We start from the raw sequence: 72,089 nt of genomic DNA, 5'->3' as shown, positions 1-72,089 counted from the left end.
AAGCACAAAGAATAGTATTTATAATCCTATTTCCTTTTTTTGTTTGTTTCTTTGGGTTTTTTTGGCGGTACGCAGGCCTCTCACTGCTGTGGCCTCTCCCGTTGCGGAGCACAAGCCCCAGATGTGCAGGCTCAGCGGCCATGGCTCATGGGCCCAGCTGCTCCGCGGCATGTGGGATCCTCCCGGACCGGGGCATGAACCCGTGTCCCCTGCGTTGGCAGGCGGACTCCCAACCACTGCGCCACCAGGGAAGCCCCTATTTCCTTTTAAAGAATCTCTGCCCATGTTTCCAGAGACCAATGCCATCAGGAAGTTAGTGTATACAGTTCTAATCTGTGTTTATCCCTTTACATACATGTATATTTATTTGTAACAATTTTACTTTGGAGAGTGAGATTAAAAAAATAGGGATGATAATGCGACTTGATTTTTCACTTTATTTTGTTCTTGACGTCTCTCTCCCTAATTTTCTGTGTGTGCGTATGTGTACATGTGTGTGCATCTCTATGTCTCACTATATACACTACTGTTAATTATCCATTAGTATTCCACATTCTATTCATCTATTTCTCTAATGATGGGCATTTAGTTATTTCCAATTTTTAGTTACTACAAACAATGCTGTGATTGATCACCCTCCCTAAGTTCAGCCATCTGCTGTGATTTCTACTACCAGATGATTTTCATTATGGTTCTGAATTTTGCTTTCTAATTGCATGGCTGGCCATTCTCCCATTATCCTTACCTGGACCTCTCCTCATGGGTCCCCCTCATCATGGTAAATGCTTTCAGCACTCAATTCCTGACGAAGGGACTTTGGGAGATTATCTAATTTGTTATCCTGAAACTGAAGCCTCCTTGGCTCTTTCTCAGATCAAGTAGTTTGTGCAAGATCATGAATTAAATAAAATCACTATTACCTCTTTTGGTTTCTAGTTTTTCCTGCTCAACCAGTGTGTATCAAAGTAAAATTCCAGTTTGTGTGCCTCATTTGAAATGGTTTGGCTATTAATTTCTGCTCTCATCAGTTTTTCTCATGAATCTAGTTTAGAAATGAAAGATGCTTTTGTTGTTTTCCCTAATATTTGTTTTTGGTATTGTAGATGGATTCAATTCAAGAGGAAGAAGGCATCTGGGCATTGTTTGAACAGCAATAGCTTCTCTAGTTCTATAATAAAATATTCTGTTTTTTTTTTGACAATTATCTATGGCTAATTCACTCTAAAAAAATATCAATGGGGATCAGAATCCCAGAACTCTACTTCTGTCTCTGTTTGCATTATTAGAATCTTGTTATATTTTACCACTTGAGTTTATGCCCACAGTTTATCTGTTGTACTCTCACCCAAGATGGTTTAAGATTGTATATCTAAAAACACTTGCCCAGGTCCTGAAACATTTAAATGTGATAAAAATCAATTTTACCTATGTGATTCCCAGCTGAATGCCACTTCAGATACACATCAGCTTCAAAAGAAATTAAAAGATAAGTGACAGGATTACAATCAGATTAGCTTGTCTAGGCAGACAAATGAGATTGCTGAGTTGTCTGAGTGAAGATACTCACTTCCTAGTGAGACCAGCTTACATCACATTAAACAAAAATGAGTTTCCAATATGTGTACTATATAAAAAAATGGGTAAATGGAAAATTGTACCCTTGTGACTGAATATGAAACAGGGAAACTCACTGTTATTTTGTAACTATTTGAGAATTTACTGCCTGTCAGAACACTTTATGAGGTATCATAGAAGAAAAAAAGAATTATTCTCTGAGATTTGTTGCTTAAGCTAAAAGAAGTATTTCTTTGATTAATAGAACTCATGAAAGTCAAGAGAATGGGGAAAAATCTTGAATCCCAACTTACTCTACATTGTAGAATAGGATAAATATTTAGAGGGTAACTCATGACAAGGGTCACATGTAACCAGAAAAGAGGTACATACATTAATGATTACTAACTAGACAATATACCAGAATGGGGTGGGCCCAGTTTCAATTAACATGATATCTATAGTGAGGAAAAAAGCTCCTGACTCTATCTGATTCATAAAATACTTTTTATTATATTGCTTAGAGGGAAAAAGAAAAAAAAAAAGAAGAACAAGGAAAGTTGTGTAGGGCAGGTAGAAAATAATTTGGCAATGTTTGTTCAATCAAGTGTGATAATGCATTCCTAAGCTATTTTCTTTTTTGTTTGTAATTACTTTGGTTATAAAGAAAAAATATTCAGGAAATTAAAATAATTTAAGTGTCTTAATGATTGGACAATAATATAGGTAGGTGCCTTGATGATTGGACAATTCCATGGTAAGAATGCTCTAGCAGTGAATTTTAAGAATTAAATAAAGCAAAGCACATGACAAAGCTATTGAAGTTAGAGTAAGGGATATAACAGGAAGGAAGGGAGTCTTGTGAAAGTGAACACTAAACAGGAGAGTTATTTTTACACCACAGTGGAATAACCAGTTCTCCTAATGTTTCAATCATAAATGCCTATTTTCCTAATCACCAGTTCTGATTTTGTTTTTTAATGTCTTATGATTACAGAGTTCCTATACTTCAAGATTTCTTCAAATTGCACAGAATCTTAGGGGAACGTGTCTCAGACCTAGTATGTATTATAGAATAATTTGCTGACAAAAATATTACTAAACATCTCTTTAGAATTTATGATGTTTACTAATGTTTGCATTTTTCACAAAAGGGAAGAAAACTAAAAAATGAAGCATATGTCATTGGCTAATTTGACCTCCTTCGGGAAAGTGCAGCTATATCTTTTCTTCACAAAAAAAATGTAAAAAGAAAAGGAAATCCAGGGAAATGATTGTCAGGAAGGAATCTTGGGAAATATTTCAAGTAAACAGTTTTCCTCTTCTAAATGTAATGCAATACTTTGTAGCCTTAATTTCACAAAATCCAGTTGTACATATAACCTAAATATCAGATTGCAACATGCCACCATTTTAAGAAACTCTTAGATCTCTGGTTTAGATCCATCTTCCTTTAAATTAAGCATAAATATATTTCCAGAAAAATGTGAAACACTCCACTAAGTGCTTATCAGGAAAAAGCAACATAAAATTTTGACCAAGCACAATGATCCTCATGAATATGTCTAACAAATATTGGTATTAATCATTGGTTACTCCTTTTGTATCTGGATATTTAATTTCTACTAGCTCTTTCCAGAAATCAATAGTTGGCTCACTTTTCAGTAAATGACTTTAAATGAAAGTCTTTCTAGAGCTAATTCATTTAATTTCTATGTAGTGATGTATTTTATGAGCAGTTTAGAAGTGGGACAACCATCTTGGAGTGTATCAGCCTTGAAGAAATAGCCTAAATAATTTATTTCAGTTTTCATGGATCTTTGAATATAAGTTCACATTATTTTTTTCTGGCTCTCTTTATCTTCTCCTTGTTTCTCTCTTGTTTTTTCCTCTATGCTACAATTTTCTCATCTAAAACATGGGCTTAATAATATTCTCCTGGTGTGGCTGTTGTGATACTTAAATGAGTATATCTATGCACAATACCTAGTGTGTTGCTTAACACATAATAAGTGTTCGAACAATGTCCATTGCCATTATTCATTTAATCTAGCATAAACCAGGTTTATTACCCATAAAGTCAAGTCAACTATATAATGCTAGGTAAAATGTGTGTGTAATAGGGAAGAACAAGTTAATCAATAAAGGGATGTGCCTATAAGCTTAAAGTATACATAATGACCCATCTCTGGGTATCCTGCCTCACAGATAATGAGCATTAATCTAAAATACCATTGTTTAGCTCACAGGAAACATCCTGACCAGGCCCACATGTGAATGGCGGCAGGAAGGAAGAAATTAACACATCCCCTCTGGAGTCTGGCTGGAACCAAGAATTTACCCCCTCCCCTTTTAGTATAAAATAAGTCTGAACTCTGACTTCGGGAAGATGGTTCTCTGGGACACTAGTCCACCATCTTCTGGGTCTGCTGACTTTCTGAATATAGCCACTATTCCTTGCCCCGACAACTCATCTCTTGATTTGTTGGCCTGATCTGTGGCGAGCAGTACAAGCTTGGACTCCATAACATGTGTTGTGGTACTGTTACAGGATTAACTGAGATAAATAATGGTTATTTTTTCCCAATGTGTGTCAAATAGTGTTCATTTTGCACAACTTATACACCAAAGTAGACTTATTTGAGATGCCCTTGTGATTTAAAATCTTCTCAAATTATAGGTTGCCCACCATACTGAAGGAGTATAAGTTATTTGGTCTATAATTTCTCCAGGGCTTTGTTTTTGGGTCCCCTAAATAATCTCTTTCTGCCTCTCTTGCTTTCACTTTCTCTATCTTCTATCTTTCATTTAAAATGGATTTCATTCTTTATATTTCATTTTATTCAATTGGTTGAAAAATTCTATGTTTGTAAACCACTATCTGGAGCCAAAAATTCAGTTAGGAATTAGAAATTCTTAAGATTACTCTGCTATATTTTAACTTAGCCAAATTCCACTCCCCATTCTAGGCTTCTGTGCTATTTTCTCAAGATAGGACTTGTGTCGTTCTGATTTCATCTGTCTATTTTTTTTTTTTTTTTTTGCGGTACGCGGACCTCTCACTGTTGCGGCCTCTCCTGTTGCAGAGCAACAGGCTCTGGATGCGCAGGCTCAGTGGCCATGGCTCACGGGTCTAGCCGCTCCGTGGCATGTGGGATCTTCCCGGACCAGGGCACGAACCCGTGTCCCCTGCATTGGCAGGAACTCTCAACCGCTGTGCCACCAGGGAAGCCCTCATCTGTCTTTTGAAATACAAAGTTCAGTGAATGCTTTGCTTTATTGGTTGGTTTCTTCTTCATTTCATGTTTTATGTGTGGTGCTGTCTGGTTCAGTACCATGACTTCAGCGGGAGATAACCATGGTCTTAGATTTGTCATTCACTATTCTAAATTGTAAAAAATTGGCCCTGCAAAGCAGATTCAGAGCTACTTCCTGGAAAGTACCTTGGGCAATATTAAACATAATTTTTCTCCTCCTTGGTTATGTGCCTTCTGAATTCACGCTTAAAATCAAAACATTTTTGTCTATCTGAATATCTGAGTCTCTAGTTAATTCCCATGTGATGAGTTACTTAAATCAATAGGAAGCTCCTCAACAAAAAGTGAGTTATTATTTCTTTGTGATTCACTGATTATTAGAGGGCATGACTGTGTGATTGCTAATTTTTTTTCACATTTTTTGAGTTCATTGTGTTTTAAATTATCACCTTGACCCTACATATGCTATTAGAAGTTTTTCTTTTGTTAGTAAACATCTTGGTTTAGGTTATGTTATTTGTTACGTTATTCATTCCCAATTCCAAAAAGAACAAAAACAAAAACAAAAGAAAAGCAAAAACAAAACAAAACAAAACTTGGTTTAAGAGATGATTCACATTGAATATATAATGTACATTTCCTTTCTTTTAAAAATTGTTTTGGAATAAATATGAAACTTATTCCCTCTGTGTGCCAGGTTATTAAACCCTTGAGACATAATTAGGTAGAATAAGGTTCCAGCTGGTAAAGGAACTGTTAATGTTTAGCTCAAAAATAAGTGATCCTTGCAGATAGTTTCAAGGAGAATAATTCTCTGATTCTTACATAAAGGAAGTCCTGGAAACATCCTAAATTTCTTCTTTAAAAGAATGACTCAATACACTCACTGTAGTATTCCTTATTGTGGAATACTGTGCAGCATTTAAAAAGAATGATGTACATCAGGATGTAGAATCATAAAATATTTCCAAGAAATAGTGTGTAAAAAGAAGAAGTTGCATAAAAATATATAAAAGTGATATTATTCATATTATATAAACGTTATATATATATATATATATATATATACATTTTACATCTATCAACCTATCTATAATCTATGTATCAATCTAATCTGTCACAAACCAAAATAGTAAGAATTCATCTGTGGATGCACAGGTATGTGTGTAAATGTAGAAAGATTTCAGTAAGAATACTCAACTAGTGAATATGAAGCACCCACCCACCCCTTGTCTCTGCCCTTGAAGGGGCTTCCTAGTATGTGGAAACCTTTCCCCCTTCACAGCTCCCTCCCATTGGTCAGGTCCTGTCCCTATTCTTTTGTCTCTGTGTTTTCTTTTGCCCTACCCAGGTATGTGGGGATTTTCTTGCCTTTTGGGAAGTCTGAGGTCTTCTGCCAGTGTTCAGGAGGTGTTCTGTAGGAGTTGTTCCACATGTAGATGTATTTCTGATGTATTTGTGGGGAGGACGGTGATCTCCATGTCTTACTCCTCTGCCATCTTGAAGGTCCCTCTAATACTTGAAATTTTAAAGAATAATGTATTTATGTGTTACTTTAGTACCTGAAAATAAATTTGAGAAAAATAAAAGCATTTATATAGCAGGCACTATAATTTTAATTTTCTCCCACCCACTCCCTCCTGCATTTCCAAAGAGAGATTAGTAAGCACTTTATTTGAACAGGACATTAAACTTGTAAGTTTAACTTAAAATGGACACTAAAATTATAAGATTCTACAAGATCGTTCAGTTTTGTATAATCAATTATTCTAGTTGAAATCATTCTTTTTTAATCATAATCATAAACACCATCCATTTTTGCTAAGAGATTATCATATATACAACTGCATATATGCATATATATGTATAAGCTTGTGTGTGTGTATAAAATAAAGAGGTTGGAAATGCAAACAATCCATAAATTTTTCATTTGTGTTAAGACAGATACATTTAAACATTAAATAACAATAAAAAAGAGCATATCTTAGTGGCAAAATGAGTAGTAAACACAAGCATTAAGTACATTCTGAGCTACATGAGACTCTTATGATTGGCAGAGTGGTACCATGAATGATATCTCAAACAACAGATAAAACTTTCCAAAATAGAGAGAATATAAATGTATTCCAGGTAGATGGTATAAAAAGAATAAAATATTGATAGAAGGATGGCATATGTTATGTTCAGAGGATGTTAAATAGACACTCTGATATATCCTGGGTATTTGGGCTCAAATAATTTTAAAATTTCATGTCAATTAACTATTGAATTACAGTTGATAACTTTTTTTATATAAGATCAATGAATATACTACCTCTTTAGAGAAAAACTATTTTAAATTTGAGTGCCTTATAAGCTTCAGTTATATATCTCTTGGCATTAGTTTCCTCTCTAAAATGTAAAGCTTTCAACAGATGGGCATTATAGTTGCTCAAGGCATGCACTTTCAAATAGAGGTTTTGTTTCTAGATTCTCAAGTCTTAGACTGAATATTTCAGAGACTAATCAAGGCCCAGTCTAGTCTAACTTTGATACAAAATATAAAATAATAGGGAGAAAAATGGGCCAGGAATCAGGAGATTTGAATTATAGTTCCAGCTTCATCACTCAGCAGTTGTGAGAATGGAGGTAGGGCCTTTAAAATCTTTGGACTTCATTTTCCTCCTTTATAATGTTGGGATAATAATTATCAATCATACTTTAGGCATACAGTGTCAATCAACAACATACTATATGCAAACGTTTGGTAATTTTTAAAATGTTCGTAAGTGAAAAGATTATTGTTAAATCCTGACATTGGTGATAAAAATGTAAAGCACCCTAGGCACACTGTCCTCTTATTATTCCTCGACAATGGTAAACAGGTTCTATTTCTTTCCCTTGCATTACTGTACCAGCTGTGCCTGGTATGCTTTTTGACAGGATTTTCTTCAGGGCTCATTTGCTTACTTGAAATCTCTACTTATCAGAGAGGCCTCCCTTTCCTTACATCTCCTATCAATTAGCAATACTCACCCAGGTACCACTATCTCCCTTACCATGCCTTTTTTTATATCAACAACTGAAGCATTATCAAGTTATTCACATATCTAATTTTTCTATTTAATACTCCCTTCCCCAACACACATAAGTGTAAAATCCATTAGAATAGTGATTTTGATTTGGTTTACTGTGGATCCCTAGTCCCTCAAAGAGAGCTTGGCCTGTGGTAGGAACACAATAAATGTTATTAAACGACTGAGCAAACACAAATTGTCTGAGGGAGATTTGAATTTAAAAGTATAAACGAAAGAAACTTTGTGACTCTTTTATCCTACAGCAGCTCACTTAATAAGCCTTTACATTTATCAAGGAAATACTGAAAGCTCACACAATGAATACATTATGTCAAAAATTCCTTTCAGTTTTACTAACATGATTTATTTTAACAAAATTGTAACAATGTCTCTTGCAAGGAGATGCATTTGTGCTTGTCCAATGTCAAAACATGAGAAAAATATACCATTAATATGGAACTTACATGGATAAGAATCAAGGGATCCTTCATTGTATAATGTCAGTTATCTAAAAACAGATAAATCCTAATTATTTGTAAGCCAGTACAGAAACTATGGAAAACAATAATAAACAAGTAACCAAGTTTATTTTATCCACTTACCTTAAATTCCATGTTCACCACAGATACACATGTATGGATATGCCAAAACCACGTTAATGACTTGAATTTTATATTGTTTACCTTCAGTTTCTTCAAAAGAGTACAGAACTTGAAAAGGCTAGAAATAGTTTATCTAGAAGAATGTGAAGCAAACCATAGAAGTAATGTGTCGACAAGATAACAATTCTAAAAAATTGAAATTTGACTATAAATAACAATTTCTCTGTTCTTTTTGGTATACTTTTAGAAGACAGCAGCTGGGATTGGCATATCTCTGATTAGGTGTTATTCTTCAGGGTAATGTATTATTTGGAAAGTCACCTATTATATGTTGAACCTATTATATGTTGAATTAAAAAACAAACCTTTTGGCAGTTTGTAACAATGCCACCAGGAATTGATCATCTCTTCAATAAAAATAGTTTTGACATTTCCACTTGAGTCTTGCCTTTTTATATTATAAAATTACAGCATTTCTAGAAATACTAAATGGAAAATGCCAAAGACTAAACTGATATATGGTGAATACTGTTGCTTTATGTATCAAAATGCAGCAAATAAAATCCTTCCAATCTACATATAGGAAATTTAATACACGAAGGACTTTAGAATTTAGTACATGAAGGACTAAGTTAGTGTTTATTTTAACATGAGTCTTTTGAACATATAAAGACACTAAATATACTTTGGACATATAAAGACACTAAATATACCTATAATCTAGGTAAAGATATGAACTGTGTAAAAAATATGACAGTGTCCTTCTGGGAGTCAATGAAATCTTAGAAAGGTCATTATATTAACTGATAAAAGTTAAGCCTCAAATTCAAGGAGTTTTAAAGAAGGTAAAAAAGTCTTCTAGTAATAGAAGTTCTCACATGAAATCTGGAGAAAGATTGGATTTCATAGTGTCATCAGTGAACTTCCCATAACAACATCAGCTTTAACTGTAAATTAATGTTGATCTGCAAATGTTATCCAAAGGTAAGCGTGTGTGTGTGTATGGATGAAGAAATAAGTGGATGAGATATTTTTCATGTATACATATATAAAGCCTTTGGTACTCTCAGATAGGGAGTTTTTAACTTCACTGCAAATATATATAGTGGCTGCACTGAGTAAGTACATGAGTAAGTTGTCAAGATGAACATTTAAAGCAAAGAAGTTAGAGAGATTTTCAGAAATAATGCAGCTCTTACCGACATCATGTCCATTAATGATACTCTTTTCTCCCCCCAAGTGTGTGGGGCTGATATAAATACAACATCCCAAAGAACTTCAGAGTAGATTGTTAACTGTCTATAAAATAGATGAGGTCAGAAAAGTGCCCCCAAAACAGTTTGACAAAAACAAAATATAGCAACAAACATGTATTGGAACAGTGTGCCTCAAACTTCTCAAACCTAATAGCTGAGGGGTAAGTGAACTCAAGCACTGGGAATCTAGAAGCATAACATGTATGAATACTGCAAGCTGGATGGTTCTGTTTGAAGTTATTCATGAAAAACCTATGATATTTGTTTTAATATACAATATTTTAAGTTATCAACAAACATCATATGAATGAATTTCCTATTTAACAGTAAAAGGAGGAGCAGCTCTGACACTGAATGTATCAACTAAAAGAAATGGGCTGAGATTATAATAGGTGACATCATTCTAGCAAGTTTTTTCATTGCTATATTTTCATAGTATTTTGATAACTTAGCCTTACATTAATACATAACTGTAAGTAATAAGTTATTTTTTTCAATCACTATGATCAGGTAATAACTAAGTTATGTTACCTAAGAAACCAATAAATAAGACATTAGTGGAAATTTTATTTTGAGGGGTGGTGGGAGAGTGGGGAGGAAAACGTGAAGTTTTTTGCTCTGTGGTGAACTGAACAAGTTTTTGATCCACTGGTCAATCTTTCCTAGTGCTTCAGGGCAATAATCACCAAACTGCTTTTTTAGTGAAGAAAAATAATTGGCAATGTTGTTCTTTACCTTCCCATTGAAGCTTTAATTTAAACTGCATATAAATAAATTGAGTTCCAATCAGACTACAATCCCAATAATAATTTCTCCTCATTCGGTTCCCACACTTTATTGTTTTTGTAGTTTTGTTGACTTATTGTTTTTTCAGTTTTGCTTTAAACCACAAACAAATTTATAGTTTTTGTCTTGAAGTTGCTCTTTAGGATTATTAAACCTTGGAAACATGTCCACAAAGATACCCAACTTGGTGGGGTGTTACTTATTAAGGAGAAGACTGAATTCATTTCATTAATTAAACCTTAAAGTCCTTTGTGTCTTCTTATATTTTTCTCCTTCATAAGGAAGAAGCAAAATCAGCAACAAGAATTAAACCCTAGGTTCAAAAACTGTCAACACCTTCTATGTGCTGACAGGTGTAGCAAGGTGCCTTTGCAAATATTCTTTCTAATTTATTATACATTTGTTTCAAACACGAGTGTTAAAACCACTGGGTTTTCTTTGCACAAAACTTCCAATTTTATCATTATATTGACTACCTTGTGATAATTAAGGGACAATACACTTGAGACATCATTGGTGATTAATGCAGGTAATAATCTGGGTTTACAAAAATTTTATTTAGAGATGCCACTCACATTCTTTGGCTCCCCATAGATTTAGCTCCATCTGGGCATGGTTCCAGCATTTATTATTATTTTTTTTAATGGTCAGTTTTTCTTGCTAAAGAAATTCACATAACTTATTAAAATATCTTCTACATCTCTTTTTCCATAGAGCAATTTGTAAATTAATTGTTCTGTAGAGACTATTATTATAAATATAAGCAAAATATAAATGTAATAGCTACTATGAGTTAAGAAACTATCAATCTATAGCTCAAGTATACCATTTAAATGCATCATTAGCTTTTCAAAGTAAAGTCATCTTTTTCAGTTATGCTGCTTTTTAATGCAAAACTAATTCATCTATAAAAATTTTTAAAAATTAACCAAATATTCTCCTCTTACATAAGATCTTCCTAGAAGATAATGAAACTGATAAATAATAAAATTTGAGCCTTTAAAAATTTAAATGTATTTTTACATTTTACATGTTTATTCTGCCATAAATTAACAGTCAAGGCTCATCAGAAGACCAGTCCAGATTTAAAGGGTGGTGTAGTGGGTTGAATGACTGCCTCCCCAAAGATATGTCTATGTCCTAGTAACTAAACTCTGTGAATGTAACATTATTTGGAAAAAGGGTCTTTGCAGATGTTTTAAATGTATTTTTTCTTTTAAATGTATTTTTTTCTAGGCAAGGCATCCTTCATTTTAATTGAATAAAGTTCTTAGTTTCATTCAACTTTTCATTTTTAATGAAAATGAGTTTCAAATGTTGCTGCAAGAGCATTGATTTCCTACATGTGATAGATTGTTTTCAAATATGTCTGCAATAGTTTCACCCATTCCCATGCCTACCCCTTTGCAAAGAGACTTTGTTTCTTATACCTCCCATCAGGAAGTGCAGGCTATATCCTCTGGCCATGGTAACAAATTACCATAAATTTGGCGACTTAAAACAACCAAGATTTATTATCTTATGGTTCTGACTGCCAGACTCTGAAATTAAGGTGTCAGTAGGGTCATAGTCCTTCTGAAGACTCTAGAGAAGAATCTTTCCTTGTGTCTTCCATCTTCCGGTGGCTATCAGCATTCCTTTGTGGCTGCTTCACTCCAAGCTTTGCCTCCATCCTCACATGGACTCTCCTCTTCTCTGTCTGTACCTTCTCCTATTTGGTCCTTTATAAGGACCCTTATCATTGGTTTCAGGGTTTGCCTGGGGATATCCAGCATGGTCTCATCACAAGATCCTTTAATTTAATTACATCTGCAAAGACCCTTTTTCCAAATAATGTTACATTCACAGAGTCCGGTTACTAGGACATAGACGTATCTTTGGGGAGGCAGTCATTCAACCCACTACACCACCCTTTAAATCTGGACTGGTCTTCTGATGAGTCTTGACTGTTAATTTATGGCAGAATAAACATGGGCTCAAGTGGCATCTATCTCTAGGCTACAATATTAATGTCACTGATGCCACATGAGAGCACAAAAATAGCCAATATTCCAATGCCTGATTGCATATAAATATTGTATATTCATGAAAGAAGAAAAAAAGTATTAGATTGGCTAAACCAGAAAGCTAGGTCTGTAGTTTTGCTTGCCCAGTTTTTTTTTTTTTTAATTTATTTATTTAATTTTGGCTGCGTTGGGTCTTCCTTGCTGGGTGCGTGCTTTCTCTAGTTGTGGCCAGCAGGGGCTACTCTTCGTTGCGGTGCGTGGGCTTCTCATTGTGTTGGCTTTTCTTGTAGCGAAGCATGGGCTCTAGGCACACGGGTTTCCATAGTTGTGGCTTGTGGGCTCTAGAGCGCAGGCTCAGTAGTTGTGGCACATGGGCTTTGTTGCTCCACGGCATGTGAGATCTTCCAGGACCGGGGCTCAAACCCGTGTCCCCTGAATTGCAGGCGGATTCTTAACCACTGCGCCACCAGGGAAGCCCCGCTTGCCCAGTTTTAATGTCAAAAAACAAATTCTTTAAGGTCATACAGTAAAACTAATTGAGTTATTGCAGTGAGGTGGATGGACCTAGAGTCTATCATACAGAGTGAAGTAAGTCAGAAAGAGAAAAACAAATACTGTATGCCAACACATATATATGGAATCTAAAAAAAAAAAAAAAAGGTTCTGAAGAACCTAGGGCCAGAACAGGAATAAAGATGAAGACATAGAGAATGGACCTGAGGACATGGGGAGGGGGAAGGGTAAGAGAGTGGCACTGACATATATACACTACCAAGGTAAAATAGATAGCTAGTGGGAAGCAGCCGCATAGCACAGGGAGATCAGCTCTCTTGTTGCTTTGTGACCACCTAGAGGGGTGGGATAGGGAGGGTGGGAGGGAGACAAAAGAGGGAGGGGATATGGGGATATATGTATACATATAGCTGATTCACTTTATTATACAGCAGCAACTAACACAACACTGTAAAGCAATTATACCTCAATAAAGATGTTTTAAAAAGTGCTGATATTTCCTGAAGATTATTTTTGGAGATTATATGCCCTTGCTTTACCCCAGGCTAGTCTCTGGATATCTCCATTTTTAGCATACTTCAGTTTGAGAACTGCAGCTTTAGAAGATGAGCTGGGCTGTGGTCTTTGTGGAAAACATGGCCAAAGAGAAATTATAGCCTTGAGATTGATTTTAGAGGGTAGGGTGAACATAGGATCATGAATCCAAACCCAGAACTGGGTAAAATGAAAATATAAATGTCCAAAGTCAGGCAGTGCACCAGTGGTAACAATAGCAACAGTCATAATAGAAACAGAAGCAGGGCCTTCTTTTACAGCTAAATCTTGAGTTAGTGTTAAGGTAAGGTTAACTTACCTTTTGAGGCATATATGAAGTTGGCTCAATTCTCCCACTTCTATCCTCTGGGCAATCCCCATGCTCCCCCTACCCCAAATTTCTGTGTATTTTTGTGCCCTTACATTCCCGTGGGTTCAATCCCTAACCCAATCGCATCCAGCCTTCTGTGTTAGTTTCCTATTGCTCTCATACCAAATTGTCAGAAACATAGTGACTTCAGACAAAGTAAATTTATTATCTCAATGTTTTAGAGGTCAGAAGTGTCACAGGGCTAAAATCAACGTGTCAGCAGGGCTGCATTCCTTTCTTGAGGCTCTAGGGGAGAGATCTCTTGCACTTTCCAGTTTCCAGAGGCCTGCCATGTTCCTTGTGTCCTGGCATCCTTCCTCTATCAACCCTCTAAGAGTGGGTTGAGACCTTCACACTGCATCACTTTGATGACCTCTTTGGCCAAGCTCTTCTATTTTAAAAGGCCATTGTGATTACATTGGGCCTGTACAGATAATCAGGATATTCTCCCTATTTTAAGGTCAGCTGATTTAGCAACCTTTATTTCATCTGCTACCTTAATTTCTTTTTGCCATGGGAGGTAACATATTCAAAGGTTCCAGGGATTAGGATATGGACATCTTTGAAGGACTATTATTTTACCCATCACATCTTCCATGGCTGTTTTCTTTTTCTTATGCTAGATTTTACCTTATCTGGACCTCACTCCCTGATTTCCACAAAGCATTTATAGGTATTAAAGACTGTTATGAATGTTTGGGGTGACAGTTTACACTAATAAAACCAAACTATATAATACATTAAATGTTTTTTGCCTTAGAAAAGTAACCTCATGCCAACTGAGATATATTCATTTTTTTGAACTCGTATGGGAGCAAAAGGATATTCTTATATAATAATTTGGAAATGGAAACTTGTAGAGAAACCATGAGAAAAAATATAGTCTCATATGATTATCATTTTGAACAAACACTGCTGGCAGCTGGGGAATGTGTGGCTCTATCCTGAAGGGCGGATGGAGACCACAGCATCCACAACAGGTTGGCAGGTCCCTGGACACATGGGTGTGAACAGAAACTAGCCCTGTTTGATACATTCTCGCAGAACTTTGATTTTGCAACAATACAAAAAAAACAAAAAAACAAACCTTCTCTTTGCTTTCACGCTCATCTAAATCTAAGTCATGGTTGTGAGGTGCTGATGTTATTTTGTTGACAGCCATCCTGACAGTGAGCTAGAGTTGATACTGTGATATGATATTGGACTACACTTCAAATAATGATGTCCCCTAAACGCAAATTTGTTCTTTAGCCATAAAATATAATTTTTAGAAGTGGACCAAGACCCAAGGTATAAATATTTATAATCCATTGCCAATAATTGTCTTATTGTAGGTGGGGATAAGACTCAGGTTGTGGCCACAAAAACCCAATTATTCCATCTATCTCCCTTCTTCCTATCTTGAGTGATATCTAATAAGGACCTGATCATAGAAACTGTCTTTCAATTCTGAGGTTGAATGATCTTCTGAGGATCGCAGGGAGAAAGATGAGAAGAGACAAGGTCTTTCATGATATCACTGAGCCACTGGACCAAGACTGGAACTGCTTTCCACTAAATTTACTGCTGATTGACTGAGAGGCTAAATGCCTTTATTGTTCAGCCTACCTTTATTTGGTATTCTGAGACTGCTGCTAAAGCATAATAAATCTGGGAAGCTCTACGTAAAACAACCAAAATCATTATAAAAATTTAAAATGTAGAAAATTTGAAAATCTGGAAGAAGCTATTTTAGCTCACACTGCCATGACAAAATATTACAGACTGGGTGACTTAAACAACAGAAATTTGTTTCTCACAGTTTCTGGAGCCTGGGAAATTCAAGATCAAAGTGCTGACAGATTTGGTTCCTGGTGAGAGCTTACTTCCTGGTTTGCAGATGGCAGCCTTCTTGCTGTGCACTGACATGGCCTTACCTCTGTGTTCAGGCACCTGGGGCAAGAGTAAGCTCTCTGGTATTGCTTCTTTTAAAGACACTAAACCTATCGGATGAGGACCCTACTCTTATGACCTCACTTAACCTTAATTATCTCCTTAAAGGCCCGAGATAGGGGCCTAAATATAGTCACATTGGGGGTTAGGGTGTCAACATATGAATTTGAGGAGGACACAAATCTTCAATCGATAGCAGAAGCTAAATATACAAATATATATATTATATAAAGTATATCACATTTAATTATACTATATTTAGTAAATTTATAATGTAATCAAATACAGTAAATTATATATGGTATATAATGTATTATATACCATAATTATTATATAATATGTTAAGATAATATACAATATATCTTACATGATAATATATTATACATGATATAGTATATATCATAACATAATATACATTTTAGGTCTAACAGATAAGACATTATATAGTATAGCTATAGATTATGTAATCTATTAGATAACTTAAATATATTGTATATTATTAAAATGTAATAATGATCATATTTACAAATTTTTACCTCCTTATTGAACATGGAAATGTGTTTTAAACTTCCAATTTAATAAATATTTTCATTTTTAATCAAGAGATTTATGGGTTTTTTGCTATTGAAAATAATAGTATTGTTATATATACATCTTCATTTGTATCTCTGAATATTATTTCTTTATGGTGAGTTCCTAGAATTAAATGATAATATTTTTTAAAAGTTTGAAATATTATAAAATTTGTTTCAGGAAAAATAGTCAATTTATATAAGCATTAATGATGTTAAAGATTAGCAATTGCCTACCCTTATGAAAGTAGGATTTTTATTATTTTTAACTTTTTATTTTGGTAGCACTAAAATAGCATCTCATATTTTTGATTTCATTACTTTAGTAACAGTGACACTGAATTCAATTCAATTTCATCAGATGGGGCTTTATTTTTATTTCAATTTTTATAATTATTTTCCTTTACTTTAGGATGCTAAATGGCAGGAAACTTTCTGAGATGCTGAAAGGCTGGGCTGTGGCCTTGCTGTTGCTGGGGAAGTTGACTCAGGAAACAGCAGAGCCTGATGTTTGTAAATATTCACTTGAACAGAAGCATATTATATTGTTTTCATAATTTCAACTGGCAAATGATGTAAACCTGAATATAAAAGTGTGGTACATAGTAAAAATTGGAGTGTGTTCTCTCCTCTGACAGGATCAACAATCATTCCCCCAAATAGCACATTCCAGAAATTAGAAACAGCTCCTCTTCAGGACACTTCACTGCCTGCAATCTGCCAGCAAACTGTCAAGTTTACAAATCTACAGTATTCACATCAACAAATCTACAAGCACTACGAATGCAAATTTTGTCCCTTGGAGTGGTGTCATACACAATTTACACATATAAGGACCAATTAAGGCTTTAGCACTTGGTCAAAACATAGGTTTCAAAGTATTTTCAGAGACTTTGTTCTTTTAATCTGTTTTTACTTGTATGTATATATATATACATATATAATATATATAATATATATAATGTATTTATATATTATGTGTTTGTATATATATACACATCACATATTTATATACATGCACATATATAAATATGTGTGTGTACTTACATTTTATATATAGTTATGGACTGAATGTTTGAGTCCCCTCCCTGCCAAATACCTATGTTGAAATCTAATCCCCAATGTAATGGTATTTGAAGGTGGGGTCTTTGAGAGGCAATTAGGTATGAGGGTGGCTCCCTCATGAATGAGGTTGATACCCTTATCAGAAAGGGCCAGAGAGCTAGCTCACTTTTTCCCATGTGAGGATACAGTGAGAAGTCAACTTTCTGCAAACCTGAAGAGGGCTCTCACCAGAACACAACCATGCTGACACCGTGATCATGGATTTCCAGCCTCCACAACTTGTTGTTTAAGCCACCCAGTCAATGGTAATTTGTTAAAGCAGCCCAAATTGACATATATATATATATATATATATATATATATATATATATACACACATGCATATACACATACATATTTTTTCATGTACCAGATTTATCAATCAGTTCTTGGAGTTTCCTATCTTTGTGTACTACAAAGAAAAGCTTTCCTTAACCCATGAACAAATGTATGCAATATTTTTCTAGGTCCTTTATGGTTTCTTAGTGAAAATTGAATTTATTTTAAAAGAAAATAAAGTTTAAAAATACTGTTTTATCCCTTATTTGCAGATACAGTTTTAAAAAGAATTATAGAAAAATTTATCCTTTCACTAGAACATGAAAGTTCTCGTCTCTCTCTGTGTATCTTTATAAATATATTTATTTATATCTCTTTCTCTCTTTTGTCTCCCTGACTCTGTCTCTGTCTCTCTCTGTGTGTATATATATATGTGTGTATATAAATATAAATATTTAAGTTGTACTCTCAGCAAAAATTTTTTTAACATCTTTATTGGAGTATAATTGCTTTACAATGTTGTGTTAGTGGTTGCTGTATAACAAAGTGAATCAGCTAAATGTATACATATATCCCCATATCTCCTCTCTCTTGCATCTCCCTCCCACCATCCTTATCCCACCCCTCTAGTTGGACACAAAGCACCGAGCTGATCTCCCTGTGCTATTCAGCTTCTTCTCACTAGGTATTTTACATTTGGGAGCATATATATTACCATGACATTCTCTCACTTTGTCCCAGCTTACCCTTCCCCCTCCCTGTGTCTTCAAGCCCATTCTCTATGCCTGTCTGCATCGTAATTCCTGTCCTGCACATAGGTTAGTAATAACTCTTTTTTTTTACATTCCATATATATGTATTAGCATACAGTATTTGTTTTCCTCTTTCTGACTTACTTCACTCTGTATGACAGTCTCTAGATCCATCCACCTCACTGCAAATAACCCAATTTCGCTTCTTTTTATGGCTGAGTAATATTCCATTGTATATATGTGCCACATCTTCTTTATCCATTCATCTGTTGATGGACATTTAGGTTGTTTTCATGTCCTAGCTATTGTAAAAAGAGATGCAATGAACATTGTGGTACATGACTCTTGTTGAGTTATGGTTCTCTCAGGGTTTATGCCCAGTAATGGGTCATATGGTAGTTCTATTTTTAGTTTTTTAAGGAACCTCCATACTGCTCTCCATTGTGGCTGTATCAATTTACATTCACCAACAGCACAAGAGGGTTCCCTTTTCTCCACACCCTCTCCAGCATTTATTGTTTGTAGATTTTTTGATGATGGCCATTCTGACCGTGTGAGGTGATACCTCATTGTAGATTTGATTTGCATTTGTCTGATGATTAGTGATGTTGAGCATCCTTTCATGTGTCTGTTGGCAATCTTCATATCTTCTTTGGAGAAATGTCTATTTAGGTCTTCTGCCCATTTTTGGATTGGGTTGTTTGATTTTTTGATATTGAGCCACATGAGCTGCTTGTTTTGGAGATTAATCTTTTGTCAGTTGCTTCTTTTGCTAATATTTTCTCCCATTCTGAGAGTTGTCTTTTCATCTTGCTTATGGTTTCCTTTGCTATGCAAAAGTTTTTAAGTTTCATTAAGTCCCATTTGTTTATTTTTGTTTTTATTTCCATTTCTCTAGGAGGTGGGTCAAAAAGGATCTTGCTGTGATTTATGTCATAGAGTGTTCTGCCTGTGTTTTCCTCTAAGAGTTTTATAGTGCCTGGCCTTACATTTTGGTCTTTAACCCATTTTGAGTTTATTTTTATATGGTGTTAGGGAGTGTTTTAATTTCATTCTTTTACATGTAGCTGTCCAGTTTTCCCAGCACCACTTATTGAAGAGGCTGCCTTTTCTCCATTGTATGTTCTTGCCTCCCTTATCAAAGATAAGGTGACCATATGTGTATGAGTTAATCTCTGGGCTTTCTATCCTGTTCCATTGATCTATATCTCTGTTTTTGCACCAGTAGCATACTGTCATTGTGACTGTAGCTTTGTAGTATAGTCTGAATTCAGGGAGTCTGATTCTTCCAGCTCCATTTTTCTTTCTCAGGGTTGCTTTGGCTATTCAGGGTCTTTTGTGTTTCCATACAAGTTGTACAATTTTTTGTTCTAGTCCTGTGAAAAATGCCATTGGTAGTTTGATAGGGATTGCATTGAATCTGTAGATTGCTTTGTGTAGTATAGTCTTTTTCACAATGTTGATTCTTCCAATTCAAGAACATGGTATAACTCTCCATCTGTTTGTATCATATTTAATTTCTTTCATCAGTGTCTTATAGTTTTCTGCATACAGGTCTTTTGTCTCCTTAGTTAGATTTATTCCTAGGTGTTTTATTCTTTTTGTTGCAATGGTAAATGGGAGTGTTTCCTTAATTTCTCCTTCAGATTTTTCATCATTAGTGTCTAGGAATGCAAGGAATTTCTGTGCATTAATTTTGTATCCTGCTACTATACCAAATTCATTGATTAGCTCTTGTAGTTTTCTGGAGCATCTTTAGGATTCTCTATGTATAGTATCATGTCACCTGCAAACAGTGACAGTTTTACTTCTTCTTTTCTGATTTGGATTCCTTCTATTTCTTTTTCTTCTCTGATTGCTGTGGCTAAAACTGCCAAAACTATGTTGAATAATGGTGATGAGAGTGGGCAACTGTGTCTTGTTCCTGATCTTAGTGAAAATGGTTTCAGTTTTTCACCATTGAGAACGATGTTGGCTGTAGGTATGTCACATATGGCTTTTATTATGTTGAGGTAAGGTCCCTCTATGTATAATTTCTGAAGGGTTTTTGTCATAAATCGGTGTTGAATTTTGACGAAAGCTTTTTCTGCATCTATTGAGATGATCATATGATTTTTTAAACTTCAATTTGTTAATATGGTGTACCACACTGATTGATTTGTATATATTGAAGAATCATTGCATTCCTGGGATAAACCCCACTTGATCATGGTGTATGATCGTTTTAATGTTCTGTTGGATACTGTTTGTTAGTGTTTTGTTGAGGATTTTTGCATCTATGTTCATCAGTGATATTGGCCAGTAATTTTCTTTTTTTGTGACATCTTTCTCTGGTTTTGTTATCAGGGTGATGGTGGCCTCATAGAATGAGTTTGGTAGTGTTCCTCCTTCTGCTATATTTTGGAAGAGTTTGAGAAGGATGGGTGGTAGCTCTTCTCTAAATGTTTGATACAATTCGCCTGTGAGGTCATCTGGTCCTGGGCTTTTGTTTGTTAGAAGATTTTTAATCACAGTTTCAATTTCAGTGTTTGTGATTGGTTTGTTTATATTTTCTATTTCTTCCTGATTCAGTCTCGGAAGGTTGTGCTTTTCTAAGAATTTGTCCATTTTTACCAGGTTGTCCATTTTATTGGCATATAGTTGCTTTTAGCAATCTCTCATAATCCTTTGTATTTCTGCAGTGTCAATTGTAACTTCTCCTTTTTCATTTCTAATTCTATTGAATTGAGTCTTCCCTCTTTTTTTCTTGATGAGACTGGCTAAAAGTTTATCAATTTTGTTTATCTTCTCAAAGAACCAGCTTTTAGTTTCTTTGATCTTTGCTATCATTTCCTTCATTTCTTTTTCATTTATTTCTTATCTGATCTTTATGATTTCTTTCCTTCTGCTAACTTTGGGTTTTGTTTGTTCTTCTTTCTCTAATTGCTTCAGGTATAAGGTTAGGCTGTTTATTTGAGACGTGTCTTATTTCCTAAGGTAGGATTTTATTGCTATAAACTTTCCTCTTAGGACTTCTTTTGCTGTATCCCATAGGTTTTGGGTCATCAGGTTTTCACTGTCATTTTTTTCTAGGTTTTATTATTTCCTCATTGATTTCTTCAGTGATCTCCTGGTTATATAGTAATGTATTGTTTAGCCTCCATGTGTATTTTTTACAGGTCTTTTTCTGTAAGTGGTATCTAGTCTCATAGTGCTGTGGTTGGAAAAGATACTTGATGTGATTTCAATTTTCTTAAATTTACCAAGTCTTGATTTGTGACCCAAGATATGATCTATCATGGAGAATGTTCCATGAACACTTGAGAAGAAAGTGTATTCTGTTGTTTCTGGATACAATGTCCTATAAATATCAATTAAGTACATGTTGTTTAATGTATCATTTAAACCTTTTGTTTCCTTATTTATTTTCATTTTCGATGATCTGTCCATTGGTGAATGTGGGGTGGTAAGGTCCCCTACAATGATTGTGTTACTGTCAATTTCCCCTATTATGGCTGTTAGCTTTTGTCTTATGTATTGAAGTGCTCCTATGTTGGGTGCATAGATATTTACAATTGTTATATCTTCTTCTTGGATTGATCCCTTGATCATTATGTAGTGTCCTTCTTTGTCTTTGTAATAGTCTTTATTTTAAAGTCTATTTTGTCTGATATGAGAATTGCTACTCCAGCTTTCTTTTGATTTCCATTTACATGGAATATCTTTCTCCATCCCCTCACTTTCAGTCTGTCTGTGTCCCTAGGTCTGAAGTGGGTCTTTTGTAGACAGCCTATATATGGTCCTGTTGTTTTTGTTTGTTTGTTTTTTGCGTTACGCGGGCCTCTCACTGCCGTGGCCTCTCCCGCTGCGGAGCACAGGCTCCAGACGTGCAGGCTCAGCAGCCATGGCTTATGGGCGCAGCCACTCTGCAGCATGTGGGATCCTCCTGGACTGGGACATAAACCCATGTCCCCCACATCGGCAAGTGGACTCCCAACCACTGTGCCACCAGGAAAGCCCTATAGTCTTGTTTTTTATCCATTCAGCTAGTCTCTGGTTTTTGGTTGGAGCATTTAATCCATTTACATTTAAGGTAGTTATCAATATATATGTACCTATTACCATTTTCTTAATTGTTTTGGGTTTGTTATTGTAGGTCTTTTCCTTCTCTTGTGTTTCCTGCCTCGAGAAGTTCCTTGAGCATTTGTTGTAGATCTGGTTTTGTGGTGCTGAATTCTCTTAGTTTTTGCTTGTCTGTAAAGGTTTTAATTTCTCTGTCAAATCTGAGTTAGATCCTTCCTGGGCAGAGTTATCTTAGCTGTAGGTTTTTCTCCTTCATCACTTTAAATATGTCCTGCCACTCCTTTCTGCCTTGCAGAATTTCTGCTGAAAGATCAGCTGTTAACCTTATGGGGATTCCCTTGTATGTTATTTGTTGTTTTTCCCTCACTGCTTCTAGTATTTTTTCTTTGTATTTAATTTTTGATAGTTTGATTAATATGTGTCTTGGTGTGTTTCTCCTTGGATTTGTTCTGCATGGGACTCTCTGTGTTTCCTGGACTTTATTGACTATTTCCTTTCCCATATTAGGGAAGATTTCAACTATAATTTCTTCAAATATTTTCTCAGACCCTTTCTTTTTCTCTTCTTCTGGGTCCCCCATAATTCAAATGTTGGTGTGTTTAATGTGGTCCCAGATGTCTGTGAGACTTTCCTCAATACTTTTTATTCTTTTTTTCATTTTTCTGCTCTGTGGTAGGAATAGAGCAACCAAATCAATAAACAAATTTACCACTGATAATAAGCTCTAAATACTAAACTAAGATAAACCTATAAATCAGAAACTAGTCAGTCACATACTGCCAACCACAATTCTGCAGTTGTTCCCAAAGTCCACCATCTCAATTTTGGGATGTTCACTGTCTATTCAGGTATTCCACAGATGCAGGGTACATCAAATTGATTGTGGAGATTTAATCCACTGCTCTTGAGGCTGCTGGGAGAAATTTCCCTTTCTCTTCTGTGTTCGCACAGCTCCTGCAGTTCAGCTTTGGATTTAGCTCTGCCTCTGCTTGTATTTCTCCTGAGAGAGTTTGTTCTTCACTCAGACAGGATGGCATTAAAATAGCTGCTGATTAGAGGGCTATGGCTCACTCATACCAGGAGGAGGGAGGGGTACTGAATGTGGGGTGAACTTGCAGTGGCAGAGGCCGGCATGACGTTGCAACAGCTGAGGCATGCAGTGTGTTCTCCCAGGGAAGTTGTCCCTGCATCACGGGACCCTGCCAGTAGCAGGCTGCACAGGCTCCCAGGAGGGGAGATGTGGATAGTGACCTATGCTTGTACCCAGGCTTTTGGTGGCTGCAGCAGCCGCCTTAGCATTTCATGCCTGTCTCTGGTGTTGCGCTGATTGCTGCGCTCTCACCTGTCTCTGGAGCTCGTTTAGGCTGTGCTCTGAATCCCCTCTCCTCATGCACTCTGAAATAATGGTCTCTTGCCTCTCAGGCAGTTCCAGACTTTTACCTGGACTCCCTCCCAGCTAGCTGTGGCACACTAGCCCCCTTCAGGCTGTGTTCATGAAGCCAACCCCAGTCCTCTCTGGGATCTGACCTCTGAAGCCAGAGCCTCAGCTTCCAGCCCCCACCCGCCACAATGGGTGAGCATACAAACCTCTCAGGCTGGTGAGTGCCGGTCAGCACCGATCCTTTGTGCGGGAATCTCTCTGCTTTGCCCTCTGCACCCCTGTGGCTGTGCTCTCCTCCATGGCTCCGAAGCTTCCCCCTTGCCCTCCCCCATCTCTGCCAGTGAAGGGGCTTCCATTGTGTGGAAACCTTTCCTCCTTCACAGCTCCCTCTCAGAGGTACAGGTCCCATCCATATTCTTTTGTCTCTGTTTTTTCTTTTGCCCTACCCAGGTATGTGGGTAGTTTCTTGCCTTTTGGGAAGTCTGAGTTCTTCTGCCAGCATTCAGTAGGTGTTCTGTAGGAGTTGTTCCACATACAGATGTATTTTTGATGTATTTGTGGGGAGGAAGGTGGTCTCCATGTCTTACTCCTCTGCCATCTTGAAGGTCTGCTCTCAGCAAATTTTAATTGTATAATAAATACATTATTATCAGTTATAGTCACCATGTTATTCATCTGATCTTCAGGCCTTAATCATCTTATAGCTGAATATGTAAAAACTCAGACTACTCAATGGCAAATAAACAATTTGACTGAAACTGGGAAGAGAAACTGAATATACATTTTTCCTGAGAAGACATACAAATGGCCAACAGATACATTAAAAGTTGCTCAACATCACACATTATCAGGAAATTACAAATCAAAACCACAATCAGATATCACCTCACATTTTTTAGAATTGTTAATATCAAAAAAGACAAGACATAACAAGTGTTGTTGAGGATGTGGAAAAAAGGGAACCCTTATGCACTTTTGCTAGCAGTATAAATAGGTACAGCTACTATGGAAAACAGTATGGAGGTTTCTCAAAAAATTAAAAATAAAACTACCATATAATCCAGCAATTCCACTCCTGGGTATATATCCAAAGAAAATGAAAACAGGATATTAGATATTTGTACTCCTCTGTTCATTGTGGCATTATTCACAATAGCCAAGATATGGAAACAACCTAAGTGTCTATTGATGGAATGGATGGATAAAGAAAATGTGGTATATATGTATATAGTGGAATGTTATTCAGCCATGAGAAAAAAGAAAATCCTGTTGTCTTCAACAACATCGATGGAACTAGAGGGTTTTAATATTAAGTGAAATAAACCAGATAGAGAAAGATGAATACTGCATGGCATGGTATCATTTATATTTGGAATCTATAAAAAAAAAGTTGAACTCATAGAAACATAAAGAAAGGGCTCTTATTTTACAACAAGGAGTAAATAAGGCTAGAAAGAATGGGAAGAAGAGGAATGAGAAAGTCAGGTGGGGTTCATCAGACAGTTGATTGGGGAATGTGTTTTCTAACATCAGCTGATTTCTGGAGGAATTGTTAAATAGGGAGTATTCCATTTTCCAGCACTCAAAGGCATCTCCAGTTCCCAGGGCCTGTGATGAGGGTAGAAATGAGACTAGTTAGGTTACGTCAAGTTAGTGGGTATTTTGTCCAGACTGGGTTTGTCCCAATAGGGACAGACAATTCAGCTAATCATTTATGAGTCAAACAATGGGAATTTAGGTCTGTCTCTGACCCTATTATAGGCAAACAGTTGGATTATCTATTAGTTCCTAAGTCACATGGAAAAGGATATTTCTATTCATTAAGTGGTCTCCTGAAATACAAATATTGGAAGGATTTCTTTCTTGTTTTTTAATTGAAATATCGTTGATTTACAATGTTGTGTTATTTTCAGGTATACAGCAAAGTGATTCAGTTACACACACACACACACACACACACATATATATATATATATATATATATATATATATACATATCTATTCTTTTTCAGCTTCTTTTTCCTTATAGGTTATTACAAAACATTGAGTATAGTTCCCTACTGCTATACTGTAGGTCCTTGTTGGTTATCTATTTATTATATGATAGTGTATATATGTTAATCTCAAACTTCTAATTTATCCCCACCATTTCCCCTTTGGTAACCACAAGTTTGTTTTCTATGTCTGCGAGTCTGTTTCTGTTTTGTAAATAAGTTTATTTGTATCATTTTTTTTTTAGATTCCACATATAAGTGATATCATGTGACATTTGTCTTTATCTGATTTACTTCATTTAGTATGATAATCTCTGGGTCCATCCATGTTGCTACAAATGGCAATATTTCATTCTTTTTGTGGCTGAGTAATATTCCATTGTGTATATATACCACATCTTTATACATTCATCTGTCGATGGATATTTTAGTTGCTTCCATGTCTTAGAAAAAAAAATTAGCTATTGTAAATAGTGTTGCAATGAATATTGGGGTGCATGTATATTTTCAAATTAGAGTTTTCTCCAGATATATGTCTAGGAGTGAGATTGCTGGATCATATGGTAGCTCAATTTTTGTTTTTTTAAGGAGCCTCCATACTGTTCTGCATAATGGTTGTACCAATTTACATTCCCACTGAGTGTAGGAGGGTTCCTTTTTCTCCATACCATCTCCAGCATTTATTATTTGTAGAGTAGACTTTTTGATGATGGCTATTCTGACCAGAATGGGGTGAAACTTCATTGCAGTTTCGTTTTGTTTTGTTTTGAATTAGAACAACAGTTTGATTGAAAGATGAGAGCAGAGCCCCTCTCCCACTGCAGTCCTGGCAATGTCGACCTCAGGCTCTGAACACCCAGGTGCCCTGTAGTATGAGAGCCTCACTGTAGTTTTGATTTGCATTTCTCTAATAATTAGTGATAATCACTGCTGTTTTCCAGGAGCACAGCTTTCAGGTAAAGTATGACACTGTCATGTCTTCCACTTCCCAGGACTCTGAATTGGAAATTGTCCCCTCATCATGTAAAGATACGTTTCCTACTCAACTTCATGATTTTTCACCTGATATAATTATTGTTTGTCCTGCTTTCTGTTTATATTTGTAACCATCTGATTTTTCCCTCCTACGACATCACTTTGACTTGTTTTATTCATTTGCTTTAAGTTTCTCTAATGAGCAGCATTTAGATTTTTCAATAGGAAATGCTAACTCATTTATATATAGTGTAATAAATAATTTGCTTCATTTCTGTCAGCATTTCACATTTATGACTCTTTAGTTTTTCCATTGTTTCCCATTTATTATATAGGGCCATTATTTTTCTTTCAATGAGTTTCTTTTTGTCCTAATTATTTGTAAAGCATACTTTACATTTTAGATTGTGTTTTTAGTAGAAATATAGTTAAAACTCCATTTAGCTATCATTTGACCTAATTTTTCTTCCCATCTAAACAATATTTTTTAAAAATACTTGAAGGATTTAAATCACCAGAATCTGTGTAGTTGGTGATCAGTACAAATTTATTTTGGCTTGTAATAAACTCCTTCAAAACAGCTAAATACTAGTCTTCCTCCTCTTGAGATTAAAAAATATATATATTTCTATTCTACTTCTTGTTCACATAATGATAATAATTACCAATGTATTTTATATTATATGTCTATTTTTAGTTTTCTGTATTTTTAATTCTCTGATTTTAAAATTCATAGTAGTGTTGTTATGTATTATGGAAATGTTACACTGTATTTTTATAATAAATCTCAATTTTTTTACAGTGTAGTTAAGATTATAGTCTTGTTTTGTTGCCCATTTTTTTGAAGAGATGATTCAGAATGGTTAGACCGACTTATTTTCTTTTTCTTTTTTAATCTTGATACTAATAAAATAAAAATTCTATGACCCCAACACAAAGAAACCAGTCAGTTTTCACATTTTTTTTACTTCCACTTAAATGCAGTGACAAAATAACTTATAGAAGTTTACAATGCTTTTTACTATAAGCAAAATAGTTTATATCATAAACTAGTACACACTTACATACATGTTTAGACAGACGTATATCTAAGTAAATTAAAAAAATGTGAAATAACATATATAAAATCTGCAAAGCCATCAGATATTTTTGTTCCATTCTCTTTAATCTTCTTATTTTAAAATGCTGTCATAACACAATACATTTATTTCAAGATTTAGTATTTAGAGATTTCCTGCAGTTTAAAATGTACCGAATGAGATTAGAGTACACTGTTTTTAGCACTCTGACTAAGAAAGCGATATTGTTAAAATGTCTGGAGACCTGAGCTGGCATTGCTCACTCTCGTTAGGGACAAATGGAGAGGGGATGCCTCTAGCCTTCAGCTTAGTCTCAAGAGGAGATTTTGGTCTCCCACTTTAATTAGTCTTCTCCCTTTATTGAGTTCCCTGGGGTTTGAGAAGTATACAGATTGAGCTGATGAAGAATCTATTCACATGCTCCCCCTCTCCTCACAACATTTTCTAAGTAAATTCCCATTAAGCATTGCTCAGGGGAATCCTCTTAGAGCTTAAAGAAAGGGATGGACCTGCTCCTAAGTAGATTAGGTACACACAGAAGGATCACCAGGAAAGAAACAAAAAGAAACTTCAAGCATGGAATCAGTATTCTTTCTTTTTCAGTGCGAATTCACAGACACCTTTAGCAGTTGTCAGGGTTCATTAGGTTCTCAGGAAATCAGATTGATGCGTCTCAATCAGCATTACTTTAAATGAATTAGAAGAAAAGAGAAGAGAAGAGAAAGTTCCAGACAGCATTACACATAGTCTTCAGAAGACTGTCATTGTGTGTTTGTGTCTTTATGTGCATAAGGTCATGATGTAAAATGATGTCTTCATTCTAGATAGTAGTTATCACAGTTTGAAAACTCCTGCCTCATGAGATATGCTGTAGAAACTTTAAACCCAGCTTGCTACAGAAAAAAAATATTTATATTGTTTTTCTCTATCTCATAAATGGGAAAAATCATCACATGGCTAGAGACAGAGGAATTCATATCTACATTTGGGTATTTTCCTCCAAATGCTACTTCTTGTATCATTTATATTTTTGCTAAAGCATCATTTGTTTCCTTAGCTTTCTTCCCTAAATCTGATGGCTAATGTTCCATTTCAGTCTGTATATCGTCAGCCAACCGTTTATCTATAGCTTCATAAAGTGTATGTTTTGTTTAACTTCATGGGAATTTCTAAGGAGATACTACAGAAAATTTCACTTTCCCATGTAACTATGTTCTTTTCTTCCCATTATGTTACCTCAGCTTTTTTTAATATTGATTTTTTTCATTTTTGTCCCCCCAATAACCCACTCTTGAACAAAATGAGGTCTATCCCATTACTTTATTACCTACCAAATACTATAAGTGAATTTCTCTTGATTCCTTTAAACATTTACCTGGATGATGTTAGATCTTTTATATAAGTTCAAAAACTTGAGACTTAATGGATGTAGGTCAGTATTAGCACATTAGAGATCACAGCCTGAAGAGACCAGAAATAGAACTGTGGAAAGGTCATCTCTTACAAAGAAAAGGTGTATGTTGATATTATGCCATCGTAGATCTGTTTCCCTCCTATACTTTATTCAGCAGAAATTTACAAGAGGTTTGTAAAGTGGATGCTATACTGTTCTAACAATTTTTTTTTAATTTATTTTTGGCTGCATTGGGTCTTTATTGCTGTGAGCAGGAGCTACTCTTTGTTGTGGTGCATGGGCTTTTCATTGCGGTGGCTTCTCTTGTTGTGGAGCACAGGCTCTAGGCATGTGGGCTTCAGTAGTTGTGGTGTGCAGGCTCATAGTTGTGGCTCGCAGACTCTAGAGCACAGCCTCAGTAGTTGTGGTACACAGGCTTAGTTGCTCTGCGGCATATGGAATCTCCCCAGACCAGGGCTTTAACCTGTGTCCCCTGCATTGGCAGGTGGATTCTAAACCACTGCACCACTAGGGAAGTCTTCTAACAATTTTTAAACCATTTTTTATTCAAGAATAGTTAATTTACAATGTTGTGTTAGATTCAAGTGTATAGCAAAGCAATTCAGTTATAAGTATATTAATATATTCTATTTTAGTTTCTTTTCCATTATAAGTTTTTATAAGATATTGAATATAGTTTCCTGTAATATACAGTAGGTCCTTGTTGTCTAACAATTTTTTTTCTCATGAAATTTTTTTTTCTGGTTCCTTTCTTGTTGTCAAATTTTAATATCTGCTTTCAACATCTCTGGGAGTAGAGATTTATATAATGATACAACTACTATTTTTCTGGAAGTAATTATCATCTTACCTTCAATATGCGTGTACTTATCTTTGAAATAATTTATCACAGTGCTCAGAGTGTTCTATTTACAAGAAATTTTGTTATCTATGGTTTAATTAAAATAATTTTCCATTTTACTTCTTAGAATTTTAAACCCGTAAGGGCTTTGAGAGATAGCAGCAACAGCTAAATTGAATGCAGTTTTGTGTCAGGCACTCTGCTAAGCATTTTAGGTACATGTGACAAAAATTGCCAGCTATCCACAACCTCCTTTATTCATTCTTAAGCACAAAGTTTATATCTCCCACTATTTCCTGGAGGTGAGTACAGTCATGTGACTAAGATCTTTACAGAAATAATTTGCCACTGTGGGCCTTGCCCACAAAACCTGCCATGTGCGATTATCCTTTTCCTTTCTCTCTCTCTCTCTTTTTTTTTTGGCTGACTTAGCTGTAGTCAGCCTAGTTCCCTGACGGCCACAAGATGGAGAGTCACTTACCAGACCTGAATACTCATCCAAGAATCTTGTATAAATAGGAAATAACATTCTAGTCTGTTAAGCCACTGAAATGGGGCCTTACTGTTTAAACAGCATAGTTTACCTACACTGTCTCATTTACTTCTTATGACAATATTGATAAATAGGTATAATTATATTCATTTTACCAATGAGGAAACCGAATTATTTAAGACAAAAGTGCAAAAGTGCATATTTCAAACCAAGTTTGCTCACTCCAAAACCTGTGTTTAAAACTGCCTCATTTTGTGAGACAACTGTTTGTGTCCAGCTTACTGAGGAGTATCAACGTAGGAATGTAGGAACATGAAACGGCTTCATTTTTTCCCCGTGAACACTAATACTTGTGCTCTGTTAAATCTTTATTGCCCTGCAAGATATTAGAAAACCATGACAGTATCTTATCCCAATTCTATATCTTTTAAAATACTGTCAGGTATTAAAACAGACTTTTATTTTTAAGCACTTATTCTACTTATGGGAAAAATTCAAAATTAAATCAACTCAAAATGCTTCTCCTGTGTTCCTTTCACTGCAGTCTAGCTGTGTGAATGGTTTCAAGTGAAGAGGGACATTGGCATTACCTGACATGATTTGACCATATCTCAGGAGAGATACTGCCTGGGTTAGACCCCACCTATAGCATGTACTGGCAGTGTGACCATGGACAAGTTATGCCATTTTTCTGTGCCTCAGTTTTTCCATCTGTAAATAATTGGTTATGATTCTACCTGCTTCAATCGGTGGGTTTGTATGTGTGCGTGTGTGTGTGTGTGTGTGTGTGTGTGTGTAAAGATTAAATGAATTAACTAAGTAGAGAATCAAGAACAATATAAAACCTCAGTAAATGTTAGAGTTTTAAAATTCATGACTTCACCTTGGCTAAGTGACATTGTGCCACATTCCTCTGTGTCACCATCATGTTACTCCCCTGCTGTGTTCATCCAAGAGAGGTTGTAGCCCTCAATCCTGTTATTCTCCACTGTCAACCCCAACACCTGTGACCTCATGTAGGATTCAACTTCTATGTCACTTAGGGACTGCTCACTTACAGTGGAGTACTCTTATCCTGTTCTGCTTTTGCTGTCCCTAATGTACTTCTAGGATGTTTTCCTCCACTGTTCAACATCAGATGGGGTATGATCACTTTCCCCCACTAGTAGAGGGAAAAAGTTTGCAACTCCCCAAACTTTATTATTTCCATGAGCCCTTGACCCCAGACTTTGTACAGAGTACTCCACTGTATGTGCACACACACACACACACACACACACACACACACACACACACATTTCTTTTGGAGAAACAAAAATTATCTCTACCTCCAGTACACTTTATGGGGAGAAGAAGAGATTCCTCCATGTAGGTGAGGACCATGAAGAAGCAAGGCTTTTTTGATAGTGCCAAAGGAAGAAGGAGAGAAGGCAAGAGAAAGCAAATGTCACTGTATCTATGATGCTTTTCATTAGCTTGGGAGCACATTTTTAATCTGGTAAATTTCAGGATCAGGTCATCTTTCTATAATAGAGTTTAATATGGATTTCAGCATCACAATATTCATATACTTAACCTTTATTTATGAGGACAGTTTCAGAGTACGGTCTTTTCTAGCCTTTCAGTTGTCTGTGTTAAATGTCAATTTGGGTTTAAAGCTGCCATCGTGGGAGAGCCCTACAGGAGCCAAATTCCTTTTCTCTAGACATCTTAATGCTGTAGCTTTCACTGCGGCTCACAAATGCAGCGCCCACATATCTGAAATTTAGATCCATAAAGGGCAACCTAAACTTAGCCTGTAGAAACATGTTTTCAATTCACATTCCTTTACAACACAGCTATGCATAAAACAAAGAGCTGTGGTTCAGTGGAAGAATTTGTATTTATTTCTCTCTATTTGAGAATTTGAAATCAAAGGTAGTATTTTTCTCCTGTGAAATTTGTATCAATATCTCAAAAATGAAAATAAGGTAATAAAACATGTTTCTTCCTGCAGAATTATGACTACATATCCACGAGTTTTTTGTTTTTTTCTCTAATCCCAAACCCAGTCTCCAAAAGACATTAGAGACTATTTTGAGGGAATAAGTTAGGCTATATAACTGCAATATCTTTACCACTCTGATTTATGAGTTAAGTATTGTTTTGTGAAACATTTTTTTGTCTAGAGTTTGGATACCATTCAACCTTCCAGTCTTCTCTCCTTTGCCTTTTTCTCAAAGTACCTTACAGAGATAAGCATATTTGGGAGGTTTTGATTCTACAATTAGAATAATTAAGATAGTGTTATTTCCCATTGATAAAACTGGTGTTTGTTTATATTAGTTGAGAAGGGATCACATGTGAGTTGAAAAAATTAAAACTTGCTTTGTGGAGAATTTTAGGGAAATCACTTTTAAGGAAAAGAGAAAAAGTAAATGTGAGCTGGTAATGAAATGAAGTTGTTTTCTTTGGTTGTGCACTTTGGTATTTAGAAATCACTTTGAGTAGGAAAAATCGAGACAATGATAAGGAAGACACTTTCAATATATCATCTTGTGATAATGATCAGTGAGCCAATGAATATAAAGAAACAAAACAAGTACAGTATTCTCAATTGAATACCAATTTATTTACTACAGAGTACACTATTAATGTTTATGGGAGGCATAAAATAATCTCTTTAAATGATTTCTTCATAAATTTTATGTGTGCATGATGTTTCATGCATTTTTAACTAAGAACCTATAAATATATGACTGGGCATAGTTGCCATAAGCCAAACAATGTCTGTGCAATGAGCTACTGTAAAGAAAAGATATTAGGCACATCTCGTATTTTGTATTTGTGTCCACAAATTTGGTTGTTTAAAGCCCTTTGATGACTTCCCATTGCTCTTAAAATAAAAACCGCAAATCTTAAATATACACAAAAGATCCTGCACAGCCTAGTCCCTGTCTCCCTTTATCTCCAGTCGTACATTGTGTTGTTTTTCTACTCAGTCTCTTCCTGGTTCACACCATGGCCAGTTTTCCAGCTCCTGAAATGCACCAGTTTCCGCCTCAGGGCCTTTACATATATGTCACAGATATCCTTTCCTTACCAGTAATGCCTTCCCCTTCACCACTCCCTCCATCATCCACCCCTCTATTTTCTCCTAATGCAACCTTCAGTTTCAGTCAAAGATGGTGGATTTGGTAAGATCTTCTGTGAATTCTACCCCAAATTTAAATGCGGTCTTCCCAGAAATATTCTTTTTCTACATTTCATATAATAGCACATAATAATATATTTATGTTTGATATTATGTGCTTAAAGTATTATTGACAATAGTGGGTAAATCCCTTGAGGGTAAGAATCCTGCCTCTTTTGCTCATCAATGTTTTATTTAGCACATATCCTAGTACCTAGTACAGAAAAGGAGTCTACATTTTTGTTAAGTAAGCAATAATTTGACCACACAAACTATTTAAGTGATAATTTAGGAATGCCTTGAAACCCTGAAATTTGTGAAGGTCTAGATAGCAAAGGGAGCAGTGGGATCTCTAGATGTGGTAGAACTAAAGATGTTTAGCCAGAAACAATGGTCAGCTTGCAGGGGGAAGGCTTTCAATGTGTGCCTGAGATACCTGCCTTCTGAACTTCCATCTGTCAGGTTACATTGCTGGCAAAGACAACTCTATCCAAATATTGCCCTTAGTGGAATGTAGGCTGAAATGTGTGAGAACACTCCCAAGGAAGAAAATGTAGGCAGTTTCTTCTCCCAAAGGTTAGGGCAATAGACATTAATAATTACAAAATTGAGTATTAAGTCCAAAAGTCCAATGGCTTTTCTTTTTTAATAGAAGAAGAAGAAGGAGGAGGAGGAGGAGGAGGAAGAAGAAAGAGGAGGAGGGGAAGGAGGGGGGAAGGGAGAGGAGAGGGAGGAGGGGGAGGATAAGAAATAAGAAAAACAGGGTCAAGCCCTTTCCTGGCACAAAGAGATGGAACTAACTTCTATACTTCCTCTGCTCTTTGTATATGCTGCTACAGCTTCATACATTGCTCTACATTTTAATTTACCTGTTTACATGTCTTTTCTCTACTAAGCACCAAGCTCCTTTGAGGATAAAATTATATATATATATATATATGTATCAATGAACTCATTAATTTATATAAGAGCTTTACAAACTTTTTAAAGGATTCTGATATTCAGGAAAGGGTATATTTTACTATTCAAGCCAGTGTACCCCTCCTTCCTCTACATATATAACTGAAACTAAATTATCAAAAAATAATATCATACTTGCTTTGTGTTAGACACTCTGATATTTTCTAATCCATTTTATTATATTTTGATTTTTGAAATACATTATTCATTATAGATCAACCCAATTGATTTCATTATCCAGCACACAAACTGTTTGTGACCACAGTTTGGAAAACTGCATTAGATCATGAGCTATGTCTACTTATCCTCAATGATTAAACACTGACTGGCATACACTAAATTTGATGAAAAAATTACTGACTGTACCTTTAGCACTTAGAAACACTGTATGGCATTTAATACCTGAATGTCGAATGAATGTGTAAAGAAAGTCTTTTAGGCTTTGAAGAGACGCCTGGGATACTTCTATATTTTGAGTTTCCTGGTATAATATAAGTAAGTAAGTGTCAAATAAAATCATAAAATTTTAGAAAATTGAAATGTTTACATTGGATTCATGAACATTTAACACTAAATTAAAAATGAAATAAAATGATGTAATTGACATCATTAGAGAATTTGTAAGAGCATTAATTCAACTACAGATGCTACAGTCCACTATTGAGACACAACATGAGTTTAAGGTTGTTTGATGAACACTTGAATATAATATTTTTGGCCAAAATGTCCAAGTTCAACTGCGAGATCCTTCAAGAACACGAGGCAACCTTCACATGGTTGTTTTTTCTAATTATCAAAAAGCATAATTCAATATTTTTAACTTCTAAGTTTAGGAAGAATCTTTTCAATTTAGGAATAGTTTGGAAAGTGTTTATGCTAAAATGCAAATGTAAATTGAAAGTAGTATTACATTAGGTAGTGAAAAGTGGTACAAGTAAGTTGATATAATTAAAGAAAATATTTTAAAAAGGAAATAAATTATCCTTTGTTCAGAAAGACAGCCCTAGCTAGGATAAAATGACTATTCCCGTAAGGCAACACCAGGGTGCCAGAGATGATGAAGGATCTGGGGGTGGTGTTGATCTTTGGAAAAATTAAGAAAGCTTTAGATCCAAATATATCTGTGTACTCACTCTTTCTTTCCGTATTCCTTGCCAGTTCCTTCATTCATCGCATTGCTTCTTAACCAGTCTGCCTGTCTATAGCCTAGCTCTTTCTACCCTTCCACCAGAGTGAGCTCTTTTAAATCCAAATCTGATTACTGTTGACCCTTGAAGAACCAGGGGGCTAGGGAACAAACACCTGCCCAGTCAAGAATCTCCACAGTTCAAACCTGTGTGGTTATAGGTGCAGCTGTACCATTCTCCAGCTCAGAAAGCTTTAATGACTCCCCATATCTCTGAGGGAAAATCAGTCAAAACCCCAGGATGACACATAAAGCCCTGCTAGGTTGGGTATCTGCTGACCTCCTCTCCTTCTTCTGCCTCCGTTTCCTCAAACGTGTCATGAGCATCATCCACAAAATCGGGCTTCATTTTCCCTGCATGTACTTCTTTTTCGATGTACAGGTTGGTTTTATTTAGCCTTTTTTCCCCATTTTATTTCATTATTATTTTTATTTAAAAATTTTTTTATTTTATATTGGAGTAGAGTTAACACTGTTGTGTTAGTTTCAGGTGTCCAGCAAAGTGATTCAGTTACATATACACATGTATCTATTCTTTTTCAAATTCTTTTCCCATTTAGGTTATTATAGAGTATTGAGCAGTGTTCCCTGTGCTATACAGTAGGTCCTTGTTGGTTATCCATTTTAAATATAGCAGTGTGTTATTTGGGGCCTCTTTGCACTGGATATTGCCTTTTTCTGGCAAACTCTCCTTGTCTTTGACTGTATCTTCATTTCTTATTCACCCTTTAAAACTTAATTTACTTAGAACCTCCTCTGTGAAGTCTCCCCTGACCCTGCTCCTGGCCCCTGAAGACATTGGACTCTCTCAGCCAGACAGAGGTTGGTAGAATGGTAGCAACTGCAGCAGCCACTATTTGATTCCAACTCAGTTACCATTATAACCATGGAAACCTGAGCAAATTACTTGGTTTCCATAAATTTAAAATTTCTCTGTAAAGTGGGGAATATAATGGTGCAGATTTTAAAGTTTATGGGGATGACGTGTGTACAGCTTAAATAGGTTCTTTGTCATTTTCAGAAAGTATATATTTGATTGGGAGGAGGTAGTCATCTTCAAATCTTAATTTCCTTTGAAGAGATAGTTTGTCATCTGCATTGTCATCTTGTTCTTTCCTGCATAATAATGGTGATGCTAACAACACAACAACAAATCTTTAAGTATCACTAAGTGCCAGACATTATTCTAAGTGGTTTACAAATAGTAGCTCTTACAACCCTACCAGTAAGTTCTATTATTATTTCCATTTATAAAGAGGAAACTGAGTTACAGATGTTAAGCCTTTGTCCAAAGTCACAAATTTTATATGTGTGGGTGCTGGGTTTTGGCCCTAAGCATTCTGGCTGCTGAGTTTGTGCTCCTAATTCACTAATCTGCTCTGCCTTTACTGTCAGTGTTATTAGACTCCAATTTCACCCCTCTAAGACTCAGTTTCCTCATCTGTGAAATGGGGGAAATAAAAATATTTGAGGTAGTGGAGAGGATCAAAACAAATAAAGAATGATGAACATATTAGTTCTAAGTTTATGGTAGGAAAGCAATGATAAACTTATGTTAGTTCCCTTGTATTTAAGTGCCTCTTTCTGATCGGCTATAGGAAATATAAAGTATATATGTATGTTATTTCAAACCAACTTTATATCTAACTCAGATTCCTCAAAACACATATTAATAGTTTAAGGTGAGGGTACTTTTACATTTCCAGATTTATTTACAATCATGCCACCTCCCTGTCTTTCATATACTGTAAACACTCATCACACTTTCCAGAAAATGCCATGCAATATCATTCCTGTATCTTGATTCTGAATATTATCTTTTGTTTTGAATTCTGTCTGCTCTTTTCAATGACTTAAAAATTATTCATTCTCTAAGGCCTGGAATTCCTTTACCCTTTCAAGGCAGAATTGAATGCTCTCTGTTCTGCTCCCAAGCAGGATAGGTCTCTCACAGCACATATTACCTTTGCTTAATTAAGGTGACTTGTTTGAATTTCTGTTTTTCTTGGATAAATGATCTTCTTTTCAGAGTAGCCATGTCTTTTCCATCCAAGTAACCCATATACCATCTAACACAGTGCCTGGCACATGGAAACTATTTAAAGAGTGACAGTTTGGTGTTTGAATCTGGTCTGCCCACTGTCACTGTAGGTAATGACTAATGAAAATAAGTTCATAAATGGACTTATTTGCTCTATATTTTAATTTTATTGTCTAACTAAAATGCCTAGAATTATTATTATTTCCATTCTAGAAATTTAAGTTATTTGAGGAATGCAAATGATGGCATATGAATAAGCTGAGAGATATAAAGGTATTATTTTACAAATTTGCTATTTGTATTACTTCTAGAGCACTCTACCATTAAGAAAGATGTAGTTATAGGTCCTGGCTAATTCCCTTGTGGAATTAAGTGAGAATGACAAATGCTGGCCTTAGCAATTATTGATTCTCAGAATTAAAATTTATCTCCAAACCTGTGTTGTACTTGCAATTTTATAATTTCCCTAAGACTCCATATTTTTTCTTGAAATCATCAGATCTTCTATTAAAACCAATTTTAAACTTTAAATGGACTCTCTTTCATCTCAATCAACATCCAAAAGCCTTCTATATCTGACTCCTCCACATCAAAAGGAAGTATTATTTGTTTGTCAAGATGGAGTAACTTTAAAATATACTGTTATATTATACATCAATAAATGATTTAGAAAGAAAGAGTCTTTTTTTGGGATTCTGAGAGACAGGTAATAGGCAGTTGACAGGCAACAGAAATTGACTAGCCAAGATTAGAAAGCAAGTATTTGCAATCTATTCAATTAGCAGAATTTCTGTAAATTTCCCTAGCAATACCAGGTAACTTAGGAGAAAGTAGTGAATACAGAAAATGGGGACTTCCCAGAGCTGGCAATCAGCACAAATTGTGGGATTTTGAGCTGTAGTGGATGCATTCTTCAAAAGGCTTCTTATTTGTATTATCTAGAGGCAGGGTGAAGTACAGTACTGCTCATGGACTAAAATGGTCTGAGGGTTTGAGTCTCACATTCTCATGTGTCATTCCAGGTATGAATCTAACCTATTGTGCTTGATAAAAATTTCCCTGGCCTCACCGTAGATTTGCTAATTCAGTGAGAATGAGATGCAGCCCAATTTCTGTGTTGTAATGAGTACCCAGGTGATTCTGACACAGGTGCTCTGAATCATGTATTGAGAGATATTGCTCTAATCACACATTGAGAAATACTGGCCGAATCTCCTAGGGAGTAGGTCAAGGGACTACAGGTCACAGTGATAATAACAAGTTGGTGGTAATTAGAGAGTGGCTAAGTTAAAAGAAAGGAGTTTTAAAAGAGAGCTTAATTTCAAAGAGTGAGCATTGGAAATGAGACTCTTTTAAAAAGCTTATTATATGTTTGAAGAGAGAGAAAGCCTTTCTTCTGCTCACCCTTCTGTCTTGCTTGCTACAATGTTAAGAGGGACCTATTTGGAAGAGTTTCAGGACAGTAAGTTAGACACATTTAGTAGTAGTTGGAGCGATATTGTATTAAACATTCAAACCCATGGGTATAGCATTATTCTTTTGCTTTCTCCTACCACTTGACTGACAAAGTAAGTAAGAGACTTGGGGCCTATTAAAAGGTTTACCAAAGAGACCTGAATGTGGAAGGAGGTACCACCCAGTTAACAACAGAGTTGTAGCTGTATTTTCAATTTCTTATTACTCTTTGGTGTGTTGTTCTTCCTCTAGAGAACTGCATTAAAAAGGAAAATTATGGGGCTTCCCTGGTGGCACAGTGGTTGAGAGTCCGCCTGCCGATGCAGGGGACACGGGTTCGTGCCCCCGTCTGGGAAGATCCCACATGCCACGGAGTGGCTGGGCCCGTGAGCCATGGCCACTGAGCCTGCACGTCCGGAGCCTGTACTCCTCAACGGGAGAGGCCACAACAGTGAGAGGCCCGTGTACCACAAAAAAAAAAAAAAAAAAAAGGAAAATTATGAATTTGAGCTTTCCTTGATCCTGTAACAAAATTCCATTTATTAATATCCCAAACTACACCAGGCACCTCTATCAGATGCCAAAGATTTATAATAAAAACATAAGATTGCCTTCTTCTCACCACTATGTTTTTATCATTTTCTCTCAGAATAGTGCAGTAGAAAACATAAATGAGAGAAAAAAAGATATAAAACAATAAACAGGGTGTCTTTTAGGTAATTAGCCCTCAGTAAATGCTTCTGTGATAGGGCAAGTTGGTGGGAACTCATCTTGGCATTTCTCCCATCCATTCCAGTAAAGAGATGCCAGAACGGCTTGTAAAACCGAGTGTAGATAAAAGGTTGCTTGTTGATTTGGGACTCCATGACGTAAAGTCATTCAAAGACAGGATGACAGAAGTTCTGTCATCCTTAACATGTGGCTTCTCAGGCTGTCTTGTCCATTGACACTTTACAAACAGGAGGGGAGAAGCAAGAGATTGGAAGGTCACATGGGAGAGTTTATGAGCCAAGACCGGAAGTGGTAAAAATCACCTCTGTCCACATCCACATTCCATTAGCCAGAACTCAGGGACGTGGTCACATCTTACTTAGGTAGGCTGGGAAATATTTTGTCTAGGAGAAAAAGGAAAAAAAGATGTTGAATCTGTAACAGCCCCTGCAAGGTAATTACCTCAAAAGCACCTGTTCAAATACTCCCAACAGGACTTTTGATTGGAGATGCATAAATAAAGCCAAGTGGAGTCAAGAGGCCAGCAGAGGGGAAGAGAGTATCCAGTGAGGCAACTCCATGTGGGACCCAAGCAGGTGGTTTCTGTGGCAGGATCATGGTTGGACCTTGATTCCCCTCTGAGCCTGAAGGGTGGTGATTCAGTCTTCCTCCTGTTTCTCATGCACTTTGTGAGATACGGTAAGTCCCCCACATACGAACATTCAAGTTGTGAACTTTCAAAGATGCAAACTGCGTTCAATCAACATCAGGCATGAGTGAAATTACAGCTTGCCCTCCATCTCTTATTGCTGAGACGCTTCAGCTCTATCATCTCCCACCTCCTCTCCCTCCACCAGTCAGTAACTCTTCTTGCCTGTTCACTCGGTGCCAGCCCCTGGATGCCAGCTGTTGTACTGTACTACTGTACTTTTTAAGATACTGTACTGTAAGATTAAAAATGTTTTCTTTATTTTTTGTGTTTGTTTTTAATGTATTATTTGTATGAAAAATATTATAACCTATTACAGTACTATATAGTCGACTGTGTTAGTTGTGTACCTAGGCTAACTTTGTTGGACTAAACGAAAAAATTGGACTTACAAACACGCTCTCGGAATGGAACTCATTCATATGTAGGGGACTTACTGTACTTGTAGATTCCCTACTCACAAATTCCATTATCTGAGAAGATTTTATTGTCCTTATAAGATCACCCTTTTTTCTGAAAATTCTCCTCAAATTCTTTCTGTTTTTTTAATATATATATATATATATATAAAACAGATATAACAGATATAATATATATTATATAACAGATATAATATATATATAAATATATATAAATATAATATATAATATATAACAGATATACTATAATATATATATATATAAATAGGGGTGATTAATTTATTACCCCTTTAACAAACCTACCTTCTTACCTTCATCCTATTATAATGTTATACTATGTCTAATGCAAGGATGCTTTTGACTTTCAAGAAACAAAAGATCTGCCTTAAAGTGGCTTAAACCATAAGAAAATGTATTACTTCTCATAATTGGAATCAGGAGTTTGAGGAGCATATCGTTCAGTATTCAACTGAAAATTAAAAGGAAAAAACAACAACAGTTAGGTTAATGTATAAAGAAAGAGATTTAATACAAAGGGATTTAATACAAAGGATTGGTTAGAACAAATATTGAAAAGCCTGGTAAATTAAGCTGTAGGCTGTTTCCAAAAATGTCTCCCTGACCACATGACTGGTCTTCCAGGGATGCTGCTACCTCTGCTACCATCTTGAAGCTGCAACCGAGGATACTTGTCTCTTAAACAGAGACTCCAGAACAATGCCACCTCTACTGTTAACCATGAGTACTAGATCCCAAGAGCTTTTGTAACAAGGTGTCACAAACTGAGTGGCTTAAAACAATAGAAATGTATTCTCTTTACAGTTCAGCAGGCCAAAATTCTGAAATCAAAGTGTCAGCAGGGTTGGTTCCTTCTAGAGGCTCTAAGGGAGAAACTATCCCAAGCCTCTCTCCTACTTTCTAGTGGTGTCCAGCAAGCTTTGATGTTTCTTGGCTTTCAGACACATCACTCCAATCTCTGCTTCCATCTTCTTTGGGTCTCTGTGTGTTCTTTTCACTCTTGTATTGACAGTCTACTTGCTCAGCATAATCCAGTATGATTTCCACTCTATCCTTACTTTAATTACACCTTCAAAGACCTTATTTCCAAATGAGGTCATATTCTGAAGTTCTGGGTGGACATTAATTTGGGGAGAACACTATTCAACATATTGTACCATACCAGAAATATGAATGTTCTATTTCTTATCTCTGAACAACCATGAATTTAGAGACCCAACGTTAGGCCTTCTGTTACTGCTGTCACAGAATATAAAAGATCATTAAATTCATCTACTTACACAATAATGCTGTGTTACAAACATTCTAAAATTCGGTGGTTTAAAATAACAACTATTAATCATTGCTGAAGAGTCTATGGATCAACTAGGCAGCCCTACTGATAATGACTGGTCTTGGTAGACTCTTATGTCTGGTAGCTGTCTAGCAGATCTGTTGGGAGTTGGTTTATCTGGGATGGTTTCTGTTGGGGTGAATATGTTCTTATATTTTCCATCAGGCCATCCTAGATATAGTTTCAAAATGATCACAAGGTTCTAAGATAGAGGGCAGAAGCTAGTAATGCCTTAGAACTAGCCCTTAACCTTTCTGCAGCACTGACCAGAGAAAGTCACAAGTTCAGTTCAGACTCAAGGGATGAGAGAATTGACTCCAAATTTGATGGGAGACACTGAAAATATACATTGCAGGAAAGACACATTGTATATATATATCTTACACATATGTATATACACATGTATAGAATACATATATGTTATGTATATCTGTGTGTATACATATACAAATACATACCTTAAAGCTTCTAGAGTTGGAGTTGAGTCAAAGCTTAATATCTGCCATAGGCAAGATTCAAGGATAGTTGATCATGTGGCTTAACAATACTTCTCAGTCCTCAGAATATTGAGTTTATTCTCTATCAGGTAGTAAAATTACTCAAACAGTTGAGACATGTGTGCCTCTAATTTTGTGGATTGCAGTTGCAATTAGAGAAACATTTTCCCAAAAGGATATGAGTTATTTTTTTTTGAAACCACCTTCATCATAGTTACCAACAAGTTCCATCACAAAAAATCCACTTCTTTCTTGCTGATATAATTTCTCCCCTTGGCCTTTTTGTGAGATTTAAATAAGTAAATATGCATAAAAATTTTAGAATATTGTCACATATACTAAGTACCATGTATTCATAATAATGGTTTTAATAATAGTAATTATAATAATTATTATCATTGTTATCTAGCTACTTGGCTTCAATAGTTCTGCTATTAATGTTTGTTTTGAAAACACAAACTTGCTCAATGCAATTTATATATTAGGAAACAATTTGAACACAATTGCTTGTACATAATTTCATTGGGGGAAACACTAAGTAAATGCAGAAAACTGCACACAGTTGAACTGAGCTGCACAGGACTGCACAAAATGCACACAATGAGAGGACAATGAGACACATGTATCTATACCTGGTGTTACAACTTTCCTTTCAGTTTCTGTAATCTTTCTTGCAGCACTTCACAACAGCCTATAAGCTGTAACCCTTCCTATGGCCACCATGGCCTCACGACTCCATTTCCAACTTCCTTTTTAATTTCCCTTCCTCTTATCCCATTTTTTGTTTTGTTTTCCTCTCTTTCTCTCTCTCTCTCTTTTTTTTTTTTTTGCAGTACGTGGGCCTCTCACTGTTGTGGCCTCTGCCATTGCGGAGCACAGGCTCCGGATGCACAGGCACAGCGGCCATGGCTCACGGGCCCAGCCGGTCTGCGGCACTGGGATCTTCCCGGACCGGGGCACGAACCTGTGTCCCCTGCATCGGCAGGCGGACTCTCAACCACTGTGCCACCAGGGAAGCCCTGTTTCTTTTTTATTTCATTCTTTTCCTATATTTATTTTGAACTCTTCCTCTTGCACACAGTAAACAAATTCCATAAGCAAACTTCAGGTCTTTTTCAAGGTAAAGTGCCATATTTATTGTAGTAGTTATGTATTTCTTAACCAATTAACTTGTGTAAAAGTGTGCTACTGTTTTTATTAGGTTCCTATGGTTTTTCAAAATTATTATCGTATCACTTATGCTGTTTTTAAATTCTATTTTTGCATTCTCATCAGCTCTGTGGTTTTCATTACACAATTTAGCATAACCATAGTGCAGGGATTTTTAAGAATGCATATGTGACATCATGGAAACGACTGTATCACCTTTAGGCTGATTGAGTCTGGATATCAACATACCCATCAGTTTCAAATTCTTTAATGTTCAATGATGTACTCAACATATTCACTTGAATCTCATCAAAAGATAAGTCTCTATTTTACTGCTAAATCTAGTTGTCTCACATTTTCTCATTTTGCCATTAGCACCAACCTTAACTTAGTTGTTCAAGCAAAAATCCAAAAATTGTCTTTAATTTCTCACTTTTCTTCACCTTTACATCAAATCCTTTAGAAAGTCCAATGGCCATACCTTTAAAATATATCTGTAATCCAGCTAGTTGTTACCATTTTTACTTCTACAACCAGTTATAACCACCATCATCTCCTACTTAGACAACCGAAAAAGGTATTGATTTTACAGTTTCCATTATTGTGATCATCACCTCCATGTCCCACTCCATCAATCTATTTTGCATACATGAATGAGAGTAATCTTTTAGAGTTGGATTGTTTTATTCCTCTGCCTACAGTCTTTCAAAGGACTTCAATTCACATCAGATAAAATCCAATCTCCTTAGTCTACACGTCCTAATAATCTGAAAACCTCTCTAACATTACCTCCTCTTTTCCTCCTTAATTATGATCCTCAAGCACAGGCCTTCTGGCTCTTCTGTAGACATGCAAAGAATTTTGTATGGCAGTAGAGGAAAAGGAAGCAAGGCAGAGTGTGATCTTGGTAATAAAGCAGCAATTACTCAAAAGAAGGGAAAGCTACTCATTCATGTAAGTGAGGTTTTCTTTTGTCTACACCTTGGTAGAAACATTATGTGTCATTGGCGTTGTCTGTGTTTGTTGGAAATGTTGTTTACGTTCTGTAGGAACACCGGGATTGGATTAGCAGTAGGGTCTACTTTTCTTTCCTCAGTTCTTTAGAGAGGCCTTCCCAGATTAGAATGTGTAATCTGACCCTCAATTGCTCTTGATTCCCTTTGCTCTCCTTATTTTTTTCATAACACTAAACAAAGTAGTACTGTTTATTGTGTCATTTTATTTGTGTCTGCCTCTTCCAATGGGATGTAGACCCCAGGATGGCAGCAACTTTCTGCTTTTTTACTGTTTTATTCCACCATCAAGAATAGTGCCTGGCATCTAGGAGGCACTTAATAAATATTCAGTAAAGAAATGAACACATGACAGCTTCCTTTGTGTAACCAGGACCAGTATTAAATCATATGACCTCCTTCCTTTAAAGTTTTGTGAGATTTAAAGACTCTCCTTCTCCAAGACTTGAAAATCCTTTGTTCTTGGAATTGGGAAGCAGGTCAGAAGGGTGGGCATGAGCTGCTTCTCAGTGTTTATACATGGATCTTTAATTCCTCCTTCATGCATAGAGGTTTATCTGGTTCCTCCATAGTTGGAGGTGCAGGAAGAAGAAAAATAAAGATCTTTACTGGTCCCATGATAATCATGGGTTAGTGCATCCTGGATGAGGTAGATTTCAAAAGCTCATTCATTCTCTTTAGAGTTGTTTGGAAACCACCACAAAACTCTCTTATGAAAAGTTCCACTGGTGTAGCTATATCCTGCTGCTGACCAACGGAGGCTCTCCCCTCAGTCCCATGGCTTCTAGTGAGTCATTTCTCTGTGATCACTTCATGCCCTGGGTCTTTCACTTGTCCTTGAGAGCATGATTCAGCCAGTCTTTAGTTTTCAGAGTTCTCTAAGTAGGTGAAAATCAGAAACTCAGCCTTGTGTTCCTCTTCCACCAGGCGGACGATATAAAACTCTCAAAATGATTTTTCTTCAGTCCCCTCCTCTTGAATTAAAATGAGAGGGAAGTATCTTCCCCTCCTTCCCTAAGGCAGAAGGGCTTGGGGAAAACAGTATAGGAACAAGTCTTTCCAAAGAAATCCTCACCTTTGGCCTTTTCAAACTCCAAAGAATGTTTTCCTTCTTTCAAATAGCCTCAGGGTAAAGGGTAAGTGCAGGCTGAATGAGTTAGAGGATCCTTTAGCAAATCTGTAAGATAGATGAGAACCTCACCTGAGGCAGCACTGAAAACGTTGTCCTCTACATTTGAGCCCGCTGCAAAAATCTGAGACAGCAGGGAAAGATTACTGCTCACATTCTGTTACATTAACATTCAACAGTGCTATTATTATTAAGTTTTAAAGGAAACTTACTGATTCCAGTAATTGGGAAGTAGATGGAGAAATCTGGCTTTAGTTACATTTGGTTCCAGGAGCTCAAGTTATGCCAACAGTTATCTCTCTCCCTCTCTCTTTCTGATTATTACTGTTTTCATTCTCTTTTTCTCTTTCTTACTAGGTTCTGTTTTCTGGTGAATATTGCCCCTGTGATAATGAAAGGTTCTTTCCATATGATGTAGAAAATGATTGCCTATAAGTTTACATTCATTTTATTCCATCTTTGTAAACATAAGAATTTTAGGAGAACACATACATATACACAAACACAAAATATTTCTTCTGATGTCTTATTTAACCCTCCAAAATATTTTTTGGGTCCTACTTGACTTAGGTATCCATTCTGAAACAATATCAATCAATATTCCAGGAACACTAAGACTGGCCTAGAATGAGAAATATGCCCAATTTTTGTCCAGGAAGAATGGAGGACCATGACTGGAAAATCCACCTTTGCTATATAATGGTGTGGGGAAAATTTTCCAAGGAGTTTCACAAAGAAGGAAATTGAAAAGAGTTGTTGGCAGCAAAATTACTATGACTATCACATGTATATAACATGTTTTCATAATACTCTTTGTTCATACTTTTCTAATTATTTACTTCTCCCTGCCAAATGAATAACTGGAGAGAAATGATACTGTTGTCTTTTAGATGGTTAAACATTTAATATGTTAAGTGAATAAATGTACAGTGAATGAATCAGTGAATGAATCATCTTGATTTTTCCATTAAGAGGAAAGATAATACCAAAAGTAACTACCACAACTTTAGTACCAAAAATAACTACCACAAGTTTTTTTTTTTTTTTTTACAGATGTATAAGCTATCTTACATGCTCTTTGGAAGACTCATGTTTCATATAAAAAAAGAGATTTAAGTACGTTTTCTGAAGAGTCTAAAGGAGAATAAAGAAACAAACAATATTAATATTAATAGAGTTTGGAGAAGAAAAAAATTGATAATTATGATTTTTATTGTGTGAAGGCATGACACACCACTTGATTACCAAGGATTGCCATTTGCTTAATTTACTATTAACTAGAAGAAATTAGGTTCCCATTAATTATTTCTTCCACTGCTTTTGTCAAAAAGATAATGTAAATCCCTAGCAACTGCATTATAGTATATATATTATAGTATATTATAGACATATTTAATAGTGGAAGCACTGAATAATCAGTACACTTATTATTAGCAAAGTGCAAAAAAAAATGTATTAAATCTGTCCTGCTGCTCCTTATGTGACTATTTCTACTGACTCTCATATTACTACTCACATGTATTTGCTGACTTTTTAGCCAAAGAAATCTGTGACATACTAAGTATTTTATAACACAGAAGTGAATTTTTTCCCCCTGTGAGGGTTCATTTAAATAGTTTTGTTGTCACCATAAGGGGCTTTTTTTTTTTCTTTTTTTTTTTAACAACATAGCCCATGGTGTGGAAACATTGGTGACCACAGTCCCTAAGGAGAGATAAAATGTGTTAGAGAAGAAATGAACACCTGCAGGAATTGTTTTGTTTTGACTAAAGAGGCACTTTGATATTCAGTGAGAGGGAGGAATATGCAAGCGAAAAAATGTAGACAGTGATTAAAACCATGTTTCTTTGCCAGTGGGGTTTCTATACGCATTTTATCACTGTTTCTGGAGGTAAAACAAGAAGGTGTGTAACCTTTGCATCCCACTGCCACAGTATTAATCTCACCCAGAATGAAGACAGAAGGTCTCAGTGTGTGGTGCCATAGGCAAGATATATTTTAATAGCCCAGAGCTTGATGCTTTCACAAACACTGGCATTTGCTGAGGTTAACTTGAAATAAAATCTAATCTTACAAATAACTGAAATAGAACAAAATGCAGAAAACAACTGTTTTCAAATTATTGTATTGTTTATAAATCGAATGAGCCACTACCTAACTCAATCAACTTGTCCTTGTGAGTTAATGAGCTATGATACCAATTTTTTATACTAAAAACCATTTTAAGGTGGTTCTTGTAGCCTTTAGCTTGATGATGCTTCTCTAGAAAGGAGACTTTTATCTCCCAGAAATTTCCATGGCTCCTGCTTGCTCAGAAACATTGCATGTGGTTTAGCAAGTGTATTAACACCTAGTCTAGCATATTTGATGACTTCTCTGAGGGATGTATTAGCAAGTTATCATTTAGAACATAGCAAACACTGAAATTGAGTGGAAGGAAACAGCTTTTTAAAAAAAGCACGTTTAGGGTACCAGGTGCTTTGTTTATAAAGTCTCACTTATTCATCCTTGATATTATTTGGATATTATTACTATAATCACATCTCCCTTTTTACAGAAAAATAAAAATTTATGGAGAACTTTAAGTAACTTATTAATTTAACTGAAAAAACTAAATTGTATAAGAACTGAGATCTTATCCAGAAATTCTATCACATAAAATATCTATCAGATAAAATAATTATCTAAAATGGTCAGGATATCAAAAAGCCCATCAAGGTGTGTCCTTTCTCTAATTTGGTAATCCCTACTGCCTCATCTAATTGCTGCACTGCTGACCACCTTGAAGTCCAATAATATTCAGTCTATTAAAAGTAATTTAGCTATTCAAGTTTAAAATTTAGTTTCTCTTAGATGTTTAGTCTCAGCCAATATTTAAACTAAACGAATTCAAATTTCAACTTGATATTAGGACTGTCTTCCCATTTAAACTCTCTCCATTTTTTCCTCATTTTTTTCTTTCTTCTACTACTCATGCTCTCAGGATACCTCTTGGTGTGGCAGAAAAATTGGTATAACTTCAAAGGTTTGAGAGGCAGGAGGCTGTTCTGCATTCTGTCACCTCTTTCTTTCCTGTGTCTCCTGGGTTGATTGAAGCTTTGCCATTGTGTATTTGCCTCTGTCCCCTGTGCACCTGCTTCTCATGCAATTCCTCTCTCATTGTGTTGGCTATAAATGTCTCTGCTTCCTAACTTAGCCTCTGGTTATGGGATTTACCTATTTTGGATTTTACCTACCCTAAATTCTTCTCTCCATGACCCATTCATCCAGCCCTTCTGCAACCATCTCTGAGTCATGTGGGGGAATTTGAACCTCTTCCATACCATATACGGCCTATAGGCTAATTCTTACCCTTTATCAGGCTAAAAATCTCACCATGCTATTTTTACTCGTGATCCATATGCAGTGTGTCATCATTAGGAGGAGGAAGGACCCTTGAAGACCTAGGTAATGCTTTGCCCACTGGCCAGCAGAATCAACTAAAATTAAAAAAAAACACTTCATCAAATACATTTCAGAGGTTATGCCATGTCACACAGCTCTATTCTTAGTGAATTTGTTGATGTGCCATGGAGATATGAATACACACACATGAGTTAATATGTTCCCTAGAGTGTGAGTATAAAGTATTTGCATGCAGAATGGTTTACATCATTTTCTCCTGGTTAGATACTAACCTATGTCTGATGGCTTAGATTTGGTACACGATTCAAAGTAAATTTGGAATGAAAATTCAATTAGGTTTTATATATTTCTAGGCAGCTTGTCGTATCCAGAGTGTCATGGACAGATCTGCTGATGAGTCAGTTTAACTGCAGAATTCACGCAAGAAGCTCTCCTGCTCTGGCACTCATCCAGCTCCCTGGGATTCTCTACTCATCCTTGTAGAATGGGCCCTATGAAGTCAGCAAGGAAGCCTCAAGAAAGTCTCAACATGGGTCTTCCTTCCTGCATTCTTCTCCATTTTTCAGTCCTTCTCTAATTCTCTCCTTAAATTTAGAAATATAAGTGTTCCCTTTCTTGTTAGATGGGAGAGTGTTGCCATACCCTGCATTCTCCACTCAGGGCTTTCAGTAAAAACTCTGCTCTCTCTCTAATTTCACCCCTCATCTCTTATCATCTCTTAGATGTAAACTTATCCATATTTCTTCAAATAATAAATCATTGCAAATCAAAAAGTGCTTTAGTTTTAGGCTATTTTGCTTCCTGTGAGTTAAAAAAAAATCATTCAGGGGAACTATATTCAATACCTTGTAATAATCTATAATGGAAAAGAATCTGAAAAAGAATATATATATGAATATATATATGAATATATATATATACATGAATCACTTTGCAGAAACTAACACAACATTAATAGCAAAACATTCACTTAGAATTTAATTTAATTTATTTTATCCAGGCTGTATCTGTTCTCTATACAGAGTAATATATGACAATACTCCAGTAGATAGTAGTCACAGGACAGTAGGCATAGAAAAAGAAAGCTCATGGTATAAAATTTTCAAATAGTACTCCTTACATGTGTAAAAGATCTTGTAAATATTTAGAAAATAGCAAATGTTCAGTAATTTTTTAGCTACTACTATTTCTACTATGTTTTGACCTCCCTTTGTTTCATCTCCATACTGATCAAACTCCTCAGTGACTGCCATCTGTCTGCTAGCTTCACTTGATTCTGTAATTTCTGCCCTTCGAGATCTGGACCTTCATTGGTGACCTGTTGCAATCTAGTTAGGTCTGTGTATTAACTGGTTTCCAGAACCTGGAAGTTATCCTGTCTCATTTGAACCAGGCTTCTGGCAACAATTAGGACCCCATATAGTAGAGTGAAGTATCTTTTAAAGAAACACATCATTGTAAATATTAGATATAAAAGAGAAAAGGAGAGTTAAAAGTATTTTCATGGACTCAGACTCATAATTAATATGGAATCATAATTAATTTTATATTAATTAACTCAGTTCTTCAATAAATATTTATTGAGTACCTACTATGTGTTACACTGAGTTTTAATTTCTGGGATATAGCAGAGAAGGAGACAGAAAAAGTCTTCTCACTTATTCTCTCATTATAGTAAGCCAGACAGATACCAAGAAGGTAAAAATTGATAATTTCAGATAGTGACAAAGAGTATAAAAAATAACCAAGGTACTTGGCTAGAGAATTACATGATATTTCTGAGATGGTGGTTATTAGAAACATGTTGCCATTAAATTGTAAATTCTAGGTAATAATAATGAAGGTTATAGTGAGATTTAAATTCCTACTGATTTTAAAGTATGATGAATTATTATAGGAGTAATTATTTTAGGAGAATATCTTCATAATTTTTTTTTATACTTAAAGAATTTTTTAGAGTGTGTTTATTCAGAAACCTAACATGGCCATCATGAATTTCCTGTTCAAGAAAACGGTATTACAAATTTACCTCAAATTAGAAGATTATGATTCTACTAAACATTGGAAGATTATTCACCCTTCAGTTTCCTTGGACACTCTTAGTGGAATGGGCTCCCGTAACAAAATACCATAGACTGGGTGGTTTATTTTCTCATGGAAATTTATTTTCTCACAGTTCTGGAAGTCCAAGATCAAAGTGCCAGCAGTGTGGTTTCTGGTGAGACCACTCTCCTTGTCTTGCAGATAGTGCATTCTCAGTGTCCTTACATGGCCTTTTCTCTAGGTGCATATGCTAAGAGAATGAGAGAGAGCGGTCTTTGGTGTCCCTTTTTCTGATAAGGCCACCAATCCTATTGCATTAAGATCCCACTCTTCTGTCATCATTTAATCTTAATTACCTGCTTAAAGACCCTATCTCCAAATACAGTCACATTGGGGGTTAAGGCTTCAACATAGAAATGGGGTCGGGGATTGTGGGGGACACAATTCAGCCCATAACAGAGACTATCTCATCACTTAGAGGATTTAAAATCTCTTTAAGTCCAACATTGTGGTGGATTTTTTTTCACATATTTTTATGATAATAAAATGCTAATTTAAATGGATTTATTAAAATTCCTATATAATTTTAAGTTATAGTCTTTTATTCAAAAACTCACACTCTATTAGTTTCCTGTTCCTGCTGTTACAAATTGCTACAAACTTAGTGGCTTAAAACAACACAAATGTATTATGTTACAGTTCTGGAAGTCAAAAATCCAAAATGGGTCTATGGGCTAAAATCAAGATGTTGACAGAGCTATGTTCCTTCTGGATACTCTATGGGAGAATCTATTTCTTCACTTGGAACAGGTACAGGTTTTAGAGGCTGCATCCTTTGGTGTGTGGTCCTTTCCTCAACATCAATATCTCAATATTCCATCTCCCTCTTTCTCTCCCTCCCCCTACCCTCTCTCTCTCTCTGACCTTTTACTTCCATTGTTACATCTCCTTCTCTCTGATTCTCCTGCCTCTCTCTTTCTTTTATAAGGACATTTACAACCTGGATAATCTAGGGTAATTTCCCCACCTCAAGATCCTTAACTTTATCACATTTGCAAATTCTCTTTTGCCATGTAAGATAATGTATTCACAGGTTATGGGGATTAAGATGTGGACATCTTTAGGGAGCCATTATTCTACTACATTGTTCATATTACTTCCTGTGAAATATTTTTATTTAGGAAGTATATAAACTTTTTTTGCCATTAAAATTCCACAATTCCATAAACTTTTGCTAAATTAATGAATCTCCTAAAATATCTGACTTACCATGGGTATTTCATCTTTCAGAGTTTTTTTTTTTTTTTTTTTTTTTTTTTGTGGTACGCGGGCCTCTCACTGTTGTGGCCTCTCCTGTTGTGGAGCACAGGCTCCAGATGCGCAGGCTCAGCGGCCATGGCTCACAGGCCCAGCCGCTCCACGGCATGTGGGATCTTCCCGGACCAGGGCACGAACCCGTGTCCCCTGCATTGGCAGGCGGACTCTCAACCACTGCACCACCAGGGAAGCCCCATCTTTCAGAGTTTTAGCAGTAAAAACTGAGGTAACTTTGCCTTCTATATCAATTGAGATAAATGCTATATCGTTCATGACAACAAACTCAGATTTAAGACATGCTTGTTTACAAGTTAGACTATGCAAATCATAGATGCAGCAGATAACTGACACACCCTCCAATTCAAGTTTGTAATATGAAGTTACATTTCTGTTATATAAATGACCTAGAGATGGCCTGCATATTGCCCTGAAGGTTGTTGATTTCTTCACTGCAGGTTGAGGCCTCTTAGCACAAAATGCTGACCGACAAACTCAACTTTTATACCTCCAATTGATTTGGAAATAGCCCAAATGAGAAGAGTTTTAGCCATTTAGAACCGGTTTGCTTTACATATCCCACAAAACCTCACCCAGTGGCTCTTATCCGTTGGTAATGAAGGCATACCTCAGAAATATTGTGGGTTCAGTTCAGACCATTATAAAGTGAATATCACAATAAAGTGAGTCACACAAATTTTTTTGGATTCCCAATGCATATAAGTTATATTTACTTTATTCTGTAGTCTATTAAGTGTTCAATAGCCTGGTGTCTATAAAAACAATGTACATGTCTTAATTAAAAAATACTTTATTACTAAAAGAATGCTAATCATCATCTGAGTCTTCAGCAAGTTGTAGTAGTAACACCAAAGGTCACTAATCACAGATCACCATAACAAAGAATGATAAAAAAATGTTTGAAATATTGCGAGAATTACCAAAATGTGACACAGAGACAGGAAATGAGGAAAACTGTTGGCAAAATGGCATCGATAGACTTAATGAAACAGGGCTGGCACAAAACTTTAATGTGTAAAAAACCCAACCTCTTCAAAACACAATAAAGACAAGTGCAATAAAATGAAGTATGCCTGTTTTGTCTTGTAGTTGTAAGGTCCCAAACCACTACAGCCCTTTGGCCCTGACCCTACAGAGTCCTGTGACTCAGAGGCTCCTGGTGCTGCTGAGAGACATCGCCATACATCCCGTATATAAGTAATCCCTCTCATCATCCCCTCTCCCCCTAGGGGTGCCCTTGCCCCCCTTTTCTTCTGGATGGTGGCCCCTTGCCTAAGCCTCTGGACAATGTCACTCTATGAGGGACCCAATGAAGTTCCTTGTTTGTCACTGCCTCATGTAGCCATATAATTTTTCTTGATCAGCCCTGTTAAAAAATAAACTGTGTCATATTACAAATTTTAAGAGTTTATTTGAGCAAAAATAGATTCTAATGGGCAGTGACAAACCAGAAGTGGTTGGGTGCAATCTACTGACAGGAGATGGGAAAAAGATTTATATAGAGAAGGTCGTTTGTACAAGTTGTCCTTTGGTTTTAATTTCTCAACTTTGAGGCATTTAAAGACCTAGGTTTTGGTTTGCTTACCGAGGCCACTAAATCCTTACAGCCACTTCAGTCTAATGACCTCCTTGTTTAATTAATTTATCAGCCCAAATCCCTCAAACACCTACAATTTCCTATTTCAACAACCAGAAGTTCTTGAATTTTAGATTCTTCAGCACTGTACCTCTATCCATAGTAAGTTATCTGTTAGGGAATTGGAATCATCTCCTTAAATAAATATTTACACCATTGAAGTTATTACCATGAAAGAATTTATAATATTGATATTTACCATTACATGAATTTTGCCAAATGCTAGACACTTTATAGTGCAGTTTGCAAAAATTACAATTTAATTTTTATGATAATAAAACAAGCAGGTACTAATATTTCTATTTTACATATAACACAAATGAGATTTAAAAAATTATTGAAATTTCCCCAAACACGATAAAATATTAAACTAGGTCCATCTGATAATAAAATCTGTTTAGCATGTTTTCCTTCCATTATCTCATACTGCTCCTGTGTTGCTTATTAATCTTATAATCTTTTTTGGCTTTGTACTGTTTCACTAATCTAAGATGTATCTTGCCATTTTTAATTGTCAATAATAGTATGCAATGTTTTCTCCTTCACTTATGATAGAAAAACAAAACAAAACATAAAAACTCCTTGAGAATATTGCATTGACCCTGCAGAAAACAGCCATTAGTCTTTTTATTCTCACATTTTATTTAAAGTTGTCTCCACAAATAATTTCCCTTAAAATGACTTTTGGTTAATCAAATTCTCAGTGATTATAATATATAAATTATGTACACATATGAAATGAATGATACATAAATATGTTGCAACAAATGAAGGTAAACAGATATCCTAATGGGATATACATTACAGATATTTATACCAGGAATGCACAAAGACATGTTCTTTCTTTAATATTTTCACTGATGTAACTAGTTCACTTACTTGCTAGACTAAGTTTAGTAATGCCATATGTCCTTTTGTAACTGATGCAAGTGAAAACTGGTGGAGTCAAATAACCATAAATGTAGCAGCTTGCCAATTGGGGAGGTCAGTAGAGAGGGAAGTGCATTTGCAAATGGTAGTCACTGCATTGGTCTTAGTCATTGGTCCTAGGAAAGGCTGATGAAATGTGGTTCTTTAAAAGTCCAGACCAAATTTAATCAGTATGCAGGGGAAATTTGGCCGTACGTGGTTGAATCACACTTAACTAAAAACATAGTGAGACTGAGAGAGACACCAGAATGAAAATGCTGCCACATGGATCAGAATATTTTTGTCACCAAATGCCAATGGGGAAGGACCACATAATCAATTTTGATTTTCTATGAAAATTCAAGGGTACAGAAATAAGAAATATAATAAACAAAGAATGAACACTTCTTAGAAAGTAGATTTTTATGGGAATTAAAAATGACATATTGAGTAGAAACTCAAAATGAGGGGAATTGGTTGTTTTGAGTGTTTAATGGCATCAGGTTAAGCTAGCTAGCCAGCCATGGCCATCTGATGATATGTACTGTCTTGTCAATAAGTGGGAAATGGTATTTACTGACTCCTGTGATTGATATTCAGCTCTGTTCTTGTGATAACCTGGACATTAGAATGAAAAATATTCAAGTTCCCATGGATAATGCATCTAATACATCCACTCTCTTAGCCAATGTTTGAATTAAGCACTGAACTGAAGTGTCTCTGACTCTTTCTGTAGTTCCCCTTTTTGATAAAATAAATCCTTCACTTGTATATTAGCATTTTCAACAAAGTCCTACTGTTCAGGGAATCTATTTCTCCCCTGGGCTTTATACCAAGCTTTAATTCTCAAAGGGAAATATCACCTTCCTCATTTCCTAGCTTTAACAGCAACTTGCCAGACACCCCCATCCCCTGCACCCAATGCTAATCAAACAAATGCTTTGATCCATTAAACAGTAACAAAGTGTTTCATGTAATTATTCATCTAGTGAGTGGTAGAGATGAGAATCTTCAATTCATAGACCATTTATGTCTCATATTAGAGGCTGCCTTGGTGAATCATATGTGTCTATTTTTTATCTACCTTCTTGGAACATAAGCTTCTTGTTATTACTCATTTTAGTATTTCCCAGAGTACTTAATACCATGTCATGCTCTGAGTATACACTCAATAAATGGCTGCAGAGCTAAACTGAAAATCAGCTAAATGGCTGTTAGTCATTGTCAAAAAGCTGAATGGAGGGGAAGACATTTCCATATTTTGATATTTCATAAAAGCAGAGATGAAATATTGTTTAGAGTTCAATGTAGGTAGGATGATCAGAATTCAGACAATATGGATGAGGTACTAAGAAGGGAGATGTCTATTACTTGGAGTTTCAGGGTATGTACAGCTTTCGAACTTTAATCTACAAAATGTCTTAAAAATATATGTAACGTTTTAGGAATATATCTCCATGAAAATTCTTGTTTCAGGTTCTGTATGTTTGTATGAAATTGGTTTGCAAATATATGAAAATGAACACAAAATAGATTGCAGTAAATATACTCTTTCATAGAGATTTTTCTTTGTGCTTAGAGATGTAACATAGCATTGAAACATTGAGAACCAGGAAGGGGACAAATGTTTAAGTCAAAAACCTTTTGATTATGTTAACCATTAGAAGATCTGCAGAGAGTGAGAAGTATGATAAATGACTGCCTTCCAGTTTTACCCACAGTTGACCATTTTTATGTGATGCAAGAAAATTTGGAAGAAGCTGACTCCCAAAAAGTACAGCTCAGTGCCAAAAATTTTGAATTTCATTTCCTGAAATGCCATTGGAATAAAGCACATCTTTATTCTTAAAGGGTTTTTCATTGTAGCTGGACAAATATGCTAGTGTGTGATGTTCAGCAAAAATAACCTCTGATGTTTCAGATCTGGTTTCAGAAAACACTACGTCCAACAATGGGAAAAGGGGAACTGTATCATCTCATCTGTTGTGAACAAACCCCCAGAATCTTGTTCTGCAGGGGAATCATGTCACTGGCGCTAACTACCATGGCCACAGAATGTTTAATAAAAGCCTTAGTGAGAGCAAGAGGCTCTCAAGGTGAGGTGGGGCTCTACTTTTTTTGCCTTAACCGTGCCTGCATAATAAAACCATTACGGAGCCACAGTAAATATTGTAAATCATACATTCTCACCTATAAAAGTTCATAATGAACTGAGTATAAATATCAGCAGAATATATGAATAACAAAACTACTCAAATACATACTGCATGTTAATGAAGACTGAAGACAATTCTTGACTTCTCTGGGGTACAGCTTAAAATGCTATTGCCTGCAGGAGAAACCAAGTGATGAAAATTAACAGAAAGAAAACTCAGGGCTGGAAAGCAGTGAAATCTCATTTTAGTAACCCTGTCACTAACTTAGACCAAATTACATCAGTTTTTTTAGAATGTGGGATATATCAAATTTCTTTTTGTTGTTGTATGTATTCACTTAAGAGTCACTGAAGCAGTTTGTTGCCTACCCAATAGCTGTCTCCTCTATTATCTTTTGTTTATAGAACTCTAAACTTTTTCAAGAATGACCCTATTCTTCTTTAAGGGGTCATTTCCAATGAATCTATTCTAATCAGCTAATTATATTATGATTAGTATAGGAGTGAGTATGGAATCAGATTTAGTAAATGCCATGTGGGTGTAGGGATTCTGCCTGGATGACTTGTATAAATATGATATGAGGCTTTGAGTACAGCAGGCCCATGGTCCATGACAGCCATTTTGTAACCATGAATGGAACACATTTTTAGATTAAGCCAACATATGTGGTTGGCATAAAGACAAATAGAAAGAACCTAAGTCTTTGATAATGTTAGTAAACTGCTTAATTAACACAGCTCTGAACTACTTTTAATGTAAGATAATAAATGTTATTAATGTTTAAATTAGTTAAGTCATGGTTTTCCATTACTTGCAGTTGAAATCAGCCTGATTGATTGATACAATCAGATTTTCAGAGGGAAATCACAATCTATAAAAAATGCTTATGTCAAAGACAATTATTGAAAAATTGTCAGTGGAATCTGTGATATCCTATATCATAAACTAAGTAGAAGACAGTGACAATTAGGTTTACATGGGTTATATTGTCAAAAAAATTTAGATTATATGGATCCCCACAGTATTTTCTATAGAAAGTTTGTTTAGAGCATACATTATTCAAATTTTCATTAATTCTTAGTAGCCTTTCAATTTTTAGAAATCAGAAAAATGGCATAGAATTTTGAGAAAATAAATACCAGAATATTTCAAAATAGAATTCTGAGAAAACATTTTTTTTTCATTTTCTGACATATCATTGTTGGCATTATTCCCTAAGTTCTTAATTTTAATGGGTTAAATAAAGGGATTATCTTGAGTTTCATAAACTTTGCCCAAATTATGATTTTATATTGTGCACCATTTACTCTTGACTATGGTTTCAGAGCTACAAACTTGAACAATTTTAACAAGTAAATTGCCAACAGCTAGCTATACCACAGTTATTTTTGTATTCATGTTTAGGGGTCATGATAATAATAAGCCCTTGCAGACATTGCCTAATCATGAAATTTCTCAGACCAATAACTCGAAGTTTTCAGTTGAAGTCACAGCCTTTGTAACCAGGATATTACATAGGACATGACCTGAGATGGATTCATTTTCTTTTAGCCTATAATTTTCTTATATCATTTTAAGTTAAAATACTAAAAAAAATGACAAATATGCCAGAAAACAAAAACAACTTATTCTTCTAGATGTGATAGTTTATAGCATTAATTCAGAAGTTAATTTTAAAAATTCTGATTAGATGTTTTCCATTGATTTTATTATGCCAAAAATGATGCCTAGCCTACAGACATAAAATCATAAATTTTGTGTTTATACAAAGAATATCCCTAGTAGTCTTTATTTAATATTTATACTTTTTGAAACTTTATAAGGGCAAAGAATTAATAGACTTAGTTTATTAACTCAATAATTAATTATTCAGTATCATATTTATATATCTCCAGCTATCTATCTAGCTGTCTATCCCAGACATTATGCTAAGTGTTGAGGAACTAAATATATAATTTCAAAACATGAGAGCACCTATGGGAATAGGTGATAAACAAACAAGCAAAAAATAAAAAGCACTACAGAATATGATAATCACTATAAATAAACCAAGCAAAGTCTTATGTCATACTTCCACTTATAAATTAACAAGGACTGGCAGGGAAGAGATTGTCCTTTGATAGGTTTTGAAGAGAAGGCCCAGTTGTAGAAATGGTTATTTCTGGGACCCAGATGAAATAAAGAAGATGATCATACAGAAGTAGAGGAATTGATCTGGGATGTGTGATCAGCACATTCAAAGACCTTGAAGCTGGAAAGGGCTTGGTCCATCTGAACATAAAGGAGTCCAGTGTGGGTGGATCATAGGTTTTATACTTCTATAGAATCTTTCTCTCTCTCTCATGCTCTCTCTTTCATTACATAAATAAATAAATGAAAGCCATACCAGTCTGATTTTCCAATTTTTATAATAATTGTATGGTTTAAATGAGAAGAGTAAGCCATGACTCTGACTGGGCCAAGAGCATTTAGCTCCTTGCACTTTTAATTGTTAAAAATGCACGATGCCTTTTCTTTCTGAATGCTTTCCTTTATGTCTGTCTTTCCAAATAATCTTACAACCATGTTTAAATTTATAACCTGAATTAAGTTTTTCTCTATGAGGCTTGCCCAGGATTTTTTTCCATTGCATGCCTTGAGGAAGAAAGGGTTTTTTAATTATGGTAGAGATTTGAGCCCAAAAGGAGATGCAGAAAAGATCGTACCTGTCACAGCCTGACAAATAGTATTTGGCACTTTTGTCCTTATTATTTCAAAAAGAATGTTAAATGCACAGGTTTTGGAGTTAGATGTATTTGAATTCTGCTTTAGTCCCTCAGTTGCTGAGTGACCTTGTACAAGTTGTTAGATCTCTATCTGTATTTTTCATATTTAAATAATCATAATAATAGTTACTGTACAGAGGATGTACAACTAAAATGCCCAGTTTAGTACTTACTATAGAGCAGGTGCTCAGAATATGGTAGCAGTTGCTTATCTTGGCTATTTATCTATTTATATTTTTCCAGACTATTTTGTAACTCCCCCAGGATTTTTTTACCCTCGTTGTTACAGGAGATGCTCCATTTCATACTGGCAGGACATTTTAGCAATCCATTAAATGCTTTAAAAACATTCACAGTTTCCAATAAAATCATTGGAATTCATTGGAATATTAAGCAAACTGTTGATTCTTTATAGGAAAAGATGGAAACAAGTAAGACAAGTGGTTAAAAATTTATAAACATACAAATCAGAACTTTAATTCTATTAACTATTCCATAAATATTTATTAAGTACCTGTTATGCAACTAGAAAACTGGGTTATTGCATAAAATTTTAACAAAAGTATAGTTGTTTTAGATGAAACCATCACAGAGTAATGATGGATTTTTATAATATATGTAAAGGTGTTTATTCTGTGATTTAGTGAATTACTATGAACTTGGTTAAGGATGCACTTTGGAGGAGAAAAATCTTTCTTTCTCTTTCTCTTCCCCACCACCCTTGGTTGGAGCAGAAAGTTTGGCTGGTAGAGCTCTATGTGATTAGGAAATTGGTTATATGGGTGGAGAAGTATTGAGTAAATATGTAGAATGATTAAAGGGAAGTAAAGCCAGGTTTCTCATGGAAAGGAAGAGTTCCATAAGTGTTGGGGGGAAAAAGAGAGGCAAAAATAAGCCTTGTTTTTTTTTTCAATTTGGATTGGAGATATCCAAGAGAAATCATGGTTTTAGATGGTTCTCTCAATAGCTAGATAGTTATAAATATGTAGGCGTGGGTGAGTGTGTGTGCGCACGCGCACACAGGTATTCATTTAGGGTATGTATTTTCTTGCTCTGTCAACTTGGAGAACTTAGAAGAAAAGAAACCTCCATATGAATAAACAACAATGTCCTATTGTATAGCATAGGGAACTATATTCAATATACTGTAATAAACCATAATGGAAAAGGATATGAAAAAGAATATATATATATATATATATATATATAACTTATTCACTTTGCTGTACACCAGAAACTAACACAACCTTGTATATCAACTATACTTTAATAAAAAAAAATGAACCCTTTGTAGCAATGATCACTATTAGCACCTAGATCTTGTTTTCTAAATGCTGTTCTCTGCCAAAATAAACCAAGACTCTTTGGAGAACCAGTTGTTTCAGAACTAGAGAGGGAGAGTAGCATAAGTTAAGGAATTGGTCTCACAAAAAATTACATTAAAAAGACATAAAAACCAGCTTGAAGAGAATCTCACTGACCAAATTTGGGCCAATTTAAGCATCAAAATAAAGCAAGATAGTAACAAACTATAACTCACTGGATAAAATAGGAATCTCTAAGGTCATACTAATATACATTTTAAAAGGAATAAATATATAAATAAAATTTTAAAAGGAGAAGGGAAAGCTTTACTTTACAGGGAATACCAATAAATAAATATAATTAATGGCAAGATTAGGAAATTGTTGGAAATTATCATAGTAATAATTGTTTCAGGCAAGAAACAACGGATATTAAATGAAGGAGTAAAAATTTTAGGAAGAAAAATATATTTTTTCCTCACAAAATAGTTATCAAATACTTATTAGTTAATAAGTAAAAAAATTATTAACTTTATAGTGGAAAACTTTATAGACACTATCTTGCTCTGGGGATAAAAGTTAACATTACCAGTTATAGGACAGATCAGCATTATGTGTCTCTTCACTAAAAAGAACTCAGTAGCACCTCAGTGACTTTCCTGATAAAAATACATGATCTGGACATAACTCTGAGGAAACATCACATCAACCTGAATTGAGGGACATTCTAAAAAGTTGTTGACCTATACATTTTTTAAATGTGAATATAACAAATGGAAAGAGTGAAAACCTGTTCTATATTGAATAAAACTAAAGAGATATTAAATCCTGGTGCAAATGTGATGATAGGTTAGATCCTGGACCTATGGGGAAAAAAAATCAGGTAAGTTTGAATGGACTCTGAATTTGATAGTTAATATATCTTTGTTAATTTCCTGATTTGATTGTTCTGTTGTTATGTAGGAAAATGTCTTTTTTATGGAATACTCATTCAATTATGAAGGAATAACAGGGCACCATGTCATCAGTGACTCTTAAAAGATTGAGAAAAATATTAGGTGTAAATATAGATGAGGGAATGATAAGATTAAATGTGAGAAGATATTAACAATTGGGGAATCTGGTTAAAGGGTATGTGGAAATTCATTTTCCTATTCTAACAAACTTTTTTAAACAAATAGAGTTTACTTTCTGGAGAAGTTTTAAGTTCATAGCAATATTGGGCAGAAAGTACAAAGAATTTCCATATACTCCCTGACCTCCCCCCCACACACAACCTTCACCATCAGCATCCCCACCAGAGGGGTACATTTGTTATAATGATGAAACTACATTGACATATCGGTAACACCCAAATTCCAGATTTTACACTGAATTTACTTTGTATTACATTCAACCTTGGTGCTATATTCCATGGAGTTGACAAATGTATGACATGTAGCTACCATAATACTATCATACAGAATAGGTTCACTGACCTAAAAATTCTCTATTCTCTGCCAATTCATCCCACTGTTTCTCCAAATTTCTGGCAACCACTAATCTTTTTACGGTCTCCACAGTTTTGCGTTTTCAACAGTCATATTATTGGAATCTTAGAGTTTGTAGCCTTTTCAGATTGTGTACCTTGCATTTAAGGTTTCTCCATGTTTTTTCATGGCTTGATAGCTCATTTCTTTGTATGATTTTTTTTAAACATCTTTATTGGAGTATAATTGCTTTACATTGTTCTGTTAGTTGTTGCTGTATAACAAAGTGAATCAGCTATACGTATACATATATCCCCATATCCCCTCCTTCTGCATCTCCCTCCCATAGTCCCTATCTCACCCCTCTAGGTGGTCACAAAGCACTGAGAAAGAGGATCTCCCTGTGCTATGTGGCTGCTTCCCACTTGGTAACTATTTTACATTTGGTAGCATATATATGTCCATGCCACTCTCTCACTTCATCTCAGCTTACCCTTCACCCTTCCTGTGTCCTCAAGTCCATTCTCTACATCTGCATATTTATTGCTGTCCTGCCCCTAGGTTCTTCAGAACCATTTTTTTTAGATTCCATATATATATGTTAGCATACGGTATTTGTTTTTCTCTTTCTGACTTACTTCACTATGTATGACCGTTTCTAGGTCCATTTACCTCGCTACAAATAATTCAATTTCGTTTATTTTTATGGCTGAGTAATATTCCATTGTATATATGTGCCATATCTTCTTTACCCATTCATCTGTCAATGGACACTTACATTGCTTCCATGTCCTGGCTATTGTAAATAGTGCTGCAATGAACATGTGGTACATGACCCTTTGTGAATTATGGTTTTCTCAGGGTATATGCCCAGTAGTGGGATTGCTGGGTCATACGGTAATTGTATTTTTATACTTTAAGAAACCTCCATACTGTTCTCCATAGTGGCTGTATCAATTTACATTCCCACCAATAGTGCAGGAGTGTACCCTTTTCTCCACACCCTCTCCTGCAGTTATTGTTTGTAGATTTTTTGATGATGGCCATTCTGACTGGTGTGAGATGATATCTCATTGTAGTTTTGATTTGCATTTCTCTAATGATTAATGATGTTGAGCATCCTTTCATGTGTTTGTTGGCAATCTGTATATCTTCTATGGAGAAATGTCTATTTAGATCTTCTGCCCATTTTTGGATTGGGTTTTTTGTTTTTTTGATATTGAGCTGCACGAGCTGCTTGTATATATTGGAGATTAATCCTTTGTCAGTTGCTTCATTTGCAAATATTTTCTCCAATTCTGAGTGTTGTCTTTTGATCTTTTCTATAGTTTACTTTGCCATGCAAAAGCTTTTATGTTTCATTAGGTCCCATTTCTTTAGTTTTGTTTTTACATCCATTTCTCTAGGTGGTGGGTCAAAAAGGATCTTGCTGTGATTTATGTAATAGAGTCTTCTGCCTATGTTTTCCTCTAAGAGTTTTATAGTGTTTGGCCTTACATTTAAGTCTTTAATCCATTTTCAGTTTATTTTTGTGTATGGTGTTAAGGAGTGTTCTAATTTCATTCTTTTACATGTAGCTGTCCCATGTAGGTGTTTTCCCAGCACCATGTATTGAAGAAGCTCTCTTTTCTCCATTGTATATTCTTGCCTCCTTTATCAAAGACAAGGTGACCATATGTGTGTGGGTTTATCTCTGGGCTCCCTATCCTGTTCCATAGATCTATATGTTTGTTTTTGCACCAGTAGCATACTGTCTTGAAAATTGTAGCTTTGTAGTGTAGTCTGAAGTCAGGGAGCCTGATTCCTCCAGCTCTGTTTTTCTTTCTCAAGATTGCTCTGGCTATTCAGTGTCTTTGGTGTTTCCATACAAATTGTGAATTTTTTTGTTCTTCTGTGAAAAATGCCATTGGTAATTTTATAGAGACTGCATTGAATCTGTAGATTGCTTTGGGTGGTATAGTCATTTTCACAATTTTGATACTTCCAATCCAAGAACATGGTATATCTCTCCATCTGTTTGTATCATCTTTAATATCTTTCATCAGTGTCTTACAGTTTTCTGCATACAGGTCTTTTGTCTTCTTAGATAGGTTTACTCCTAGGTATTTTATTCTTTTTGTTGTAATGGTAAATGGGAGTGTTTTCTTAATTTCTCTTTCAGATTTTTCATCATTAGTGTATAGGAATGCAAGAGATTTCTGTGCATTAATTTTGTGTCTTGATACTTTACCAAATTCATTGGTTAGCTCTAGTAGTTTTCTAGTAGAGTCTTTAGGATCCTCTATGTATAGTATCATGTCATCTGCAAACAGTGACAGCTTTACTTCCTCTTTTCCGACTTGGATTCTTTTTATTTCTCTTTCTTCCTCTTATTGCTGTGGCTAAAACTTCCAAAACTATGTTAAGTAATAGTGGTGAGAGTGGGCAACCTTGTCTTGTTACTGATCTTATAGGAAATGGTTTCATTTTTTTCACCATTGAGATTGATGTTGGCTATGGGTTTGTCATACATGTCCTTTATTTTGTTAAGGTAACTTCCCTCTATGCCTGTTTTCTGGAAATTTTTTAACATAAATGGGTGTTGAATTTTGTTGAAAGTTTTTATGCATCTATTGAAATGATCATATCACTTTTATCCTTCAGTTTGTTAATATGGTGTATCACATTGATTGACTTGCATATATTGAGGAATCCTTGTATTCCTGGGATAAACCCCACTTAATTATGGTGTATGATACTTCTAATGTGCTGTTAGATTCTTTTTGGTAGTATTTTGTTGAGGATTTTTGTATCTATGTTCATCAGTGATATTGGCCTGTAATTTTCTTTATTTGTGACATATCTGTCTGGTTTTGCTATCAGGGTGATCGTGGACTCATAAAATGAGTTTTGGAGTGTTCCTCCCTCTGCTATATTTTGGAAAAGTTTGAGAAGGAGAGGTGGTAACTCTTCTCTAAATGTTTGATAGAATTAACCTGTGAAACCATCTGGCCCTGGGCTTTTCTTTGTTGGAAGATTTTTAATCACAGTTTCAATTTCAGTGCTTGTCATTGGTCTGTACATATTTTCTATTTCTTTCTGTTCAGTCTCGGAAGATTGTGCTTTTCTAAGAATTTGTCCATTTCTTCCAGGCTGCCCATTGTATTGGCATATAGTTGCTTGAGGTAATCTCTCATGATGATTTGTATTTCTGCAGTGTCAGTTGTTACGTCTCCTTTTGCATTTCTAATTCTGTTGAGTTGAGTCTTCTCTCTTTTTTTCTTGATGAGTCTGGCTAATGGTTTATCAATTTTGTTTATCTTGTCAAAGAACCAGCTTTTAGTTTTATTGATCATTGTTATCGTTTTCTTTATTTCTTTTTCATTTATTTCTGCTCTGATCTTTATGATTTCTTTCCTTCTGCTAACATTGGGTTTTGTTTGTTGTTCTTTCTCTAATTGCTTTAGGTGTAAGGTTAAATTGTTTGAGATGTTTCTTGTTTATTTAGGTAGGATTGCATTGCTATGAACTTCCCTCCTAGAACTGTTTTGCTGCATCCCATAGGTTTTGGTTCACTGAGTTTTCATTTTCATTTGTTTCTAGGTATTTTTTGATTTTCTCTTTGATTTCTTCAGTGGCCCCTTGGTTATTTAGCAGCATATTGTTGAGCCTCCATGTGTTTGTATTTTTACAGTTTTTTTTCCTGAAATTGATATCTAGTCTCATAGCATTGTGGTCAGAAAAGATACTTGATGTGATTTCAATTTTGTTAAATTTACCAGAGCTCGATTTGTGACCCAAGATATAATGTATCCTGGAGAATGTTCCATGAGCACTTGAGAAGAAAGTGTATTCTGTTGTTTTTGGATGGAATGTCCTATAAATATCAATTAAGTCCATCTTGTTTAATGTATCATTTAAAGCTGATGTTTCCTTATTACTTTTCATTTTGGATGATCTATCCATTGGTGAAAGTGGGGTGTTAAAGTCCCCTACTATGATTGTGTTACTATTGATTTCCCCTTTTATGGCTGTTAGCGTTTACCTTATGTATTCAGGTGCTCGTATGTTGGGTGCATAGATATTTACAATTGTTATATCTTCTTCTTGGATCGATCCCTTGATCATTATGTAGTGTTCTTGTCTCTTGTAATAGTCTTTATTTTAAAGTATATTTTGTCTGATAGGAGAATTGCTACTCCAGCTTTCTTTTGATTTCCATTTGCATGAAATATTTTTTTATCCCCTCACTTTCTGTCTGTCTGTGTCCCTAGGTCTGAAGTGAGTCTCTTGTAGACATCATATATATGGGTCTTGTTTTTGTATCCATTCAACCAGTCTCTGTTTTTTGGTGGGAGCATTTAATCCATTTACATTTAAGGTAATTATTGGTATGTATGTGCCTGTTACCATTTTCTTAATTGTTTTCGGAAGTCTTTTCTTTCTCTTATGTTTCCTGCCTAGAGAAGTTCCTTTAGCATTTGTTGTAAAGCTGGTTTGGTGGTGCTGAATTCTCTTAACTTTTGTTTGTCTCTAAAATTTTAATTTCTATGTCGAACCTGAATGAGATCCTTGCTGGGTAGAGTAATCTTGGTTGTAGATTTTTGCCTCTCATCACTTTAAATATGTTCTTCCACTCCTTCTGGTTTGCGGAGTTTCTGCTTAAAGATCAGCTGTCAACCTTATGCGGATTCCCTTGTATATTATTTGTTGCTTTTCCCTTGATGTTTTTAATATTTTTGCTTTGTATTTAATTTTTGTTAGTTTGATTACTATATATCTTGGCATGTTTCTCCTTGGATTTATCCTGTATGGGACTCTCTGCACTTCCTGGACTTGATTATATATTTCCTTTCCCATATTAGGGAAATTTTCAGATATAATCTCTTCATATATTTTCTCAGTCCTTCTCTTTTTCTCTTATTCTTCTGGGACACTTATAATTCGAATGTTGGTGCGTTTTATGTTGTCCCAGAGGTCTCTGAGATTTTCCTCAATTCTTTTCATTCTTTTTTCTTTATTCTGCTCTGTGGCAGTTATTTCCACTACTTTATCTTCCAGGTCACTTATCTGTTCTTCTGCCTCAGTTATTCTGCTATTGATTCCTTCTAGAGAATTTTTAACTTCATTTATTGTGTTGTTCACCATTGTTTGTTTGCTCTTTAGTTCTTCTAGGTCCTTGTTAAACTTTTCTTGTATTTTCTCCATTCTGTTTCCAAGATTTTGGATCATCTTTACTATCATTACTCTGAATTCTTTTTCAGGTAGACCGCCTATTTCTTCTTCATTTGTTTTGTTCTGTTGGGTTTTACCTTGCTCCTTCATCTGATGTGTATTTTTCTCTCTTCTCATTTTGCTTAACTTACTGTGTTTGGGTTCTCCTTTTTACAGGCTGCAGGTTTGTAGCTCCCATTGTTTTTGGTGTCTGCCCCCAGTGGGTAATGTTCAATCAGTAGGTTGTGTAGGCTTCCTGGTGGAGGGAATTGGTTCCTGTGTTGTGGTGGATGAGGCTGGGTCTTGTCTTTCTGGTGGGCAGGACAGCATCCAGTGGTGTGTTTTAGTGTGTCTGTGAACTTAGTATGATTTTAGGCAGCCCCTCTGCTAATAGGTGGGGTTGTGTTCCTGTCTTGCTAGTTGTTTGGTATGGGGTACCCAGCACTGGAGCTTGTTGGTCGTTGAGTGGAGCTGGGTCTCATCATTGAGACAGAGATCTCTGGAAGAGCTCTCGCTGATTGATATTACGTTGGGCCAGAATTTCTCTCGTGGTCCAATGTCATGAACTCAGCTTTCCCACCTCCAAGGCTCAGGCCTGATACTCGGCTGGAGCACCAAGATCCTGTCAGCCACACAGCTCAGAAGAAAAGGGAGAAGATAAAGAGAGAAACAAAGTAAAATAAAATAAAAGTTATTAAAATATAAAATAAAAAATATATTATTAAAATTAAAAAGTAATAAAAAAGAAGAGAGCAACCAACCAGTAAACAAATCCACCAATTATAACAAGCGCTGAAAACTAAACTAAGATAAACATATAAATCAGAAAATAGTCAGTCACATACAGCAAACCCCAAGTCTACAGTTGCCCCCAAAGTCCACCGCCTCAATTTCGTGATTTTTCATTGTCTATTCAAGTAGTCCACAGATGCAGGGTACATCAAGTTGGTTGTGGAGATTTAATCTGCTGCTCCTGAAGCTGCATGGAGAAATTTCCCTTTCTCTGTTCACACAGCTCCTGTGGTTCAGCTTTGGATTTGTCCACACCTCTGCACATATGTCGCCCTCTGGCGTCTGTTCTTCATCCAGACAGGAGGGGGTTAAAGGAGCATCTGATTATGGGGCTCTGGCTCACTGAGGCGGGAGGGGGAGGGCGGGTTACAGAATGTGGGGCAAGCCTGTGTCAGCAGAGGCTGTCATGACGTTGCAACAGCCTGAAGTGTGCTGTGTGTTCTCCCGGGGAAGTTGTCCCTGGAACACAGGACCCTGGCAGTGGCAGGCTGCAAAGGCTCCCAGGATAGGAGGTGTGGATAGTGACCTGTGCTTGCACACAGGCTCCTTGGTGGCTGCAGCAGCAGCCTTAGTGTTTCCTGCCCATCTCTGGAGCTCGTTTAGGCAGTGCTCTGAATCCCCTCTCCTCATGCACCCTGAAACAGTGGTCTCTTGCCTATTAGGCAGGTCCAGACTTTTTCCCAGACTCCCTCCAGACTAGCTGTGGTTCACTAGTCCCCTTCAGGCTGTGCTCACGCAGCCAACCTCAGTCGTCTCCCTGGGTTCTGAACTCTGAAGTCCGAGCCTCAGCCTCCATGCTCCACCCACCCTGGCGGGTGAGCAGACAAGCCTCTCGGGCTGGTGAGTGCTGCTCTGCACCGATCCTCTGTGCAGGAATCTCTCTGCTTTGCCCTCTGCACCCCTGTTGCTGTGCTCTTCTCCATGGCTCTGAAGCTTCCCTGCCAGTCCCCACCCCTGTCTCCACCAGTGAAGGGGCTCCTAGTGTGTGGAAACTTTTCCTCCTTCACAGCTCCCTCCCATAGGTGCAGGTCCCATCCCTATTCTTTTGTCTCTGTTTTTTCTTTTGTCCTACTCAGGTACGTGGGGAGTTTCTTGCCTTTTGTGAAGTCTGAGGTCTTCTGACAGCATTCAATAGGTGTTCTGTAGGAGTTGTTCCACATGCAGATGTATTTTTGATGTATTTGTGGGGAGGAAGGTGGTCTTTGTGTCTTACTCCTCTGCCATCTTGAAGGTCCTCCCTCCTTTCTTTTTAAAGCTGAATAATACTCCATTGTCTGGATATGCCTTAATTTATTCATCTATTCACCTACTGAAAAAAATCTTGGTTGCTTTCAAGTTTTGACAATTATGAATAAAGCTGCTATGAACATCTGTGTGCTGGTTTTGCATAAACACAAATTTTCAACTCCTTTGGGTAAATACCAAAGAGTATGATTGCTGGATCATATGGTAAGAGTATGTTTAGTTTTATAAAAAACTGCCAAACTGTCTCCAAAGTGGCTGTTTCTTACAATTTTTTAATGAATTTTATTTCTAAATAAGAAGTGAAAACCCCAAACAAAAGGAGGTAGGTAGACAAGTTATTGCAATATGTTCAGTATTATGAGGTAAACACAAAAAAGACCCCATGGCAGTGGGCATCTACTACAGAGAGAAATTAGGTAAATGAGGACCCCAGAGAGAGGGCATAGCATATGCAAAGGGCCTGAGGCACAAGAGAATTTAGAATATTTGAGGAAGTGAAAGAAGAGTTAGTGTAGCTGGAGCCTGAACAAAACTGAAGTTGGAGAGAAAGGGAAAGCAATGAATAGAGCACTATTAATGCAGTTTTCTAGCAGACAGTGAGGTTAGACAGAGCCTGGGACTTGACCTGCAATGTCACCTTTGTTTGGCTTTTCCCTATGCCCTATCTAGCTTCTTCCATACCCTTACTAATTTTTCCTGGAAAGATTTCCCTAATAAACCATTTATACCTGAATGCTTGGCTCAAAGTAAGCTTTTGGGAGACTAACAAGTCAAGATCCCAGTCCACTGCATAAAAATATATAGATAACAGTGATGTAGTATTGTTTTTGAGGTATTATTATTTTGTCAGAGAAGATTACATGATTAATGAGTCATAGACTTTTTAATGTGAAGTCCATAGTAAGCTGGCTAAAAGACACAGAGTCATATAATTGTACAGCTGAGAGAAGCACCTCTGAAATCATCTAATGCAAGCTTCTTATTTTAACAATAAACTGAAGCTTAAGCAATTTGGGAATTCCTATCAAGAGCTTGTTAGAAAGGTCACATTTTATGACCCTCTAATACCCTTTTTATGGAACATAGCCTAAGTAAGTAGTCATAAACTTGATGATTTATGTATAGAGATTTTAATCTGACTATTATATATAATAGTAAAAAATTTGGAAGCCATCTAAATGTCCAAAATATGAGAAAGGATAAATACATTACAGAATATGTGTTGGCATATTT

The sequence above is a fragment of the Lagenorhynchus albirostris genome, chromosome 4 (assembly GCF_949774975.1).
Source record: "Lagenorhynchus albirostris chromosome 4, mLagAlb1.1, whole genome shotgun sequence".
In the NCBI taxonomy this organism is placed as follows: domain Eukaryota; kingdom Metazoa; phylum Chordata; class Mammalia; order Artiodactyla; family Delphinidae; genus Lagenorhynchus; species Lagenorhynchus albirostris.
The sequence above is the reverse complement of the archived record's forward strand: the minus strand, read 5'-3'. Positions refer to the sequence as shown.